The sequence below is a fragment of the Helianthus annuus genome, chromosome 12 (assembly GCF_002127325.2).
Source record: "Helianthus annuus cultivar XRQ/B chromosome 12, HanXRQr2.0-SUNRISE, whole genome shotgun sequence".
NCBI classification, from domain to species: Eukaryota; Viridiplantae; Streptophyta; class Magnoliopsida; order Asterales; family Asteraceae; genus Helianthus; species Helianthus annuus.
The window spans coordinates 151,046,180-151,118,268 of record NC_035444.2 but is presented as its reverse complement, the minus strand read 5'-3'; the positions used below and the strand labels follow the sequence as shown (position 1 = coordinate 151,118,268).

The 72,089-nt window shown below is 36.2% G+C and overlaps 4 protein-coding genes and 1 long non-coding RNA gene across 11 annotated transcripts; 3 read left to right on the top strand and 2 right to left on the bottom strand.

Annotated features, from left to right (window-relative positions):
• Positions 1 to 1,989: 1,989 nt before the first annotated feature.
• Positions 1,990 to 3,244, top strand: LOC110893239. Its single transcript, XM_022140355.1, has 2 exons — positions 1,990 to 2,791; positions 2,871 to 3,244. The coding sequence occupies exons 1-2, from the start codon at positions 1,990 to 1,992 to the stop codon at positions 3,242 to 3,244; spliced, it is 1,176 nt and encodes a 391-aa protein (XP_021996047.1).
• A 23,482-nt stretch (positions 3,245 to 26,726) lies between these two features.
• Positions 26,727 to 28,417, bottom strand: LOC110895520. Of its 7 annotated transcripts, XR_004873777.1 has the most exons (4): positions 28,158 to 28,417; positions 27,364 to 27,480; positions 27,103 to 27,270; positions 26,727 to 26,921 (listed from the first exon to the last, which is right to left on the bottom strand). It is a non-coding gene; the product is annotated as an uncharacterized LOC110895520 (long non-coding RNA). The 7 variants fall into 7 exon arrangements; XR_004873775.1 differs by having other exon boundaries at positions 27,103 to 27,480; XR_002567213.2 differs by lacking the exon at positions 27,364 to 27,480 and having other exon boundaries at positions 27,103 to 27,304.
• Positions 28,418 to 36,668: 8,251 nt separating this feature from the next.
• LOC110895521 (secoisolariciresinol dehydrogenase) lies at positions 36,669 to 39,430 on the top strand. Its single transcript, XM_022142845.2, has 2 exons — positions 36,669 to 36,819; positions 38,500 to 39,430. Exons 1-2 carry the CDS (start codon positions 36,794 to 36,796, stop codon positions 39,272 to 39,274), a joined length of 801 nt encoding a protein of 266 aa, XP_021998537.1. The 5' UTR covers positions 36,669 to 36,793; the 3' UTR covers positions 39,275 to 39,430.
• A 4,570-nt stretch (positions 39,431 to 44,000) lies between these two features.
• LOC110896946 lies at positions 44,001 to 44,844 on the bottom strand. Its single transcript, XM_022143949.2, has 2 exons — positions 44,354 to 44,844; positions 44,001 to 44,248 (listed from the first exon to the last, which is right to left on the bottom strand). Exons 1-2 carry the CDS (start codon positions 44,727 to 44,729, stop codon positions 44,232 to 44,234), a joined length of 393 nt encoding a protein of 130 aa, XP_021999641.1. The 5' UTR covers positions 44,730 to 44,844; the 3' UTR covers positions 44,001 to 44,231.
• Positions 44,845 to 57,008: 12,164 nt separating this feature from the next.
• On the top strand, positions 57,009 to 58,931 carry LOC118484656 (glycosyltransferase BC10-like). Its single transcript, XM_035980429.1, has 5 exons — positions 57,009 to 57,823; positions 58,004 to 58,042; positions 58,208 to 58,273; positions 58,381 to 58,558; positions 58,698 to 58,931. The coding sequence occupies exons 1-4, from the start codon at positions 57,737 to 57,739 to the stop codon at positions 58,480 to 58,482; spliced, it is 294 nt and encodes a 97-aa protein (XP_035836322.1). The 5' UTR covers positions 57,009 to 57,736; the 3' UTR covers positions 58,483 to 58,558; positions 58,698 to 58,931.
• Positions 58,932 to 72,089: the final 13,158 nt, after the last annotated feature.

Below are 72,089 nucleotides of genomic sequence, written 5' to 3'. Positions count from 1 at the left end.
GATGCAGAATTAATTCCGGCTAGTGTGCGGGGATCGTCCGAACTGATCGTTGGATCGTTCTTGAGCCTTAAGTTCATCCTAACTGGGTTTCTTCTCATCCATTCGCTCCATTCTTCTGTCTTAGATCGCGTCTTTCCTCAATGGACGTGGGGGATGACGGGGGGAGTTGGAACGACGTGATATCCAAGAAGAAGAACAAGGGTAACGGTGGACTTGACGGGAACAGGAGTATCTTTAGGAACATTTACAAGTTCTACGTTACTAACCTCCCTTTGGGATGTAACACTTGGGACGTTGCTTAGTTCGTGAAGGTTTTCGGAGAGGTCTCGGGGGTATACATTGCAAGGAAGAAAGACAAAGAGGGAAGGCGTTTTGGTTTTATCAGTTTTAAAAATGTAAGAGATGTAAAGGAGTTGGAACGGGCCCTTAACGGTACTAAAATGGGAGGTTATAAGCTTATTGCCAACTTGGCTAGATTCGCTAAGGAGAATGTTGGTTTAGAAGGAACGAAGAGTCTGGGTAAAGACAAGGAGCAGGTCTGTCATGAGCAGAATTGTGCAGTTAATAACAATGCTGCGTTTATCAAGGGGAAAGGCAAACTGTTCAGTGAACTTTTCTCCAATGAAAACCCGTCGACGGAGAAGAATATCAAACAGGCGACGACCCAAGATGTATGCATTGAGATTGCTGATGAAACATCTGCCTTCAAGGAGCTAATTGGTATCGCGTTGGTCGGTAGGTGTAAAGACCTCAAGATATTGAGATTCCTCAATACTTTTTTAGCAGAATCGAGAGTCAGGGGGTATCGTTAAGTTATTTGGGTGGCCTATCCATGATTTTAAGGTTTGACGACGAAGAATTATGCTCGAATTTTCTGCTTGATCATCACACGTGGAAGGATTGGTTTTCAACTCTGGATCCGTGGGTTTGTCAATCGCTTCCGTGCGAGAGATTGGTGTGGGTTAGGATCCTTGGTGTTCCTATACACTTAGCGGATAATGATGTCCTCAATAACATAGCCGAACACTACGGTAGAATTGTTCATGGGTCGTAGTTCAACGCTGAAGATGGAAATTTATCGTTAGGGTGGATCGGTCTACTGGTGGGGGAAGGAGATAGGATCCATGATCAAGCTACCTTAAAGTGGAGGGACAAACAATTTCGCGTTTGGATTGAAGAAGAGCTATGTGATTGGGCTCCTGATTCAATTGGAAGAGTGTTCATAAAGGAAGATAATGATAAACCTTCGGAAGAGTTCGGTTCTGATGATGATTCTCTAGACGACGGTGACACAGTTAAAAGTTAGGAATTCCGGCCGGTGACGGAAGAGAATGAAAGGTCCAAAACAATTAATGCAGATGGTATTGTGGAAGGTGGTAATGAAAATTTTTCTGGGAATAGTGGTAACGGTTCATATTCCGAGAATTTGGGGGAACAATCTTCTCTAGATGGTGGGGCCCGAGGTGCAAATGACGGCTGTAAGTCAGCTGGTAAAGAAGGTAATAAATTATTCTTTTTTAAATCGGCAGACCAAGTCAGGAGGCCCAAAAAAAGGATTGGTTTGTTGAGGCCCAGAAGTAAGTCCCAAAGTCAACAAGGAGTGTCAAGCCCAAATTCGTGTGAGAGGCCTAAAAAACGGGCAAGGGATAACGGTGAATTCAATTTGGACCTTAATTTGGATCCTTTCTCGTTTTCACAAGGAGAAAGACTTTCAGATAAGGTTCAGCAGGGAACGTCAGAAGAGTGTAGGTTACCTCCACAGCCAAGAGAAGTTTTATTCTCAGAAGCCAAGGATCGAAACCAATCAGATGGAGACAAGGAGTCGAAGGAAGTAGAGAATGAAGTGGTCGCTGATTCTTTTGCTTCCATGGCAACAGATGAGTTAGAAGCAACTATTAAAATCGGTAAATTGGTGGGAGTAGAGCTTGGAAATCACAGTAACCTTATCAAGGAGTCAATCAGAATCGAAGGTATGTACGCGGTGAACCCATGAATTTTTCATCCCTTAGTATTAGAGGTATTCTTGGGGGTGGAAAGTCTATGTGGGTTAAAGAGCTGAGGTTAAATAACAATATTGGGGAGATAGCGCTTCAAGAATCCAAATTAGAGAGTGTTTCCAGAGCTAATTTGGTTGGGTTTTGGGGTAATAATAGTTTCGAGTTTTGTTATACTGGTTCGGTTGGTCTTTCTGGCGGTTTAATCTGGATGTGGGATCCGGACTCGATTAATATTGAGGTCTTTGTGCAGAACAGATGCTTCCTGATTATCAGGGGCACGTTGTCCGGTAATGGGCCTGTTATTAATATGGTCAATGTATACGCGCCTCAAAATACAGAAGCTAAATGTCAGTTATGGAATGAATTATCAATTTTGATCCGTTCATACGAAGGAAAGTGGATTCTAACAGGCGATTTCAATGCTGTACGTTTCATTGAAGAAAGGAAAAATTCTTACTTTAAAGCGGTTTATGCCGAAAACTTTGACAAGTTTATTTTTGACAATGGGTTGCAAGAATACCCTCTTCAGGGATGTCAATTCACATGCATCAGGGATAATGGTAGAAAATTAAGTAAGTTGGACCGTTTTTTGGTGTGTTCGGAATTTTTTAATGCTTGGCCTTTGGCATGTGCTAGAGTTCTTCCTGGGAGACACTCTGACCACTGCCCTATTATATTGGAGGTTATCGATCATAACTTTGGCCCTAGACCGTTCAGGATTTTCAGTTCTTGGATTAGTCAACCAGGATTCGAGGAAGCGGTGACCGAGGCAAATGACAGTTTTGTTTCGGATGGTTCCCGGAAAAATTTTCTCACTTCCAAGGTTTGCCCACATTAGAGCAAGGCTAAAGTCATGGAGGGATGAATTTTTAGCTAAAGAAAAAGAAAATGTGAACGTGGCTTTATCCGAATTGGAGACGCTTGAGATGGAAATGGAGAATAGGGATCTCGCCGAGGAAGAAGAATGGATTATGGCTGAGAATAAGAAAGTTATTAAAGAAGTAGATTTGAGGAAGAATGCCGATCTTAGACAAAGATCGCGTCTGAAGTGGGCTTTAGATGGGGATGAAAATTCCAAACTTTTTCATGCTATGGTGAATAATAGAAAAGCCGTTAACTCGATTCGCGGTCTTACCATTAATGATGAATGGTGTACCAAACCTAAGTTAATAAAGAAAGAAGTTCTCACGTTCTTCATAGACAAGTTTAAAGAGAGTGTTCCGAATAGACCGAAGTTGGTGTGTTAGAATATCAAAAGGATTTCTGAGACAAACAAGAACTTTGATGCGTGTCAGTGTATATATAATTTAGAAGTATATTTAAGCCCCTTTTTACACTTTTAGCCAAGTTTTAAATTTATAAAACACGATATTTACTAACACTAAACACACATATGGGCAAGTGCACCCATCGTGGACGTAGTATAGTGTTGGTAAGATACCGAGGTCGTCCAAGGACACAAGAGCTTTTAATACCGGTTTATCCTCAACGTCTAATCAAATCAAAAAGTGAGAAAAATGTTTTAAACTAAGAAAAATAAAAACTAACTAAATGCTGAAAAATAAAATAAAATAAAAACAGATAGACAAGATGAATCACTTGGATCCGACACGTGTGTTAGTATAACCTTTGATTATTTTCGCACTTTTGCACTTGTTTAAGAGATTATCTTAGTTATTGTAGTAGGCCCCTCTTTTGAAGGCGACGTTACCCTCAACCCAGTAGTTTGAGTCAGCAAGGATACTCCTAAAGGGTCGGATTATTGAAAGATAATGAATTAAGTTATTAATGCAAATTGTGGTAGGCCCCGCTTTCGGCGGTGACGTTACCCTCGGCTAAGTAGTCTGAGTCAGCAGGGATACAGTCCTAAATAGCCGGGTTATAGTATTAATAGTAGTTAACTTATGAGGGGGTCAAAGAGTTTGGATCCCCGCCATCCAATACCTATGGGCATTGAAGGAGATCCTACTAAATTTGACCCAGGTCCCAAGCAGGACCTCTAAAAGCTGAACAAGGGCAAGACCCTTACCAAACCGTTCCCTTAACCCCCGACCAGGTAGCCAACATACCTCCATATAGACCGTGGAGATATGAATGGTGAAAATCTTTTATTTTATATAGACAGTAAAATAACGCCAAGACACCACGGACAAACGATAAGGAAAGATCACCTTCAACATAAGTAACTAGTTATTAAAGTCATTAATACAAAACCAAATAAAAAGTGCAAAAGATTAAAAATAAAAAGTATTATACTAAACACTTGTCTTCACCAAGTGATGTAAGAGACTTAGGCAAACATGGCCTTGATTGTCAAGAACTCTTACGATCAATCTTGGATCCCGAGACGACTCACACACTCTACGATGGACAATGGATGATGGTGGTGGATGATGGTGTTATGGTGGTGGTGGGTGGTGGATGAAGTGTGAGAGAGGTGGTGTGCCAAGGGATGAGATGGAATGAAACCAAGCACCCCTATTTATAGGCTGAACAGAAGGCTGGGCACGGCCCCGTGTCCGCTGGACACGCCCCCGTGCCCGTCTGACACTCTCTCTCTTCATTAATTGTAATTCGCAATTACAATTAATGCGCCTGCTGTACTTTCACCACGCCCCCGTGCCCGCTGGACACGGCCCCGTGGTGGGCAATGGAAGCTTCTACTGGTTTGTCTTTTCTGCTGCTTCTTGGGCACGGCCCCGTGTTCGCTGGACACGGGGCGTGTTCAGTCTTCTGTTTTGAAAATGAAAGTACTGTAAAACTCCATTGTGCATTGATGCACCGACCGAAGCCGGGTGTTCAATGCAACTGCCAGTGGACCTCTCACGATGTTGTTGAATCGGTCAAGTTGATTCACCATGGTTAACAAGTCGGTACATGCCCGCCTAGGGTACTCCTCCGGTCTTGTTTGTAGTATCTCATACCGTGCCCTAGCGTCAAGTTCGCTTGCGTTAAACCTCCTGAATTTTGACATCTGAAAGAATACATCAAAAGTTAGTAAGAAACAAGGATAATTGTAGTGAAACTGCAAACAGTGGGCTGGACACGGCCCCGTGTTCAGCGGACACGGCCCCGTGTCCAGGTGTCTGTAACCCAAAAAGATTCATTTTTCGTCCCGGTTTCGAAAACCTGAAAATTTTTAGCCCAATAGTAGCGGTTTCCCCCGAAAATGAAACCCTAATAGTCGTTTTTCCCAAAACAAATCGTTTACCCTTTCAATTTCGTGTTTTTCGGTTCAGGAACAAGGGTTTGGGGTTTTAGTTGGAAATCGAACGAATCTATCAACAATACATGTTTATTTACTTCCTACTATACTAATCTAAACTACTACTAACAGATTTCATCAAAAATTTTGAGTTCGATCCGGATGAACATGAAGAACCCTAGATTTTTCCCCAATTTTTGATGTTTTAACTACATGCAAGTAACTAATCTAACTACTAATGATGATAGAATCATACCTTGATGTTGTTAAACTCGGTAGTGACGTCGGAAAACTGCGGAAAATCGCCGGGAACCAGAGCGTTTTCGGCTATACGGGGCGTGTGGAATGATGTAACTGATAGGAAAAAGGGTTTTATCCCGACAGTTGCCTCGACACGGCCCCGTGTCCAGCGGACACGGCCCCGTGCCGAGCAAAGTTTTTGAAAGATGTGCTCGTATGCATGCCCCTTATTTCCAAAAATGGCTAGAAGATTTACCGGTTTTTAAACGTACACTTACCTGTAACATGTCGGGTATGAGTTTATTCGTTAACCGTTTGAAGTGAGATCTCCTCTTCCTCATCCTCAATGGATCCTCGGTAGAGTTTTAGCCGTTGGCCATTGACTTTAAATGGTATCCCATTTCGAGTTTTAGTTTCTACTGCATCGTGTGGAAAAACATGGGTGACGGAAAAAGGTCCTGACCACCTAGATTTTAGCTTACCAGGAAATAATCGAAGTCGTGAATTAAGCAATAGAACTTGATCTCCTACCCGAAATTCATTAGATGTAATATATTTATCATGTAGATTTTTCATTCTTTCTTTATAAATTTCGGAGTTAGAATATGCATAATTCCTTAGCTCGTCTAATTCATTTATTTGACAAAATCGATTTTTACCGGCATTTTCTAAATCTAAGTTCACGTTTTTTATTGTCCAGTAGGCTTTGTGAGCTATTTCTACTGGCAAGTGACAACTTTTCAATAGACAAGTTTATATGGGGTTGTGCCTATAGCAGTTCGAAAAGCCCATAAAGCGTCGTCTAATTTGTCGGCCCATTCTTTTTTATTTATTCCTACGGTTTTTTCAAGTATTCGTTTTAAACCTCGATTAGTCACTTCGGCTTGCCCATTTGTTTGAGGGTGATATGCTGTTGAGACCCGGTGATAGACCCCATACCTTGTTAATATTTTTTCGAGTTGATGATTGCAAAAATGGGTACCTCTATCACTTATTAAAGCCTTTGGTGTCCCAAAGCGAGAAAACAGTTTTTTCAAAAATTTTACCACTACTCTTCCATCATTTGTTGGAAGAGCCTCGGCCTCTGCCCATTTAGACAAGTAATCGACTGCCACAAGTATATATTTGTTTCCCTTTGAAGGTGGGAAAGGTCCCATGAAATCGAGTCCCCACACGTCAAAGATTTCACAGACGAGAATGCCATTTTGAGGCATTTCGTTTTTGGAAGAAATATTACCTGATCTCTGGCAGGCGTCACACGTCTTTACAAGGTTTTGTGCATCCTTGTAAATGGTTGGCCAGTAAAATCCTGAATCAAATACCTTTCGTGCGGTACTTGCGGCACCATGATGTCCTCCGTATGGACCTACATGACAATGACGGAGAATTCTTCGTGCTTCATTACCATGGACACACCTTCGGATGAGCTGGTCGGCACACATTTTGAAAAGATAGGGGTCTTCCCAAAATTAATGCTTTACATCAGCAAAGAATTTCTTTCTTTGATGATGTGGCCATCCTTTGGTGACTATACCGCTAGCTAGGAAATTAGCATAGTCGGCATACCATGGCTCTTGTCTACTCTCCATCATTTCCAAGGATTCCGTGGGAAATTTCTCGTTGATTTGCTCGTCTCTGGTTGTCTCCAAAGCTGGGTCTTCTAAGCGTGAGAGATGATCTGCAGCAGTGTTTTCTGCTCCTCTTTTGTCCTTGATTTCGATGTCGAATTCTTGGAGGAGTAGAATCCATCTGATCAAACGGGGTTTTGCGTCTTGTTTCTTGAAGAGGTGCCTGATGGCTGCATGGTCTGTATAGACTACTGTTTTAGAAAGAACAAGATAAGAACGAAATTTATCAAAAGCAAATACCACTGCTAGTAATTCTTTTTCTGTAGTTGTATAATTTTCTTGTGCATCATTAAGAGTTTTACTAGCATAATAAATTGGGTGGAAATGCTTTTCTTTTCTTTGTCCCAAGACTGCTCCAACAGCAAAGTCACTTGCATCACACATGATTTCGAAAGGAAATTTCCAATCTGGCGCTATCATGATAGGTGCATTGACTAGCATTTCCTTGAGGGTTAGAAATGCTTGATTGCATTCCTTGTCAAAGATGAAGGGTGCATCTTTTTCAAGTAATTTTGTTAGAGGCCTTGAAATTTTTGAAAAGTCCTTGATAAACCTTCTATAAAATCCGGCATGTCCTAGGAAACTTCTGATCGCTCGTACGGAGGATGGAGGAGGTAATCGAGAAATAGTTTCTATTGCTCGATCAACTTCCATTCCTTCGCTTGAGATTTTGTGACCGAGTACTATTCCCTCTGTTACCATGAAATGGCATTTTTCCCAGTTAAGGGCGAGGTTAGTTTCCTCACATCGGGATAGCATTCGTTCAAGATTACCGAGGCATTAGTCATATGAGTCTCCAAAGATGGAAAAGTCGTCCATGAAGACTTCCATTGTCTTTTCTATCATATCATGGAAAATGGCCACCATACAACGTTGGAATGTTGCAGGCGCATTATATAGACCGAATGGCATGCGTCGATATGCGAAGGTTCCGTAGGGACATGTGAAAGTTGTTTTCTCTTGGTCTTCTGGTGCTATCGGTATTTGAAAGTAACCTGAAAAACCATCTAAGAAACAATAAAATTTATGACCGGATAATCTTTCTAACATTTGATCAATGAAGGGTAAAGGAAAGTGGTCTTTCCTTGTTGCTTCATTTAATCGCCTATAATCTATACAAACTCTCCATCCTGTGACGGTTCTTGTTGGTATTAATTCATTTTTCTCATTAGTTATTACCGTCATACCTCCTTTCTTTGGGACTACTTGAACGGGACTTACCCACGGGCTATCGGAGATAGGGTAGATTAGTCCGGCGTCAAGTAGTTTGATGACTTCATTCTTAACCACTTCTTGAACATTGGGGTTCACTCTTCGTTGTGGTTGAATTACCGTTTTGTAGTCATCATTCATTAAAATTTTGTGCGTGCACATGGAAGGGCTTATTCCTTTAATATCTACAAGCTTCCAAGCGATCGCGTTTTTGTGTTTTTTAAGTAAGCTAATTAATTTCTCTTTTTCTACGTTACTTAATTTAGATGAAATAATTACAGGTAAACTACCATCTTTGCCTAGAAAAGCATATTCCAAACCTTCAGGAAGTTCTTTGAGCTCAATGGGTGGGTCTTTAGAAGACACCTTATTTTGTGGCTCATCTAGATTAAGAACCTTAAAGGTTTGTTCTATGGCTATCTCTTCTTCGACAAAGTGGTCTTCTTCGTTAGTTGTATCGGGTAGTTCAGCTTCATCTTCAATTAGGGGGTCATTATTGCCAAAAGGATATTCCATTGAACGCTCAAGGTCTATGCTCCTTTTGAATGCCCCTAACTGAAGAGGTAGATTGTTGAATTTCCGGTTTTTCAAAGCTTTATGAGTTTGTACAAAAGGTTTTCCCAAGACTAGTGGGGCGTCATCGAGGATGACAAAGTCGGTTGGGATTATCAATTGATTTGTTTGAACCAAAACATCTTCAACTACACCGATTGATTTTATCACTTTTCGATCGGATAGAAAAATGGGAATTTGAAGTGGAGTAAAATCACTAATACTTAATTTTTCAAAAATGTAGTTAGGCATCATGTTAACACAAAGATCTTTATCAATGGTGATATTGCTAATAAATGAATTTTGAAAAAAACATGGAACCGGTGTAATGTTAATTTCAAAAGGGTCTTCTTTTATTAGCGAGGTTTGATCATTAGTTAACTTAACACTTACTAATTCTTTGATTTTAGCACTAGTGTTTAACTCTTTTAAAAACTTGGCATGAGGGGTTACTAAACAATGATTTTCGAAAGTAGGTGACAAGAGAATAATTTCTTCAAAATTAGACTCTTCATGAATTTTAACATTATCGGACTCACCTTTTTCATTGTTTAACTCATGTGTCAGTTTTTCACTTTCTTGTTCTTCCATTTTTACATTTTCAACTACCTCTACGTTATTATTTTTTAATTCTTCTCTTGCGCGGGATTCCTCTTCCCTTGCGCGAGATTCTTTCATGTAACGTTCGATAGTTTTAATGTGTTCTAATATCCTATTGGTCACTTCGGTGAGAGAAAAAGAATTTGGATCCTCAAAGCTTGAATCCGGTTGTTCGATCCTTGGCTCCTCATAGTACTCATATGAAGTAGATGGTTCACACCATTGTTCTTCATTGTAAGTATATGATGGATAAGGGTCGAAACTTTGTTCTTCATAGTACTCATATGAGGTGGGTTGTTCATGCCATGGTTCCTCATAATAAGAATATGAAGGTGGTGGCTCATATCTTGAGTCTTCAAAGTTTGAGTATGAAGGCTCATACCTTGGTTCATCAAAATATGAGTATGAGGGAGGAGGTTCATACCTTTGGTCTTCATAGGATGTGTATGAAGTTGATGGCTCGTACCTGGGCTCCTCATAGTAGTTGTATGAATTGGATGGTTGATATGAGTTATTATATTGAACCGAGCGTGCATTACGACAATTAGTGCAATAATTACCCCTGTAATCATCCTCATCATAGGTGTAGTTGTAGCCTCTTGAGTATTGATCCATAAGAATCACTCAACAGACCACAACTGAGTCTCGGGACCAGAAAACAAAAATAAAGACGGAAACAGAAGCTGGACACGGCCCCGTGTTGGGTGAACACGGCCCCGTGTTCAGGGTCTGTATCTGGGCGTTTTAATTAAAGTTACTGGTCACGTTGAGCACGGGGGCGTGTTGAGTGAGCACGGCCCCGTGTTCAGACTCTGTATCTGGGTATCTACTCTAAAAATATGCAGCACGGGGGCGTGTTCAGCGAGCACGGCCCCGTGTTCAGGCTACTGTAAATGCAAACTAAACTAAAATGCAGAAAAATTTGTGCGCGTTTTGAAAAGGTTTTGAAAAACTGATTAGGCCGTCGATTTTAAGCTTTCTTAAAATCCTTGTGTCCCCGGCAACGGCGCCAAAAACTTGATGCGTGTCAGTGTATATATAATTTAGAAGTATATTTAAGCCCCTTTTTACACTTTTAGCCAAGTTTTAAATTTATAAAACACGATATTTACTAACACTAAACACACATATGGGCAAGTGCACCCATCGTGGACGTAGTATAGTGTTGGTAAGATACCGAGGTCGTCCAAGGACACAAGAGCTTTTAATACCGGTTTATCCTCAACGTCTAATCAAATCAAAAAGTGAGAAAAATGTTTTAAACTAAGAAAAATAAAAACTAACTAAATGCTGAAAAATAAAATAAAATAAAAACAGATAGACAAGATGAATCACTTGGATCCGACACGTGTGTTAGTATAACCTTTGATTATTTTCGCACTTTTGCACTTGTTTAAGAGATTATCTTAGTTATTGTAGTAGGCCCCTCTTTTGAAGGCGACGTTACCCTCAACCCAGTAGTTTGAGTCAGCAAGGATACTCCTAAAGGGTCGGATTATTGAAAGATAATGAATTAAGTTATTAATGCAAATTGTGGTAGGCCCCGCTTTCGGCGGTGACGTTACCCTCGGCTAAGTAGTCTGAGTCAGCAGGGATACAGTCCTAAATAGCCGGGTTATAGTATTAATAGTAGTTAACTTATGAGGGGGTCAAAGAGTTTGGATCCCCGCCATCCAACACCTATGGGCATTGAAGGAGATCCTACTAAATTTGACCCAGGTCCCAAGCAGGACCTCTAAAAGCTGAACAAGGGCAAGACCCTTACCAAACCGTTCCCTTAACCCCCGACCAGGTAGCCAACATACCTCCATATAGACCGTGGAGATATGAATGGTGAAAATCTTTTATTTTATATAGACAGTAAAATAACGCCAAGACACCACGGACAAACGATAAGGAAAGATCACCTTCAACATAAGTAACTAGTTATTAAAGTCATTAATACAAAACCAAATAAAAAGTGCAAAAGATTAAAAATAAAAAGTATTATACTAAACACTTGTCTTCACCAAGTGATGTAAGAGACTTAGGCAAACATGGCCTTGATTGTCAAGAACTCTTACGATCAATCTTGGATCCCGAGACGACTCACACACTCTACGATGGACAATGGATGATGGTGGTGGATGATGGTGTTATGGTGGTGGTGGGTGGTGGATGAAGTGTGAGAGAGGTGGTATGCCAAGGGATGAGATGGAATGAAACCAAGCACCCCTATTTATAGGCTGAACAGAAGGCTGGGCACGGCCCCGTGTCCGCTGGACACGCCCCCGTGCCCGTCTGACACTCTCTCTCTTCATTAATTGTAATTCGCAATTACAATTAATGCGCCTGCTGTACTTTCACCACGCCCCCGTGCCCGCTGGACACGGCCCCGTGGTGGGCAATGGAAGCTTCTACTGGTTTGTCTTTTCTGCTACTTCTTCGGCACGGCCCCGTGTTCGCTGGACACGGGGCGTGTTCAGTCTTCTGTTTTCTCTTCTTTGCCTTGGGGGTTGCCGTTGAGGGTCCGGGCAGTCTACTTTTATTCCTTTTCTTGTATTTATGCTAGAATTAGTTGTCTTTTTGCTTCTTTTGTGATTTTGAGCTCATTTCATCCTGAAAATACAAAAGAAAGACAAAAACACTCTTTTTCCAACATTAGTACTTAAAAAGGGTTAGTTTTATGCCTTAATTAGGGGTGAGCAAGTTTAGGTCCGGACCGAAAATAACCGAGAACCGAACCGAAAATATACCTAACCCGACCCGAACCCAAGTACCTAGGTATTTAGATCGGTTCCAATTTTTCATATAAAATAGGGTCGGGTCGGGTCGGTTCTCGGTTCTTTTCATGGTGAGACCCGACTTGGACCTGTGGACCGGAACCGACCCTATATTTAGGGTAGTGAATCGGTTCTGTATTTTATGTTTGATCGGTTCTCGGGTCGGGTCGGGTAATAGTCGGGTCGGGTCGGGTTTTACCTTTCGCTCACCCCTAGCCTTAATTGATGTGATTTATATGTTGCATTTTACACACATCAAATACCCCCATACTTGAACTTTTGCTTGTCCTCAAGCAAAACTCTTTAAATGTGGCTTACACTCCCAAATGGAGTAGGTAGAAGAGAAAGTTTTTAGCTTGTCCTAGAGTGTCAGGAATCCAAGGTCTTTGTAAGTTTTATTTTTATTTATTTACAATCCTATTCGTTATGATTTATTATGAACGTTTCATAAGATAAATTACTTATTCGGGCATAGCATGCCTTATTAAAATTCCATTTATATACAAGTTCACATACCTCGCGGGGAATCACTCAACACTCGGCCGAAGGTGTAGAATTTTTTAGTGAATCACTCGAGAGCGGCATGGAACTTACGCCTTCCATAGGCTTGTCAAGCAATCAATCCTCCTCCTTTTTAACTTTTTACCTTTGTAAATATCAAGAGGACTTTTTGGGTGAAGGGTTAGGCTTGGGTTAAAGGTGGGTGGTTTGGGTTAGTGGTTAGTAAAAGGGCGAAAATCGTAAAAAGCGTCGGTTTTCGTGACATACCTTGTTTTTAGTGACTTTTTATTTTTGAAGTATTTCTCCAAACAAGCTTTTATATAGCTTTTGTTTGTTTTTGACTTCATCATCATTTTTTTTTGTCACATAAAAAGGGCGAGTTTACGAAAAACCGAGCTTGTTACTAAAATAAAGGGTGAAAAATAAAAAAGGTTTTTTTTTTTGTGGGTAAAAAGGGTTTTGGGGTAATGAAATGAAAGGTTTAGGCTCAAAGGGGCTATCTAGGGGGATTTTGGGTAGGTGGTAAAAAAAAATGAAAAATAATGGTTTAGAAAGAAAAATATGGTTAGTCCTAATGCCTCCATCACTTACTTACTTGGGTTTAAGTTGGTAAGGACCGGGAATGTATCGTCGTGGCAAGTTCTAGAGTTGTAAGAACCAAGCGGCTATTCACACAAGAAACGAAAAATGAGCATTTAGTCTAAATATGTATATTTTTATGCTCAATAAAGGCTCAAAACTCACTTTTGTGGGAATGGGTTTTTAATGTGATCAAGTATATATAATCGAATTTTTAACTAGACTTGTTATGCCGTTTCGTAATTTTCTTATGTTGGTTCTTTGTTATCACGACGCTATCGGTTGTAAATTTTTAAAAATATAACCTTTTTAGAACTTGTTATTCCCAACTTAGACTAAGACAAGTAAATGATAAAAAAATGAAAAAGTTTTTGAAAAAAATTTGGGGTGTTTAGCGGTTACAATAGAGTTTTGTGTAAGGCTTGTATTTAGGATTTGCAAAATTCAAGGTTTTAGCATCCCCCCCCCCCACACACTTAAATTACACATTGTCCTCAATGTGTCCAAAAATAAGGTTTTTGGTTGATTAGAATGTGTAAAAGTAGGTTAAAAAGCAAAGATTTATGTTACTGGCATTCTGGACACGGCCCCGTGTCCATTGGACACGGCCCCGTGGCGAACTGCCAGTAATGAAAACTTACAGAAGATGAACACGGGGGCGTGTTGGGTGGACACGGCCTCGTGTCTGGCAAATAATTACAGGTCAGTAACCAAACAGCAGGTCTGGGAGATGAACACGGGGGCGTGTCGGCTGGACACGTCCCCGTGTGGACAGTCTGTGAGCCTGAAAAACAGGTTTTATCTCCCGGTTTCTCCATTTTGGGGCTGCAAGTGCTAATGTTTAGCACTCTAACCCTTGCATTGCACCTGTTTAATCACTCAATACCAAACCAAACAAACATAAACCATCCTAAATTACCAACGTTAATTGTCTCCAAGCATAAAGTGAAAATAAAACGAAAATAAAAAACAGTTAAAGAAAGTAAATTGTTCAACAAGCGGCACGCAGGCCGTAAATTGTTCGATAGAGAAGGGTACTTAAACCTGTGGGCTTATCACCAACCTGCCCCTTGTTCCTTCAAGCCTCCGACTCCATGTCTTCATCGCTACCATTACCTCCACCCCCTTGCCTCGCCATGTACTTCCGGATGCTACCGATATCATCTTGTATATCGTTAATGTTGCGCTCGATAGCTCCAACCCGGTGGTATGTGTTGTTGGCGAGATTGTAGGTGTTCCTGGTGCACATGAGGTTTTCCTGCAAAAGATCATGTAAACTTTGAAAGTTAGGAAAACCGCCTCCTTGAGAGGAGGATTGACCCGGATCGCCCTGGGGTTGGTACTGATAATGGGGAGGTGGTGCATGAAGAACTAGAGCCTCCTGCGGGTTCCATGCATAGCCTTGTGTCCTTTGAAAGCTCACTGTCCCGTCTTCCGCCTCATAAAGTAAGTTCATGGCTCGGCAAATGTGGTAGTCAACTCGTCCCGACCATGGACTCCTTTCAAAGGACCTTGGGATATTCGTGAAATGCTTGAAAAGACGGTACACCCATCCCCCGAAGAAGATAGGTGTAGGGGCGTGAGCAAGGCGATTTAGGTGCATGTTTCGTAACAAGAGATATGGAACATCGAGAGGCTTCTGGTTGTGGATGCAGTGAAGGACAACCAAATCTTTCAACCCTACAACGCCACTACTGTCGTGACGCTGGTTCAGCGAGTAGGTGAGGAGCCTGTGAATGTAGCGGTAAAGCGGGTCCCTCAGTTTGGTACTCTTGGTGCTGCTAGGGTTGTAGATTCCTTCACCGATCTGAGCCCATGCGGCTTGACGTTCAGTTGCATCCAAGTCTCGTAACCCCCCAGTATTCTCTTCATTCCCCGATTCCTCTTCACTATATAGCCCTATGATAGATCCAAACTGTGCCATGGAGGTTGAGAACACAGTCCCTCCACATCGGAATTGGACCGCCTCATGGTCAAACGGTCACACCTTGAGTTGAAAATGAAAGTACTGTAAAACTCCATTGTGCATTGATGCACCGACCGAAGCCGGGTGTTCAATGCAACTGCCAGTGGACCTCTCACGATGTTGTTGAATCGGTCAAGTTGATTCACCATGGTTACAATTAATGCGCCTGCTGTACTTTCACCACGCCCCCGTGCCCGCTGGACACGGCCCCGTGGTGGGCAATGGAAGCTTCTACTGGTTTGTCTTTTCTGCTGCTTCTTGGGCACGGCCTCGTGTTCGCTGGACACGGGGCGTGTTCAGTCTTCTGTTTTCTCTTCTTTGCCTTGGGGGTTGCCGTTGAGGGTCCGGGCAGTCTACTTTTATTCCTTTTCTTGTATTTATGCTAGAATTAGTTGTCTTTTTGCTTCTTTTGTGATTTTGAGCTCATTTCATCCTGAAAATACAAAAGAAAGACAAAAACACTCTTTTTCCAACATTAGTACTTAAAAAGGGTTAGTTTTATGCCTTAATTGATGTGATTTATATGTTGCATTTTACACACATCAAACTTCCTGATCGAGCCGTTTAGCGAACGAGAAATTAAAGAGGCTGTTTTTGAATGTGGGGACGATAAGGCCCCGGGGCCTGACGGGATGAATTTCCGATTCATTAAACACTTTTGGAACATTTTTAAGGAGGATTTTATGAAGATTTTTGACATGTTTTATAACTCAGGCGGTATTAACTTAGGAAGTGGGGCCTCTTTTATCGCCTTAATCCCTAAAGTCAATGATCCGGTTTCCCTAAACAATTTCAGGCCAATAAATTTAGTGGGAGCGATCAGTAAGGTGATTTCGAAGGTCTTAGCTAATCGTTTGAGGTTGGTTCTTGATGAAGTTATTTCCGACACCCAGTCGGCTTTTCTCAAAGGAAGATACATTTTGGATGGTCCGCTGATTATTATTGAATTAATCTCCTGGACCAAATAGAAGAAATCTAAGGCTTTTTTCTTAAAAATCGACTTCGAGAAAGCGTATGACAATGTAAGTTGGGAGTTTGTTGTGAGTATTCTCCAACAAATGGGTTTTCATAATAAATGGTGTTCTTGGATTATGGGGGTTCTCAAATCGGCAAATTCTTCGGTCTTGGTTAACGGTTCGCCTATTTTCACATTTAGATGTGAGAAGGGTATGAGACAAGGCGATCCTTTATCGCCGTTTTTATTCTTGGTTGTCATGGAGGCTTTGTCAAGTATGATTTGCACCGCTAAAGAAGCCGAAGTTATAAAAGGGATTCCCACCCCTAATAATGGGCCAGTTTTGACTCACCTTCTTTATGCGGATGACGCTATTGTGATGGGAGAATGGTCTAGAGATGAATTATCTAACATTGTGAGAATTTTGCGTGTTTTCCATCTCTGCTCAGGTCTTAAAATTAATCTTGATAAGTCAAGTATATATGGTACTGGAGTTGGATTGGAAGAAACTGGGGATATGGCTAATGTGATTGGATGTAAGCCAGATAGTTTGCCTTTCAAATATCTTGGTCTTAAAGTCGGAGCTAATATGAATCGGATTTTGAATTGGCAACCGGTGTTAGAGATCTTCCGGGCGCGGTTGTCTAAATGGAAGTCGCATCTTCTCTCTATTGGGGGAAGGGTGGTCCTAATTAAGTCCGTATTGTAGAGCCTTCCCACGTATTACTTTTCTCTATATAAAGCTCCTAAGAAGATTATCTCAGATTTGGAATCGATGATAAAAAGATTTTTGTGGGGAGGGTCGTTGGAAGAAAAAAAGATGCATTGGGTCGCTTGGGATACGGTAACTCGTCATATAATAGATGGTGGTTTGGGTTTAAATAAGCTTGAATTGGTGAATACGGCTCTTTTAACTAAATGGGGATGGAGATTCAAATCGGAAGGCATTAACATTTGGAAAAAAGTCGTAGGAGCGATTCACTTTAATAGGAAGGGATGGGAATGCATACCTTTTAAAAAATCTCTATCCGGAGTTTGGAATAACAAAGCAAAGAATTTTATCAACACCAAGGTGGCTGCTCAGCCTATTAGAAATTATTTGAAAGGAAACGTTGGTAATGGTGAAGACACAGCCTTCTGGCTCGACTGCTGGTTGATGAACGAACCACTTAAAACTGTGTTTCCGGATCTCTTTAGATTTGAATCTGATAAGAGATGTTATGTTGCTGACAGAATCAAAGTGTTTCAGGGCGAAATCTCGTTTAATTGGAGCTGGAATTCGGATCTTTCAGTGGAAGGCCTGGACAACAGTTTTAATTTGCTATTAGGAGCAATCTCAGGTATTCAGATCACAGCTGGTAAGGATGTTTGGAAGTGGACTGCTGAAATGGATGGATGTTTTTCGGTGAAAAGCGTTAAAAGGCTGCTGAAGATGGATATCGCTGCGAATAGTAGGCATGTAGTGAAATGGAGTAAATGGCTTCCTTCCAAAGTTAATATCCATGTTTGGAGGATGGAATTGAATAAGATTCCTACAGCTGAGGCACTGATGTTCCGCAATATTGCTGTAAATGATCTGTTATGTCCGCTATGCAGTTCTGAAGCAAAGTCCGCGGACCACTTGTTCATCGCTTGTTATATTGCGTCTACGGTTTGGAATGGAGTCAGTTTGTGGTGTAAGATTCCACAAATTTTCGCGTTTTCTCTCCAAGATCTGCTCAATATTTATTCCGGTTTGGATGTGTCGGAGAAAAAGAAGGAGGCGGTTCAAGGTATTATTATGGTTTCATGTTGGAGTCTGTGGCGTTTCAGGAATAAGCTCAAGTTTTCGAATGTCCCGGTCAAGATAGAAGCTATTTTAAGTGAAATAAAGGCTTTAAGTTTCTTATGGTTTTCTAAAAGATCGAAATATAAAGGGATAGTCTGGAAGGACTGGTACTCTTTTGTAAATATGTAACTTGTTTGTAGTTTGTTTGTTTCGTCGGCCCGGCTTGGGTCGTCGTTGTTGTGAATGAAATATTACCTTTCAAAAAAAATGATTTTATGATAAAGCCTCTTTAATTCATTATTCAATTAAACCCATGCTCCATTTCTGATTGTAAGTAAATTAATGATGGCTCATATATGTGAATTTATTCACCAATGTTTCAACAGCTCTCGATCCTTTCTACTAAACAAAGAAACAAAAGAATGAATTAACTCTTTTATCATGGCAATAATAAGTTGAGTCATAAACGTTTAATGAATGTACTTGTTTTCTTGAGTGTTGATGTCATTTACTAATTAAATTTAAGAGTAAATTACAAGTTTTGTCATTTATGTTTGTCCCAAATTTCAGGCGTTGTTCTTTACCTTTAAAATTGATGAGTTTTGTCCTTAATGTTTCAAAATCCTGCATGTTATGTCCTTTAGGACAAACCCTGTTAGAATTTTCTGTTAAAGTTGGTCATGTGCCTTGTACATGAGGTTATTTTTGTCATTTTACTTACCCAAGGACTATTGAGTAAATCACTTAATATAAAGGACTAATGTGCAAAAACCATTTATATAAAAAACCTATGGAGACCAAATATTCAGAAACAAAGGGACTACAATATGATGGAGACCAAATCTTCACTTGCCACCACCATGTGCCGCCACCACCATCATATGCTGCCGCCACCACCACCGCCTTCATGTACACCACCATATTCTGCCACCACCGCCATCTTCACCATCGCCTTCATGTACACCGCGTCTTCACCACCGCCCTCATGTACACCGCCGTCTTCACCACCGCCTTCGTGACGGGGATTCGAAAGTGAGGAGGAGGTACAGGTCTAGGGTTTTGAGATTGGGGGATTTGGTAGATGATGAGGATGATGAGGAGTTGTTAGGGTTTGGATTGAGGCATTTGGCTTGGAGGCATAGGTTGGGGTTTCCGATGAGGCATCCTGATTGTATAATTTTCCGATGAGGCATCCTGATTGAACAATCCACCACCCAGGTTTTCTTAGAGATAGAAATTTTTAGAGATAGAAATTTGTTGAGATTTGGGGATTTTTTTAGTTTAGTTTTACTGTAGTTTGAGATTTGGGGATTTTTTGTGGGTGGTCGGCGGTTGGGAGAAACAGAGGGGATATAGAGACAGGTTGTTGATGCTGATGTTGGAGACGGTGGAGTGGTGATGATGGGTCAGGCGATGGTGGAGATAGTGGGTGGTCGGCGGCAGGTGAGGGTGGGAGGTGGTGGCGGCAGGTGATGGCAAGTGGGTCTGCAACTTATGAAGATGGTGAGGTATTTATTTTAAGTTAATTACATGAATTTCCCTAAAAAATGAAATTACAAAAATGCCTTCGGCACATGATCAGTTTTAACATAAAAAATTAACCGGGTTTGCCCAAAAGGACATAACGTGCAGGATTTTGAAACATTAAGTACAAAACTTATCAATTTTAAAGGTAAACTACAGCGCGTGAAATTTGGGACAAACATAAAGGACAAAACTTGTAATTTACTCTAAATTTAATCAACAATTATTGTTAACTTGATTTTGCAAATTGTAATATTTTCACATTTATATTTTTTTCCTTTATAGATAAATTAATCGTTATTTGTTTCGTTTTCATTTAAAACCATCAACCTTTAGCTATAAACCAGAAACGAGTAGATTTTAATGAAAACAATCCTAAACTGATTCAAAAGTGTAGGAATATTTATATAAAAATATGTATATTTTAGAGCATATCAAAAGCCCAAAGTGAAGAAAGTATTTATGGTCCATTTGTTTTTAAACCTTTGGATCGTGGGATGACATCTGATCCAGACAATGGCTACGACCCAATTAAAATATGGCCGTTGGACATGAATAACAAAGATTTGAATTAATACTTTGGGTCATGGGTTCATTAAAAGGCATGGTTAATAATTCGGATCCATTAAAACACTTAAATATTAATACGGGTCTATCAAAAGGAATGAATAATAATTCGGTTGTGAATTATGTTTCATTTATCACTGAATCATTTTCTGTTCAGATGATGAATTTGCATGGTGGTAGACTTGGGAGCTACGGTACATGTATGCAAAGATCTAAGGTTGTTCGAGGAATGAAAACCAATAATGATGGATCTGAATTAAGAATGGAAAACGTAGCAACCGAGCCTATCAAAGGTGCCAGGAAAGTCAAGCTTGCTAGCTTCGATAACGGGGCGAACAATATGTGAAAATCTCTGGATGTAACACTTGATTCTTCATCCCTCAACGTTGACTAGGCGAGAGACCAATCTAGTCACCTGCTTAAACTTCCTTGTATACTAGCAACGTTTCAAAATGCCCATCTTGAACTTTGAGGGTATCTGAGTCCACGTGGTCAACCTTAGTCAGCATACACAACTTGTCTACTACGAGTTATTAGATCATCGTACTTCCTCTTAAAACCGATTTTGCTTTCTTGACTATCTCCTACTAATAAAATTATTACCAAATATAGGTACGGAACACACTTTACAGATTGGTCCTCACGACACCTACTGCTTCCATCAGGGGGGATGATGATGGAGAGGGTGAAACCCAAGCGTTAATGTGTTTATATTGTGTGGTTTTATTGCGTTTTAAGCGATTATTTGTTTTGAATGCGATAACTACGAGAAATTGTGGTATTGCAGGTTAATCGCTTAAATAAGTGAAGTTAGAGTGCTCGGAGATGAAGCGGAACACTCGAAGAGGATAAGAATAGCAAAAGGTATTATTCGGGAGTCGTTTCGGGTCGGAAGATAGTTTAGAGGAAAGAGAAACACGGAAGAACAAAGTTCAAGGGCCTCATAGATATTATGTGAAAGTTGTAGTTGTGAAGAAAATATGATGGATGATGGTCGACGTAAGCTACGGTTCATGTAGCGTAGCTTTCGGTTCATTATGCTAGTCAAAGAGATATCAGAACTTGGACATCGTAGCCTACGGTTAATATAGCGTAGCTTATGGTCTGAAATTTTATCGAAGGAATAACCAGAAGCCGAGTCCCGTAACCTACGGCCTGTTTACCGTAGGTTACGACAGGAGTATGCATTGATTTGTGAGTTGACTTTATGGGACATATAAGAGGGTTTTCAAAACCCTAAACATAATTATCTAACGATTGGCCGAATTTGGGGATCAAAGAACACATCCTTGGGCATTCTTTCGCCTCTCAACATCATAATTTTCACTAAATCAATTGAAATGAAGATGAATCAATTACCCAGATGAGCGACTAATCCTTTAGTGGTTTCCTCCGGATGGAGGATTCTTGTAAGGAGACAAGTTTATGTGTTTTGATTGTATTTGAACTTGGTAATCTAAGCATCCGATGCTTTGTACCATTTTATTCGATTGATTGGATTGTAACGATTCGTTTTACTTTAAATTTTAATTCTAATTCATTCAATTCCCGAGAATTCTAGCAATTGGGATATATTTGATAGGGGTTAGGGTTGGTAATTTCAATTGATTATTTGTATGATAACCTTCTATTGTTTTGCAATCGAAGTACGTAGTCTTTGGATAATCACAATCGGTTAATTGAACTATGTAATCATGTTTATGTGACTATAGCAATCAAACACATAATTGAAGTCTATTTTGAATCTAAAATCCGGAGGAACCATTGTTTTCTTCAATTGTTTACAACTCGTAGTTAATTTAGCTTTCAAACGAACTTCCAAACACTCGATTTTACATTTTGGCAAGTAGTTTCTTAATACTTAATCCATAACATTTTCCACCATACTCCCCTGGATTCGATACCTGACTTACCCTAGCTATTTAGGTTATTTCAGTTTTTGCATGACACTCACGACAATCATCAGTGGAGTTAGTTTTTGTAAGGGAATAAAATGTAACTACTAACTAATTATCTATAATTTTGTCAAAGATGAGGGATTAAAGTGTAATCTAGATGAGCGGATTAAATTGATGGTATTTAATCACTTGATATTCTCTAGTTATTAAAAATTATGAGATAATGAGTAAGTACGTTGGGCTTTAATCACTTGTACACTAAGGCATCATCTACTTGTACCTTTTAATCAACACGTTAATACTGACCAAGACAATTATCGAAACATCGACAAAAATCAGTAGGTCGTCACAATACTTTTGGATTTTTTTAAAAGTTTATAAGATATGGCAAGAATACGTAAAAGAATTATACGTTTGTTGTGAAGGGGGGAAAATGTAACTAATTACCCATAATTATGTTAAAACTCAGGGGTTTGAGTGTAATAAGATGAGAGGCTAAAATATAATTATTATTTTAAAGACCAATTTACCCTCATTTTAAGGGTGCATTAATAAATTAAGAGGGAAAAATTTCTTTTTTTTAGATATCTTAAAATGTCGATGCATCATGCATTATAATATAGTATAGATAAGTCCCAAAGCACATCATAAACCTTCTATTTTGGGCCTAATCAATTCTATAAACTAAAACCCACTTAATTAGACATTCTTTATTCTTAAATTCTATAAATTATAAAACAAGCTTTTTGGGATATTACATGACACTAATGTACCATGAAAATCTAAATACCATGTTAGTTGAAGTACTAAACTTTTTTTCATTCTAGAAAAGACATATTTTAGGATTTTCAATGGACTATTCACACCGTTATTATTTAGTGTATAGTATATGTTTAATTATTTGTTCTGGATAGGTATAAATAATTGACCGTTACTATTTAGTGTATAGTATATGTTCAATTATTTGTGCTGGATAGGTACAAATAATTGTGAATTGAGATGAGTGGCATACATGATACGTGGCTTAATTAAGTAGGTTATTTTGATGACAAATGTTACTCTGATTATATTGCTATTCTACACTAACATATTCCTAACTTCATCTTATGCTAATTCATGAAAATCCAAATATCATGTTAGTTAGTTGAAACAATAAACTTTTTTTCTTAAAAAAAATATATAAGGATTTTCAAAGGATTATATATCTATTGCTATCTAAGGCAGTTAAATTTGCATTAGTTTAGAGAAAGTACAAATAGTTGTGGATAACTACAAATAATTGTGGATTGAGATGGGTGGCGCACGTACCGCGTAGCTTACGTAGGTATTTTTAACTACGGATGTTACATTACTTTTCTTCCTAAATCTTGTTGTGCTCTACAAACAAACAATTTTTATTTTACAACCCATGTAATACACGACACTATAACGTAATTAATATTAATATTTTCTATGCCTTCAACGGGTCTTATATGGGTTTCCAAAAATCAGGTCATAAATGATCCAATGTCACCCTGAACACGAGATCATGAAAGATTTTGTATTCTGTAACACCCAGATGCGCTCCTGAAAAACCGGCTTGATCTCAACCGGAATATATAAGTTGTAAGAGCATTCACATTGACTTCATTATGCTCATTCTTGTAATTACACTAAAAATCATTACTTTTTCTATTTTCTTTTTAATTAGATAATGTTTTTTATACATTATATTTTATCTCCTCAACTCACAACCTCTTTAAACAAATATTAAAAAAATTAATAGAGGTGAACAATGTTTCTGTATATTTACAGATTAACAATAATAATTTCTCTCTCTTTCATTCACAATCATACTTAATAATATAAGTAACATATACACAAATATACAGAAAAACCATTATGAAAGCTCTAATATACATCTTCACTTTGAATTTTTCAACGTTAGATCATTCCCATGGTCAAACTGAAAAACATGTGAAAAACATAATGCTTATATCCCGTCAAAGTGAAAAACAAAACATGTGGTTACAGTATATTACAGAAGTCCGTATAATAATTGTGACCAGAACATCGTTTTTCATGCATGGGTAATAATAATATGGGACCTCTATGAAATTCAACCATAAGAATTCGAGGTAGAAGACAAGAAGTAGCAGATTTTTAAATCCTTTATTTTCAAAGAATAAATTCTATTTGAAATGTATGAATTTTTTTTAAACAAAAAGTACATTTAGAACCGGGTCGAGTGATTAAAAATAACACTTTCTATTGGAAATGTATGAAACTAGTAAATTTCCCCACGTGTTGTGACGGGTTCGAAATTTAAAGTAACTCGAATTTGTACCATCTAATGAAAACATATTATATTTGACCCGAGTTGTTTCTGAACAAAACACGGCAAAACGCAGACAAACTAAAAACCTTCATAAAAATAAGTATCAAAACATACTATATTTAATCCGACTTATTTACAAAAGAAATTTACGTTGAAACATTAACCAATTTGAACTTATACCGACCCGTACATAAAAACAAAGTACGTAAGAAAATTAAGTTTTTTAAGTTAAAGAACCGCACGCCGCGTTACGACAACAATGAAACGTAAAGTAACTTTAATTTTTACCATATAATGAAAACGTATTATAGATGACCCGACTAGTTTTAATACAAAACTATTTGCCCATTTTCAAAAAAAAAAATTGAAACGTAAATCAACATGAATTATACTAATACATACATAAAATAAGCAAGGGTGCACGGGGCACTATGCGGAGAGGCAAGCGGTGACCCAAGTCACCGAGCGGGAACACCGCCACCATCCCCGCGGTGAGGCAAATCGGGGACCAAGATCGGTGTATGTTCACCGCACAAGAAATTGCACAAGGATCGAGATTTTAACGTTGGGCAACAGTCAAATGTTTAAAAAAAAATCAATTTTAACCAATATAAATAACCAACTTCAATCTAATTTTTTACCACACCCATTCTCAAACTTATACTCTAAAAATCTATCAAATACAACCCAAAGCCAAACCGAGCAATGGAGAACCAACCCCGCGAAGCCAAGAAAAAATCTAAGGGACGCGACTCGCAACCGTCTCGTGGTGGTTCAAGCGGTGCAAGTGCACAACCACAACCCCCCTTTCGGATATACTTCACAACCCCCGATTTTTTACCAACAACCTTCACACCCCTCCTTTTACAACACCCAACCACAACCCACTTTCGGCTATTTTCAAAATTTGTTATCAATGGATCCTCAAACCCCCGCCTTCGACCCGTATGGTTTTCGTTCCCCACAAGTTCCATCTCCACGAGAAAATGTTGAACGTCCTCTACCTATTCACGAGGACGAGGACGAGGAAGTAGTGCCCGAAACTCAAAATTTGGGCGACTATGAAGATGACACCGGCGATGATGAATATAATTTGGATGAAGACGCCGACAACGAAAAAGATGACGCTCGGGATAAAAAGGGAAAAATGGAGCGCCAAAATTGGACAAAAGTCCAAGAAGAGGCGTTGGCGAAGGCGTGGGTACATTGCTCTACCAACAAAAAGAAGGGCAATCAACAAACACGCGATGGTTTTTGGCGTAGGATTTTAGATCATTATAACGCCACCGTTGGTGGAAGTAACCGGACCGTGCATCAAGTACGGTCTAAATGGGGCCTGATGATGACGAAAATAAACTTTTTCAACGGCCTATACCAACAAGCGGTAAAAATTATGTTTTATAACGTTGTATATTTTTTAATTTTGTTTACTAAGTTCATATTTTTTAACACTTGTTATTTTATAATATGTAGGATCGCACACGAGGAAGTGGGTGTAGCGATCTCAACGTGATGAAAGTCGCTTTAAAGGAATTTAAAGATAAATATCCGAGCGGTTTTCAACATGTCGAGGCATGGGAGGTCGTTCGAAAACACGACAAATGGGCCCAAGTCCCATTGTTGGGTGAGGAAGGGGAAGGTTCGGCACAAAAAAGAAAGCCCGTTGACGTGGACCCTTCCATACCCGATATGAACGAAGACCCCTCGCCACAAAGAACACAACAGCGAGACAAGCGTCAAGCGACATCGTCCGAGGGCTCGGCCGAGTTGGCGGCACAATTCAAAGAGTACACCGCCATGAAAGAAGCGAAGCACGCGATGGAATTGGAGGCGATTGAATTGAGGAAGAAAAGAGAGTCGGAGGCTCGCGAGCTCATAACGGAACAACGCGAGACGATGAGAAACTACGCGTACGATCGAGATATGAAAACATTCCTCAAGCCGCACGACGATACTCCGCCGGAAATGTTGTCGCTCATCCTCGCCCGAAAGCGCGACATCGCTAACAAGTACGGGTGGCCGTGCAATTTCTAAAATTTTTATTTTCTAGTTTGAGTGTAATTTTTATTTTCTAGTTTGAATGTAATTTTTATATTCTAGTTTGAATGTAATTTTTATTTTTAATTTAATGAAATGTCTTTTATTAAATTTTTATTAATATTTGTTTAATTTATATACATCCATAATTACAATAAATAAAAAAAAAATAAAAAAGCAAGTCCCCTAAGAGAGGAGTGCCGCCATCAAATTGAGGGTTTGAGGAGAGTTAAGAGGAGAGTTGACATGACGCGTGCTGATTGGGTGTGTGTAAGAGAGGGGACTCCCCTAAGACTAAAGGGTATGGAGAGCCTCATCCCCAAGGGGATGGGCCGCCACGTCGGCGCCACGTAGGAGTGGTTTGGAGGGGATGAACCTAGGGAGGTGGGGGATGAACCCCTTTATGCTGTGGCGGAACTAGCTCAAAAAGTCAGGGGTATCCTATTTTTTTAGAATCAGGGTTATCATTTATATAACAGAAACAGAGTTGGGTTCACATGACCCCATGATATGTTAGCACCAACCGAAACTGCAACAAATAGTGCAAAAGCATGTGCTATTGATGCTGAAATAAGTCCCGCCGGGGTCGCTGCTCGACCATCAGTCATCTTGGCTGCAAAAAAAACACAAACTAAACTTTAGTTTGACCCATTTACCTTTTTCCTTTTTTGTTAAAATCTTTAACCCCAACTCATTCTGCCTATTAGAGAACAAACATGACGATGAAATTGTGTACAATTGAGTAAAAAATGACATCTGTAATGTAAAACAAAAATGTAGTGTAGTCAACTAACCTGAGGAACCCAGGCTCTAAGCGTCTTGTCCCACTTGTACACAGTCCCATCATCATCAATGAACTCCTCCTCACCATCTGGCGGAGATGAAGGTCTCCCGTCATCGGCAGCAACCTCGTTGTTTATAACCTCCGCCTCTGCGCTTTTCACCCCGGTTTGGCCAAAAAACTGCAGTTTTTCAGCAAAAAACGCAGGTTTTTTTCTATGAAAAACGTCAAAAAAAGATTGAGAGATGAACGAGAACGAAAGAAACCAATTGACCAATTCAAAAGCCAGTTCATGGGTCACATGCAAACAGTAGCCGCACCCATATCAGTATCACCTTCATAGTGACATTTAAAATGTAGTAATTGAAATTCAAAAATGTCATTACAGAATCTGGTGAATGCAAATGAAAAATTGAATGTCAGTGGAAGTTTGCATATGAAAGGCTTAATACACTACAAAGAAATGTAAAATTTGAGATTATATCAAATATACTTTTGGATTTCACATATTTGATTTAGTTAACTGCAAGGAAATGAATGAATTTGACATAACAACAGAAATGCATTCATTGATAATATCCTAAATAGAGCTACACTAATCCACCTAATCTAGCTAGAAATTCAACCAAGGTAGAAATTCAGTTGATGATATCTCAACCAGAGAAACACTAAATCGATAAGTGATTTAACTAACACACATATATAAAACTTAACAACAGACTTAACAATTTGCAACTTAATTCAAAAGGAGCTTAATAATTCAGGTGAGTTCCATTTCAAAGTTTTGATGTAATAAACTGCAAGCAAATGACTAATCACAAACAGTTATATTTAACCTAACTATAAATTCAAGCGATAATATCCTAAATAGAGCTATACTTAATCTAGCTAGAATTCAACCTGATTATAAATTCAGTTGATAATATCTCTCTCAAACTGAGAAACACTAAATCAACAAGAGATGGACCAAATCGTTATGAGCTAAACTGGTTTCAACCCATCCCAAACCACTTCATGAATAAAGACTCAAAACTTAAAATCCAAAAAAATTGAACAAAAAAAGCTTACATATACCAGAGGGATGGAGATGTGAAGGATGAATCGGTTGATACTTGCTGATAGCAAAATCCTTTTCAAATCGGAACCCTAGTTTCCAATAGAAGCCTATGTTTACAAATCGGAACCCTCAACGTTTACAAATCCAAACCTGTGAAGTGGGAATTCGTTAATTTTGTTGCTGGTAGTTGATGTGTGGAAGGAGAGGGGCGGGAGAAGATAGGAAGAGGTGGTGGTTGGAAATGAAGAGTGTACAGTAGTTTTTTATGTATAAAAAGTTACTGTAGCCTTTTTTTAATATTTAAGGTTAGAGTATAGATATAGTGGATAGGTTGGAGTAGGTTTTTAGAAGGTTTTTTTATATTTTAAAAATAGAGGTTAATTTGATGGAGTGGATGGGAATGCTCTTACACCCTAAAATTGACTACTAAATCTTTAAAGTTGTAGGATGGACCAGCGAATACTAATAAGTGTGAGAAGAAAAAAAAAAACAAAAAGCCACTAAGAGACAAAAAAATAAATAAATAAATAAATAAAAGAAATCAAGGTCCCAAAAGAAAAAAAAAAAAAAAAAAAAGAAAGGGATCCACGTGAATTCACTGTGCATCTAACTTCTTGTAACTTTATATAACTATTTTATGTCTTGCCAGTGTTATGGAGTAAGCGGAATATTTTTTAATTTGATAACATGTATGTCTGTATTTCAGTTATTTATACATACTACTCATAACACGATCTCAATAAAAATTACATTGAGAGATAGATAGAAATACGTTCATCAAAGAATTTTTTTTAATAAAATTTATTAATTATTAATTATAGAGTAACTTTCTTAACGTCTAGGAGTAATAACGGTTGTCCATCAATAGAAAACGATCACTAGTTCCCCGAGTTGATTTCTCACGATAGCATGGGGAAAAAACTAAACAATAAAATACTAAAAGGAAAAAAAGTAGAGAGACTAAACATGTACACCACTAGTTAACATAAAAAACAAAGTTTTTTTTTTTTAAACAAAGGGGCTAAACATGTATATCAATGAAGTTGAAGGTTTAAAAGTAAAATACAAAAAGTCATGATCAATTACTAAAAGGAATAAAAGTATAGAGACTAAACATGTACACTACCAAAGTTAAAGCAGAGAAACTAAACATAGTGGTGCTAAACGGGTCATGTTCGGGGGTTGGCAGATTCAACCCGACCCGAACCCGAAAATTTAGACGAACCTAAACCCGACCCGAACCTGAAAATCGTGTCATACATATCAACCCGAACCCGACCCGAATATTCGAAGGCCGACCTGAACCCAACCCGAAAATTTAAATTTTTAATTTTTTTAGCAAATTAATATATTAAAATTAACATCTACTAAAAAACACAAATTTATATAAGAAAATAACATTAAATCATAAAATCTTATGTCAATTTTCCTTGTTAAGTTATAACTAGTTGATGCCCCGTCCGCGTTGTGGGACGATGGCCGAATAATTCTCAACCAATTAGAAAAACAGTCATATAGTTTTGATAGGGAAAAAAACTAAAACGATGAGAAGACCGTTGTTTGAGCACAAGATAAAACAGTAATTTGTCAGGACTAATGAGCGAGCGTTAGACAGTTCCTTGACACAGAAAACAATTAAATCGAGTCAACCGATTAAAACAAAAGAACTTTTATAGTTATGCTAAAAAACCAAAACAATGGCAATACTGTAAATTTTAACTAAGGGCAATGTTGTATTTTTTTTACTGTGGTAAAATCTTAATTTTCCAAAAGCTAAAGTGATGGCAAGAGTGTAAATTTGTAGCAAGGGCAAATTTGTAAATTTGCGTCGGGCCAAATTTGTAATTTTTAACTTGGGGTAAAATCGTTGTATGATTTTGAACGAAGGGCACAATCGTACTTTTTGGTTAGAAGAAATACATAATTTTATTTTGAACTAAGGGCAAAACTGTAATTTTGAGTTGGGGGAAAAAACATAAATGTATTTTGAACTAGGAGTAACATGATGATTTTTAATGAAAGCAAATTTTTATTTTGAACTCGGGGGCAGAAACGTAATTTTGAGCTGCGGGCGAAATCGTAATTTTGAATCGAGAGCAAAATGGTAATTTTTAGCTGATAGCAAAAGCATAATTTTATTTTGATTTGGGGGCGAAAACGTAATTTTAAACTGGTTGCAAAAACGTAATTTTAAAGCGAGTATAAAATAATTAACTTGTTAGTCCAATGGGGAAGTGCCAGGAAGCTGCATGACACTATTCCCCAATTGGAAACTAATGACAAAACTGTAATTTTAAACGAGGCAAAAACTTAATTTTGAACCAAGGGCAAAATTGAAAATTTTAGCTGGGAGCAGAAAGGTCATTTTATTTTTAACTGGGGGCAAATACGTAATTTTGAACTAATGGCAAAATCGTAATTTTAAAGCGGGGATAAAATCATAAATTAATTGAGCCAATAGGGAAGTGCTAGGCAGGTGCCTGTCACTATTTCCCTTGCCGCCCCTTTCCTCCGATCAATGGGAAACACTATTACCCCCGACACTTGCTTTTGTCGTATTTAGGAAATTATAACATAAAATACATACTCAAATTAATTTATTACATAAAACGTATTCTAAAAAAATATAATATAATAAAAATGGGTTAAACGGGTCAACCCGCCAACCCGAACGGGTTGACCTGAACCTGGCCCGTTTAGCTAAATGGGTTCACGGGTTCAACCTGAACCTAACTCGAACTCGTTTAGACTAAACTCAAACCCGCAAATTTTGTGGTACATTCGTGTCGTGTCAAAAATTCACACCTCTAACCAAAGATGCATATAAATAAAGTTAACCGATAAAAAGACATCTTTTTTTTTTTCAAAACAGAGGGTCTAAACACGTACATTAGCGAAGTTAAAGGTTTTAAGATTAAATAAAAAGGCCACAACCAATAAGAAGATATCAGAAAATGGCTGACACTCCTTCATGGTCTTTGTAGCTTTTCTGAACTGAGTGTTTTTATTGCATTTTCAACTGGATTTTCATGGTGTTTTTCTAAACTGATTGTTTTATGGCGTTTTTAACTGAATATTTTTATGAAGTTTTTTCTTAACTATGTGTTCTTATGGCGTTTTTATTTGGACAAACGGTTCATGTCATTTTTTTATTTCAAAAGTATAACAATAGTATACTCGTTGGAAAGATGATAAAACACTCGATTTTATGGTGTAATTTTTTTAAATAATCACGTATAAAAAAGTTACGGGAGTTTAAAAATATAGTGAAAAATGCATGTGACTTGCATGTGCATGGTCTTTGGCATGTGAGTGATATGTGCATGGACTTTTTGACATTATTACCTTTAGTGTAAGTTAGCATTAACCCCTCATGTCAACACCAAAATTGTTCTCACCGATTTTCACACTTTTAGGTGTTTTCTCCAAATCCTGCCTCTCTCTCTCTCTCTCTATATATATATATATATATATATATATATATATATATATATATATATATATATATATATATATATATATATATATATATATATATATATATATATATATATATATATATATATATATATATATATATATATATATATATATATATATATATATATATATATAGGGCAAGGATAAATTGAAAACCCACTTGAGTTGAATAAACCCTGAAAACCCAATAATAACCATTGATTAGAGTGGATGAATGGCTAGGATGATTGTTTGCATATTTGATTATTTTTATCTCTTTCTCTCATTATTAAAATATATAATGTGTACCTAAAGGGTAAAACGGGAAGAATTTTACACTTATTTGACACAAACAAACAAAAACTCTGTATGTGTCAGATTTTGTTTCTTTTTTATGTAATTCTCTTTTTTTTCATTTTTTATATACATCAGATCCATCTGTTATTTCTTTTTTATATATATTTGTATTTGTATTGCATAAAATGTAACATACATTTTTTAATTGTCAATTTATGCCACATTTGTAATAACACGCTTTATTTCTGTAACATAAAAATATTACATAGAAACGTAACATATAATTTTTACATGATCAAATGTTACATAGAAAGGTAACATAATTTTTACATGATCAATTTTACGTCGCATACGTAACACTTTTTTTTGTAACACAAAAAAATGTAACATTCTGTTTCTGTAATAGATACTTTATTTTTTACAATAATCAGGAAAAAAAATTGACAGCACACTTTATTTTTTACAAATAATCTAGAAAAGTGTAACAATGCACTTTATTTTCTGTAACGTACATTATTTCTGTAACACAAAAAAATGTAACAAACATTTTTGCTTTGACTGATTGTTGCATTTCTAACACAAAAAAATGTAACAACACACTTTGTTTCTGTAACAATCACTTTATTTTTACAATAATCTGGAAAAAATGTAACAACACACTTTGTTTTTACAACAATCTAAAAAAGTGAAACAATGCACTTTATCTCATCTGAACAAAAAAATAAAAAAAAGTGAAACAATGCACTTCAATCATAAAATCATAAAATCAGTAATAACATTCATCTCATCTAAACAAAAAAATAAAAAAAAAAAGATGTAGATCTACGAAACACAAAAAAATGAAGATCTACAAAACACAAAGAATTGCAAATCTGAAAAGTGCAAATATGGAGGACCTTTTAGATCTGGAACATAAAAAATTACAAAAAAATGTTGGAGATCTACAAAACACAAAAAAAAATAAAGATCTACAAAAACACAAACATACTTATGGATCTGGATGATCTTTTAGATTCTGAACCTCATGTTCAACATCAAACATCTTTTGGATCATCTTCAACATCTGAAACAACATCTTCAACATCGGATTTGTTGACCACCGCCGGATCTGTGAACCGGGATCATCATTGAGGTTCGGTAACTCCGTACCGCCGGCAACATTTCGATGTTGTTGGCTGTTAGAATCAGCCATGTTAAATGCAAAATCTCTTCAATGGTGAGTAAGGATTCTCTCTTTAACACATTCTCTAAGATGTGTGAATAAATGAATGAAAAAGCTTCTGAAATCGAAGGTTGTGATAGTAAATGAATGAAAAAGCTGATGAAATGGAAGGTTGTGATAGTGAGAAGTGAGAGATGAAGAAAGTCTACAAAAGAAAGTACTATATGCATTAATGAAAAAGCATGACAAAGAAATGAAGCTTTGAAACTAGGAAAAAGAAGTCTGCGTGTGCAGACATCACCAAAGCCATCAACACATGTCAACAATTAAACATGTAAAATTACTATCCTGTCCTTGGTTCTTTCAAATAAAAGATTAAACGTGGATCAATCCTAGCCACATATTAGAGTTTTCAGGGTTTAGTCAACTGGATTGAGTTTTCTCATTATAATTAGCCTATATATATATATATATATATGTATATATATATATATATATATATATATATATATATATATATATATATATATATATAGTGGAGGGTTCAAATGAGAAGAATTTTTTTGTAAGAAGAAAAAAGAAGAAGTTTCAACCAATAAGAATGTTTTATTTTACTTCATTTAATATTTGCATCTAATTTTAATATAAGGGTATGTTGGTAAACTTACATAAATCATTAATTTGTATTCTTCCCCATTTAATAACTAACTAAATTAAATTTGTAACTCCTTTTCAAAATATATACTTTTTCCAAATTAAAAAAACAACTTAATTTAAAGTGTAGAATAAATTACTAGTTGTGTAGGATAAATTATAAGTTGTGTAGGATATATTTCAAAGTGTGTAGGATAAATTTCGACTGTGTAGGGTAAAATTCTATTATGTGTAGGGTATATGTAGGAAAATTTTGATATGTGTAGGTTTTGTAGATTATATGTAGGATAATTAATTTTTAGTTGACTAATTAATTAAAGAGAGAAAAATTAATGATATAAGTTATAAATGAAATAGTATTTTACTAATATGCCATTTCTTCTTTTTCTTCTCACATTAAATTTCTTCTCAAATGAACCTTCCCCTATATATATATATATATATATATATATATTTATATATATAAGGTTAACGTACATTACGGCTTAACGTACATCACGTACGACAGGTAATTACGCACATTCATTTTAAAATCACGCACGTTATAACTCAAAAATCCAAAATCACGTATGTTGAAACACAATAATCACACATATTGAAAATATTAATCATGCATGTTATAGAACAAATCACGCACGTTGTTGTACGTGAAGTACGTTAAGCCGTAATGTACGATATACTTTATATATATATATATATATACATATATATATATATATATATAGTGGATAGATCATGGCTCATCTTAATGAGAAAACTAAAAAACTCTATCAAAACCACTAAAAAGCAGGGGAAGGAGACTTTAATGAAGGAGGGGTAAAATTGGAAATATATATATATATTTTAAAAATTTCTAATTTGTCCATACGTTATCATTTTTTTAAAATAGCACCACAAGATTACAATTTTTTTTATATTTCATTCGAGTATATTCGAACATCTTTTTATGACATAAAAAACGATTTAAGGTGTCGTAATTTTTTCACTACTAGTACTTATTACTACACATGTGCAACATTACGAAAAACCAAACCCACACCCCCCAAAAACAAAAACCACCCACACCCAAAAACCTAACCCCCACACCCCGCCCCAGAAAACCTAAACCCTCCAACTCCCACCCCTGCACCACACATTTTTCTAAGTTTTTCGTAATATACACATAGTATAGTTTAAAATTGACTACATGGGTGGGAGTTGGCTACAAAGTCCATTTTTCCTACAAAGTATAAAAAGTGTTAAAACACCACAATTCCAACCATAAAACACACTCAAAATGCACAAATAACAAAGTGAAGATTACTAAAATGCGATATTTGTGGGTCTGTGTTGTGTTTTGGATGATAAGGCTTTGATTATTAAATGACTAACATTAGTGTGTTTTATGTTGATTATCATGTTGTGTTTTATATTCATGGTTCTACGATAGCGTGTTTGTAGTTTTTATGGACTGTTAGAGTTTGAATATTGTGTTTTAGTGATCTTCACTCAGTTATTTGTGGGTTTCGAATGTGTTTTATGGCTGAAATTGTGGTGTTTTATGACTTTGTACACTTTTTAGGAAAAATTGACTTTGTAGCCGAACCACACCCTTGACTACATATATGTATATTTTCAAATCTTGAATTATACACATATGTATATAGTCGGTTTTAAACTATACATATGTGTGTATTACGAAAAGTTTAGAGAAAATGTGTGTTCAGAATACTTCTCAAATTTCTCAATTAGTTTAGTGTTTCTCACATGATCCTAACCCTATATATATCTATACTATATAATAAAAGAAACCAATAACAGGACACATGTCATTCATTGGAGCCATCTATTTTTTAGTTTTTTTCCTCTCTATCCTACTTAATTATAGATAATTAATATTAATCAAACGATAATTATAAAATTAAATTCAATATAAATTTAAACAATTCGCATAGGAGATAATATAATATTTTGAAATATTTATTGATTTCAAAATTATTTATCCTGAAATTAACAAAAGACGTACATTAAACATAAATTAATATAATGTATATGATTTATTTATTTTATTAAACTAAATTAGTTAAGGATAGAACATATTTCAAAAATGTTTATAAGGGGTAAACAAAAACATTAATCAATGTTTTTTGGTTTTATACTTTTATTTTCGTGTTCAACTCTCAACTCAAATACGGTATTCACTATGTTTATGTGACATTTATAACCGTTACCGCAATCACCCCGTCCATCATATATCGAGTATATCCGTTAGTTTTTTTTTAAAGATATAATTTTTGTTAGATTTATTCAAGCCGTGTAATAAACGAGGTTTTTTAAAGATTATAATATTTTTATTATTTACTGTACAAAATTGCATTTATGCAACTCGTGTAACACACCGGGTTTTTAAAAATATAACCTTTTTATTATGTGGTATAGAAAATTAGATTTATTCGATCCGTATAATACAAAGGGTTTATAAAGATATAACAAGATATAACTTTTTATTGATTGTTATATAAAATTACATGTGCTCAACCCATACAATACATGATGTTCTTAAAAATGTTACTTTTTTTTTCATTATTTAATATATAAAATTAAATTTACTCAACCCGTACAATACACACACGGGGTTCTTATGGATATAACTTTTTTATTATTTAATATATAAAATTATATTTATTTAACCCATGTAATAAACGAGATTTTTAAAGATATATTGTTTTATTATTTGGTATATAAAATTACATTTATTCAACCCGTGTAATAAACGAGGTTTTTAAAGAGATATTTTTTTGTTATTTTGTATATAAAATTAAATTTATTCAACCCGTGTATTACACGGGGTTCTAACCTAGTTTATTTATAAATAAGAGTGTTTTTGAAGATCGAGAAAATATGAGTAAACATATGATATGACGCTTTTGGGTGTATCTGAAAGTTAAATGACGTCGTGTGAAAATTCTTTCATTAAATTAAAAAAAAAAATTGGCTTTAAAGACGGAGCTTGACCCTCCCTATATACGAAGTGCAAACTCAAGCATCCAACCATCCGAAATTGGGCCAACAGATAAGAAGCTAGTGGCAGCACTAATGGCCTCTACGAATCCTATAGCAAGGTATGCTTTGTTATTTCATAAAAAACATATAAAGAACACGTACATAGTCAACATAAGGGACACGAGTGGTTGAAATCCACAAATAATGTTCTAAAGTTATATGGTTTGGGGATGAGATAAATAATATAAGCTTTATATGTTGGTATGCTTCTAGTACCGTACATGCTATGTTTATCAGGACAATATAATGAATTAAAATAACACATTTTAAACTTCTGCTTTTTTTTATATACATTGCTATAAGCCTTTAAAGCCCAAAAAGTGTGATAAACGTTGTGAATCATTGATCAGTAGGTTGAAAGGGTTGTCATGTAGACTTCAAATGGATTTATGACAATGAGAGCAAAATGTTAATAGAGCAAATTGTTGACTTTTTTTTTTTTTTATTGTTCCATCTATTCTACAATTAAATGTCTTTTTATGTAATTTTTTAAAACCATACAATAAAATCCAACGTTCTCTTTAAGTTGACTATAGTAAGTATACTTAGCAAACCCACTCTTGTATGTGTGTTTGTGTGTGTGCACTTGTGGAATTTTGACCAAAATGAATCAATAACAAGACAATGCGTCCATGCGTAGTGGAAGACACCTCATTCTTGGGCGTTTTACGCCATGTGGCAGTCCAGTCAGCAATGGGACATTATGAGGCGTTTTTATAAAATAAGTGTAGTGAGGATGTGGGCATTATGTTAAAAGGGGTGTAACAGAATTTAAATAAAAAAAAAACCTTCGAAAATTGTTATTGGCCAACCAAAAAGAGATGCACGGTGATTGGCCAAAGAATTGGAACTTCGGCATGGAAAAAAGGACGCCTCTTGCAATTTTTGGTGAAAGACGCCCAAGGGGTGGTTGAAGAGGCGTTTGGGAGCGTTGTTGGGGAAAAAAACGCCCAAATTCTTGTCCATCATGGGTGGGTGGTCTAAATATGATTGAGTTGCCACGTGTACGTGAAGAAGAGTTATTATGGCTGGCAGAGGCAAAATGGAAAACCAATACTTTTATTCTTATATAATTTTATCAATTTTTAAAACATACATAGATTTTATATACCTTATCCCTCTATTAAAAAACTATACCATAAAAGTGAACATTCTCCCCTTTTAATTCGAAGATAATATTTGCTATATTAAAACAAAACTTTTTTTAAACTTTTTGAGAATACGTACAACAATACCTCATATAACGATAACTTCTTTGCTTAATTTGTACATTTTCATTTGACACATTTATCTCTCAGCTATTGGTATATACGTGACACCTTTTGGTGCCTTCTCACGCTTCATAGTTCATATGATTTTGATTTCTTTATTTTTTTAGTGGGGGGGGGGGGTCGTGTGTGGACAAATTTTCACACCTTATAATTTTTATAGATTTTTTTTTAATTTGTTTTCTTTTTTTTTGCAATTCATATACTTTTGACAAACACGTTGTAGTGTAAAACTTAGGTTCGTAACAACTTTTTTTCAAAGTTTAACACATTTATAAACATTATTCGTCAAGCAATAGATTAGAAACTAACATTTGGGTATATATTGTTTACAAGCATTTTAGATACTTAAGAATATATAGAAGCAAAAAATATTAAACTGCCAATGATTTATTGTTTTACAAATTTATTTATTATGTTTACATAATTGATACATTATGGTTGCTTGATACATTGAAAAATTCATGTTAGACTGGCAAATAAAGTAGCAATTGTCACCGGTGGAGCTCGTGGCATTGGAGAGTGTATTGTGAGGTCGTTTGTGGAGCATGGAGCAAAAGTAGTTATTGCTGATATTAGAGATGACTTAGGAAAATCGGTATGTGAAGACATAGGTGTTGGGCAAGTTTGTTTCATTCATTGTGATGTAGCCGTCGAATCAGATATCGAGCATGTTGTCAACGCCACTATCGCTAAATACGGGAAACTAGACATCATGGTTAACAATGCAGGGATAATCGATGAGCCCAAACTTAGTATTCTAGACAATGACAAGTCAGATTTTGAGCGTGTTATTGGCGTCAACTTAACTGGAGTTTTCTTGGGAACTAAACATGCGGCACGGGTGATGATCCCAAATTGCAATGGAAGCATCATTACGATTGCAAGTGTAGCTTCTATAACAGGTGGGTGTGCGAGTCATGCTTACACGAGCTCAAAACATGGTGTGGTGGGACTGACGAAGAATGCTGCTGCAGAGCTTGGGAAGTATCAAATTCGTGTCAACTGCATATCTCCCTGTGTTATACCAACTGTTATCGCGTGTCAATTTTTTAATATTGATGATACCTCAAGTGTTTACTCTAACCTTAAGGGCAAGACACTTGAAGCAAAAGACGTCGCAAATGCAACTCTCTTTTTAGCAAGTGATGAGTCTGGCTACATAAGTGGACATAACATGGTGGTAGATGGTGGTTATAGTGTTTTGAATCCTACATTTGGCTTGTTTTCATGGCCACCAAAGTAGAATCTTATATATGGACTTTGAATTTATGTTGTGTGTTTGTTCTTCTTTGTGCAAGTATTGATGTAATAATGTTGTAGGATGTAACTACAACTATAAGTGCTCGGATTTGCTACCAATATTGAATTGTTGGTGACAAAATCTTTATCTTTATTTTTATATTTAATAAATAAGTAATTGTGGTGTCACGTGACACAATTCTAGAACTGTAACATTGTTTAATCCTATTTTTTTATTAACGTTCTTTCATAATTTCACTCTACAATTAAAATATCGTTGCTTTATTTTCCTCTACAATCACAATATCGTTTCTTTATTTTCCTAGACATTAAAAATTTCCTTTTTATTATAATAGCTATATCGAACTCTTGACAAACATCAAGATAAAAATACATATATCTAACTCTTGCCAAATATCAAAAATAAAATAAAACCTCATTGTACATGTTTTTTTTATGTCTAAATATTTGTTTATTGCATAGAAAGGAAAGATTTCCTGAAATTCAAATATGAACACTTAAATATTTATATTTAATTAATAAGTAACTAGTCGAGCAACACGTTACAGTTCAATAAGCCAAAAATTATTCCTCATGTTTTTTTTTTTTTTATTTCACTCATTTGTTTTCTATTTCAAAATATTGTTTTATAACTCATAAATCTTAGTTATTAACTATCTAATATTTTTTATTTAACTTGTGTACTACACAAATATATCTAACCTAGTATTGTAGTATATATTTTTACTTTTACCACTAATAATCTATTATTACGTTCTTCTTGTTAATAATAAACATTTTAGTTTTATGTATTCTTTTTACATTTTTTTTCTTAATAAACATTAACCCAAAAACTGTAAAAAGTAAACTGTCATAATGGCCCCTGAGGTTTGGTCACTTTAGTTCAAAACTAAAACCTTTTGAATCTGGGTCCTTGTGGTTTCAATTTTGTTGTTATTTTTATCCAAAATCAAAATCTGGTCAGATTTTTCAGTTAACATCCAGTTTTTTGGCTTTTTCCTCCCTTTTAATGAAGGAAAAAATGTCAGATTTTTTTAATTTATTATAATAAAACGTTAAAAGACCATTTTGTTAAAATATTGAACATTTGGTGTCTTTGTGATCATTGACTAATGCAATAATAAGAAAGCCAAGCTACAAAATTGCTAATTTTATTCGCTAAGTGTTCCATATCGATATTCTCAGAAGATTATACTTTTTAATCTAATCTGGTGAGATATTATCTCTATTATTATAACATGTACAATCTTCATCTTACAATCTTTGCATTTATTATTTATTTTCGGGTAGAGGTGGCATAATGGGCAAGGTCAGGGGATTTTCTTATGAGTCAAATGGCTGGGTTGACCAAAAAAGTTGTCAAAATTTTCAACTTTTTAATAAACGTTAGCTACATTAAATATGATTATGTTAGTTATATTAACTCAGTGATGATCTACTTTCAACCTATTTGATAGTTAATATAGAACCATCATCAATCAGTTAGTTGTTGTGAATTGCTCATACATTGTTTGCATGTTTTTAGTTGTTATGATCCACAAGATTAATGTTGGTCTGAAAAAGGGTGTTGAAGAGAGTACTAGCTAGGAGATTTAATACATACTAGAAATACAGAAACATCAGTTAATCTGTTCTATACAAGTCTACATGTCAGATATATTTTAGTACAATGGCTTCTGCCTTTGAAGCAATGGACATGTATCTATCTTCCTTTACAGGTTATATTAATTATTTATGGGATCATGCACACTCTCTACTCGTAGTTATAAACCGATTTTCTTTTTGTTCTTCGCTGCTCGATCGAGTCTATTGAAGTTAGCCGGAAATTGCTCCTAAGTAAGTCACCGCGTAATGCAGTGGTTGCTATTATCATGGCTTTAGGTGGGTCCACCAATGCTTTATTTATTACACTTGATCGCGCCATAGCCAGGCCCAGGTAATTAAGGAGCAATTGGTTTTAGGTTTTTTTCGTTATGTGATCTTAAAAATGTTTCTGGTGTGGTTTGAATAGGGAAAATGTTAAGACAGAAATTCTTTTTAACAGACCCCAGCTTCATATTCGCATGATTATTAAGTCCCTAATCTTATAATAACTTAAGAGAAGTTTTGTCCTTTATCTTTAGGCCACTTTGCAAGTTTTGTCCTTTATGTTTAAATTTGACGAGTTTTGTCCTTTATGTTTAAAAATCAAGCACGTTTTACCCTTTATGTTTAAAAATCAAACACGTTTTGTCCTTTATGTTTAAAAAATCAAGCACGTTTTGTCCTTAAAAATCAAGCATAAAGGACAAAACGTGCTTGATTTTTAAACATAAAGGACAAAACTCGTCAAATTTAAACATAAAGGACAAAACTTGCAAAGTGGCCTAAAGATAAAAGACAAAACTTGAAATTCACTCATAACTTAGGGGCTGTTTGTTTACCTCTTAATGACGCTCTTAATGGTTTAGACCTCTTACTGGTTCAACACTTAGGGGCTGTTTGGTAGCCTCTTAATGACCATTCAGATGGTACCTCTTAATGGTTTAAAACCTCTGAATGAATAAGAGGTAACCTCAAGTCTGAATGGTTAAGAGGTAACCTCTGAATGGTAAATCATCACATGTCACATTCTTCTACATTCTCATTGGTAAAATTCTTAATGGTTCCATTAAGAGGTAGCCTCTTAATGACCATTCAGAGGCTACCAAACAGCCCCTTAATGGTTCAGAATGTTTGTTTCACGAGCAGATGTCTGAATGGTTCAGACATTTGCCTCTGAATGGTTAAGCATTATACTAAGTCTGAATGGTTAAGACCTCTAATCTGAATTGGTCAGACATTTGCCTCTAAACGGCTAAGCATTATACTGGCTCTTAATGGTTCAGACCTTTTACTGATTCAGCACTTAATGGTTCAGACCTTTTACTGATTCAGCACTTAATGGTTCAGACCTCTTATTGGTTCAGCACTTAACCATTCAGAAGTTGCCAAATAGCCCCTTAATGTATAAGACCTTCCTTTTAGTATGGACTAAACAATTTTGGATCTCTTTGTGCAATAGTAAATGTTAAAATGTACAACTAACAATTAGTTTGCTAAAAAAGGTCAACTGTGTTGGTTCAAAAAGACTGTCTTTATTCTAAATATGTGTATCTATTGTGTAAAAGTATTTGACAAATTCTCAAATCATTGTTGGAGTTCAAAAGCTGAATATACCCATTAGTTTTTACAGTCAGTTATTAGTGTTGGCTGGAATTACAACTATTTGTTTTGCTTATTGATCTATATAATATCCATTGAAGTTTTGCAATAGTTGTTTTTGAATTATTCCTATCTTCTAGTTTTTGTTAATACATCGATTTCTTAAATCTAGTCTGGAGTTTGATTTATATCTATCACAATTTGTTGCCTTGACTACTTATGTGAATATGTGATTTAGTGGGGAAGAAATATCAGTTTAAAAAAAAAAAAAATCCAAATCACGCCTTCTGGACGGCAATTTAATCACCATGTTTGTTTAGGAGAAATTCAAATGGACATAATGCATGTGTTAAATAATAGAGGGACATGAAGTGTAACTGGAGAGTAGATTTATACCCGTGTCGCGCATTGTAGCGGCAACGTCACGTCTGTGACTTGGTTACACACGTTACGATGATGACATTAATGTGTCTGTGACTTGGTTACACGCAATTACGATGATGACATTAATGTGTAGTGCTCACGCGTGACGTGATGCGTTTTTGACTTTGTTACACATGTTACGGAAGTGACATTAACGTGGTTAGACATAGATAAAAAAGTATAATGTCTCCACGTTGCAGGGTAAAGTCGTAAAAGTAATTTAAACACAATATTGAAGTGTTGGAGAAGATGAGGCATTGAGGCGTGAAGTTATGAAGTAGAAATAAATGAGTAGGGGTCAAAGTTGTTAAATACTAAAAGCTAAGGGTCAACGTGTCATTTACCATATTGGGTTTGAATGTGTAAAGTCTATAAACTTGAGGGTAAAAAAAAAACTCAAAACCATGGTTTTTAAAGTTATATATAATATAATGTAAAAGATTGATATTTTGTGGCTCAGACCTATAGTAAACTTCCTGAACTCTTAGATCATCCGTAACGGGGCGTGATCTTTCAAAAATTCTAGAAAAAAACGCCGCATAACGCCGACACCGCCATTACATCCGGCGTGTTCGGGCGTTTTTTTTTTGGCAAAATTCGATTTAGTGTTTTTTAATTAACGCTTCAAGGGTGTTTGACTGGCCAATCAAATGAGGCCATGTGGGTTTAGAGAGAGAGATGGAATGTGGGGTTTGATTTGGCCGGATTCTTGGCCGGAATTTCAAGGGGGTTTGTAGGTCACAGGCACGAAGAAGAAGGGCCTTTGTTTTAAAACTTTGATATTGACACATTAGGCCCCTATAGTTTTGAACTTTAATATTTTCTGTTTTGACACATTAGGCCCAAAAGTAATTTTTTAGTATTATATTTTTTTAATTTAATGAATTATTTTAAGTTTTTTTTTTTTTGGTTTTTTTTATTTTCTGTTTTTTTTTTTAATTTCAAGTAGTGTAATTTTTATTTTAAATTAATGAAGATTGCATGGGCGTTATTGGAATAATGCCTCACTACGCCACTTTTGCAATAATGCCTCATACTGACTGGACTGCCACGTGTCGAATAATGCCCTATAGTGGGGGCATTATTTTATTTAACCACTACACATGGTCTTAGGATGATTTAACTCTTTGATGTTTTTATTTCATTTAATGTTTTGTAACAGGTCAACTTTCTTTGCAAAGATGACAAAGCCAGTTTTATTCAAGGATATGATTACATACGCAAGGTTATTCAAGATAACATAGACAGAAACAAATATATATATCATGCTAGCCTGCTATAACTGTGAAACGAGTAGCTAGCTAGTCATGTCCCATAATATTCTTTACCTTCCTTCATGGGAGAGTGTATGCTGCCAAAAAAAAAAAAAAAAAAAAAAAAAAACAGAAAGTTTCTCAACAAAAGGTTAGAAATGCACAAATATACTAACAGGATAAGAATCACTGCATAAACTTACGTCCACATTTGTAGCCAATGGGTCGATGAGCAAAGTTGCAGCGCTTCGGAATGGTCAATGCAATTTTCGGGTCATAACCAGAGTTCTTGGCGGTATCAGAGAGAAAAACCGCACAAAGGCAACTTGGGTTGTGCCCAATTACTTTGACCTGGTAGCAGCAACTCTCTGGGACGGCTGCATTCTCATCTTTAGCAGCGGAAGCACACGGTGCTAGCTTCATTGCTTCGTTATCAGGTGTAGATTTCCAACAGGGTCCTCCGGTTCCTTCGACGGTTATAAATGCAACTCCTATAATTGCAACCAAACACAGAACGCAGTTCATTTTCATTGAAGCCTTCATCGTTGTCGTCTTCGAATGAATTTGAGTTGAGTTCATGGGTAGAAATCCCAAAGAGTTATATAGGGGGGAAAGTGAAAGTGCTCTATATTGCAAACATTAGTTGTCTTATCATATTTTCAAATGGTGAAAGCACTAAAACTTGAAAGACACATAGGGTGGTTGGTGAGTGATGTGTGTATATTTATCATTAGCCATTCTCTTGAGGTTTTACACATGTAACTCTTTTAACAAAATAAAAATACTTTTATTATCAAAAGTTCAAAACCTCATTAGATAATGGATCCACTCAAATTTTGAAACCACCTGTGCTCTCAAGGTGAGTGATTGTTACCAAACCTTATTGCTTTTATCTCCCATTTTGACTTTTGTAAGATTAATGTTGGTCTGAAAAAGGGTGTTGTTGCATTGAGAAAATCTGTGGCAAAGGGTTCACATGTTAACTTGTATAAACAATAACATATAAAACAGTAAAACATTATACTAGTTGAGATGTAAACAATCAAGTATATTAAAAGTTCATGAGTATTTGAAACCACAGTATTATAATTATAAATTTAGTATTTAAAATAAAAATTATTGGACATTTGAACTATGAGGGAAAAGGAAACAGAAAATAATAATACTTAGTTTTAGTGACTTTACAAGATTTAAATTCTCTTGTTCATCTTCGAGGACCACAAGATGTTCGATCTGGATCATTAACAAAATTTGGAAAGGATTGAAGCCATTCATAAATGTTCCTTTTTTTATTTTTAAGGCCTTTGGGTATACTTTAACATATCTTAACTCCATCTAACTGCCACATCAACCATTTTTTCCCCATTTTACTTTGTCTCACTCTAAGGAAATGGTTTAATCCCATTAACTTCATTTAACCATATATGTTAGTGGTTTTTTTGTCTAAAAAAGAAAAGAAATAATTAATTTAATCTCTTAACATTGGGTTATCATGTTAACACATAACGCATGTAATGCTCTTTAACACAAGGAGGAAGTGGTTTGCAATATGAGTTAACATGTCATTTCACTGTTAACACTCTAAATGTTAGAATACACCCCATGACCTAAAGACACAACAATGTTGACAACAAATGTTAACAAAATTTGAAATGGATTCAAATATCAGATTTATTATATACCATATATTTTAAATAATATATAGTTGAAAACGGTTAAGAAAAGTTAGGAAAACAAATATTTTTATGCTAGAATTATTTACCATATACTTTAAATAATATATATTTGGGTGCGGATAGAATTGTTTAGCATTAGTTTGGGTAATTAAGATGTGCTTCATTCAATAACATCGTAGATCCAAGACAATGAAAGATTTTAGATGTAATTTAATTTCATACACACCTCGTCGCTAAAAAGCCAGCTTGATCCCCGACCCATGGGGTTGTACATGAGAATGGATGTGAACACAAACAGAACTTCTTCATGTTTGTATTTATGCATCAAGGAGGATATGTTTGTTTGTGTTAGCATTTTTTTTTTATGTGTGTTAGTTTAACAAGTAAAAGCACCTAACATGTGGATGAGATATGCAAATAGTACATATTTGATCATTGTGAGAGGAGAACAACGCTTTACTAGTGAAAGTTGATACTATGGCCATACGGGACCGGCGCTATTCTCAAGTTCTATGTACAAGAATACAGGAATAAAGCTCAACATCTCCAAGGATACGACAACGACGATGAATAGAGGGATAATTCTTATTTGTTGTATTTGACCCAAAATGCAGTTTATGTTTAGAAATTGATGACATTGTATTTTTTTTTTCTTTTTTCTAGTTTAGTTATATATGATTTTACATTTACGTACACCTATTAACCAACATTGACACTTCTTTTGATGATGATGATGCGTTCGAACTTCGCTTCCAAGGGGTTAAAAGGAACAAGAAATTGTTGGTGAAGATTAAATCATTGCAATATTTATTTTATTTTATTTTATTTTTGGTTAACTTTCAAGAAACAACAAACTCATTGTACGGTATTCAGTACACACTTTTCCTAGAAAAACGTTTGTTTTATGGTCATATGCGTGAGAATATCCCGAATTATAGTTTTAAGATTCCGCCAAGAGTAAACTGCCATTTTGGTCCTTGTGGTTTGGCCAGTTTTGCCATTTTAGTCCAAATCTCAAACTTTTTACATCTGGGTCCCTGTGGTTTGCATTTTGTTGCCATTTTGGTCCAAAAGTGATATTTGACCAGAATCCTCAAATTAAAACCTCCTATTTTGTCCTTACCCTCAGGGGTATTTTGGTCATTTTGGAATAATTATAACTCAATTATCTGTATATAATACTCTTAAAACAATTAATATATAAATATATATATACAGACATACAGACTAGACTGCTATCTCTCTCTCTCTCTCTGAACTACCACCACACCACCACCACCACCCCTACCACCGCATCATCCCCACCACCCCTACCACCGCATCATCCCCACCACCACCATCCCACTGGTGCTGGTGTGACGGTGCCGGAGACGCCGGTAAAACACCACAACCACCATCAGCGCCGGTAACCCCCTTTCTCTCTCTACTCTCTCTCCCCTTCTCACCACCGCCATCTCCTCCCCCCTCCATTAACACCACCACAGCACCACCACCAGTGCAGTTTGTGCACCACCACCAAATGAAGAAGATGATGAGGATCCACTGCCTCTCTGAACAAACACACGAGTCATGATTTCCCAAATTGAAACCCTAAAAACAAAAGAAGATGGAAACTTTTTTCCTTTTTTCTCAACAATTACTGTTATAGAACCCTAGATTTAGATTTATCACGAGTTCTAGCCTTGGGAGACGTGACTCCAATGCCGAAAGTGAAGGATTTCCAACCGATTTCTTCTTCGTCTCCCAGCTGAAATGATCTGTGCATTCCCCTAACAATTCTCATGAGATTGAAGACGAATTAAAGACCAACTGAAGAGCGATGAATCCCTAACCCTAGCCTTAGAGAACATGCAATCGGAAAGATAATAAGGCACGAAAAGAATCTGTGATGTGAAGAGTGTCGATTGAGAACGGAGATCGAAGAAACCATAGAGGAATTTTGGAATTTGTGATGTGAAGAGTGTCGATTTGAAGGGGAAAGTTGGTAGGGTTTTTGTGGAGCACAAATTGATAAGGTGGGATGAAGAGGATGTAATGTATGTCTGTATTGTACTACTGTGTGTATGTATGTATATCAGTGTATGTATATATGGAGATGGAGATGAAATTGGGTATGGTTGAACACGTGGCGGAAGTTTGGGGAGCACGTGAGTGTCAGGTGAGGTGAGAGAGAGTGTGTGTGTAGGAAGAGGGTATAATGACCAAAATGCCCGTGGGAAAAATGACAAAAACCAGGTTTTTTTTAGAAAACTGATCTGATTTGAGATTTGGACCAAAATGGCAACAAAATGCAAACCACAGGGACCCAGATGTAAAAAGTTTGAGATTTGGACTAAAATGGTAAAACTGGCCAAACCACAGGGACCAAAATGACAGTTTACTCTTCCGCCAAATTGCATATGATACTCTTACCCGTGTGATGAGTCATAAAGACAATACTATTTTGGTAGAAAATTTGGTAAGAGCCAATTATGGCATTAGACTTTAAGACTTGATATCTTAATTTATAAACGATGTAAACGAGTGGTATCTTGGTTGAACTAGCATGACTTTTAGTTTGACTAATCTAATCTGAAAGAGCTCGATGTGATTCTTTTGACTCGCGTGTGCCTCTTAGACGCATTCTATTATCGTCCTTTTAACCAACTTGGTAGCAATTCGAAACAAAGAAAACTCTTAAAAAAGTGCTAGGCTGGTGGGTATGGGGTCCGTCCCCATACCCGTCTAGGAACGGCGCCGCCATAACACCATCCCCCCGGTCGTCCCCGTCCCCACCGGGGACCTCTAGACGTTCAAGACGATCCAAATCTGGTGGGCCCCCATTGATTTATGACCGTTAAAAATAAAAAAAAAAATAAATTCTAACTTTAAATTTAAAAACTAACGGCTATATTTAAATTAAATATCAATTTCACTCCCACTTTTATAAATACTCACCTCTTTTACACAATTTTTCACAACTTTTCACCCACTACAATCTCATATCTCTCTCATATTTTATAAACTCTCTTCCCTTTTTATAAAAACTCATCAATTTTTATACCATTTTTTACCCACTACCACCCCATCTCTCTCTCAAAAATTACCATGGCTTCACCTTCTTCCATTTCTTCGTCTTCTTCGTCTACGTGGTATTTATCATCTTCGGAAGAGAATGCATTTATGGAAAACATGATCATGAACGCGGCTCACGTCTTCATGGCGGGTGATGAAGCGTCGTCACAACGGCTAACTAGACGAGCAAAATTAAACCGAGACCAACAAGGTACTTTACTATTTTTTCCATATGTTTTATATAGATTTGAAAATGTATTTCATAATTAATTTCATTTATGTTTCGTTTTAAATATATAGCCGCCCACGATAAACTAGTAGCCAATTATTTTGCCGACGAACCCGTGTACACGGACGAGATTTTTCGACGTCGGTTCCGCATGAGTCGTCAACTTTTTTTACGTTTCGCAGGCGACATGGCCCAGTCTGATCCGTTTTTTACACTGCGATACAACGCTAGGGGGCAAAGGGGTTTCAGTAATTTACAAAAATGTACGTCGGCCATTCGCCAACTGGCATACGGTTACGCACCCGATGCATTAGACGAGTATATAAGGATGTCTGAAAGAACCGCACGTCTATGTTTGCACGAGTTTTGCGAATGGGTTGTCAAATTATATAGCAAGAGATACCTGCGGAGACCGAACGCAAACGACGTTCAAAAATTATATCAAGCACACGAACAAAGACATGGTTTCCCAGGAATGCTCAGGAGCATTGATTGCATGCATTGGCCGTGGCAGAACTGCCTAGTTGCCTGGCAAGGTCAGTATACTAGGGGAGATCATGGACATCCGACTATTATTCTAGAGGCTGTTGCGTCACAGGATCTCTGGATCTGACATGCTTTTTTTGGTCTACCTGGTTCGCTCAATGACCTTAACATCATATACCAGTCACAGATATTTGACGATGTAGTGGCGGGAACAGGTCCAGACACAAGTTTTACGGTTTCGGGGGTGGAATACATACGAGGTTACTACCTAGCCGATGGAATATACCCAACGTACTCGACAATCTTTAAAACTATTCCGCACCCGACAGACGAAAAAGAAAAAAATTTGCGAAGTATCAAGAGGGTGCGAGAAAAGATATTGAACGGGCTTTTGGTGTTCTACAAAAAAAATGGCAAATTATTGAACATCCAGCACGTTCGGCTACACCAAAGAGGTTACGACACATTATGTACGTTTGTATCATCCTTCATAACATGGTCACTGAAGACGAAGGTAGAGCGATATGCGAGTACGACGAAAACGCGTCTACCGGAAATTCTGTTCCAGTTAATGGGGAACAACAAGATTTGAACATGTTCGCTATACGTAACGAGTACACACATCATAACCTACAAGCAGACTTGGTGGAGTACATTTAGAACAACGCTCAAAACGAACCAGACAACCACATGGAGGACGAAGACTAGTAGCTTTTTTTAATATATTAGGATTTTTTTTAAGTTTATGTTTTTTTTAGTCTATGTTTTTTTAGTCTATGTTTTTTTTTTTAAGTTTATGTAATGTTTTTTAATATTAATGAAAATATTTTGTTAATTTATTTGTTAAATGTTAAAAAAAGTAGAAGATTAAAAAAATAAAAAACATAAAAGCGGTGGGGTAGGATCATCTAGGACCATCCTCCCATTTCCACTAGTTTTATGGGATGGACCATCATCGGGAGGACTATGATGTGGCGCCTACGTGACGGATCATCCTCCAAGGGAGGATGGGCACCATACTCTCTAGCCTTACAAGAACTTATGAGTATTTGAGAAGGTTGCGTGATTGTTTATACTCGTTGCTAGTATTAAGTACCAACTACTAACTGTACTTGTTACGCGTTGACACAACGTCGAAACATAAAATAACTTAAATTTATATCGTCAAATATTGAATCCGACTCGTTTCGGAATAAAGTTTACGTCCAACACATAGACCAACTGAAAATATACATAAGAATAAGCACGTAAGAATACGTAGTATATTTGATCCGACTCGTTACAAAACAAAATTTACTTTAAAATGTAAACAAATTGGAAATGCATATAAAAATAAGCACGTAAACGTATTATATTTGACTTGACTCATTTCCAAAAAAAAAAAAAAAAAAACGAAGAAAATAGTATTTTTTATGATAAAAAGAAAAGTAAACTTGAAACTTTAAAAACTTGAGGTGGTTATAATGACATTTTACAAAGTTTATAAAAAACCGAAGGAATATATGTGTAAACGTTGAAAGTTTAGGGAATTAGATGGCAAATAAAAAAATAGAAGTATTTTAGGGTGCTTAACACCGTAGCCAAGCACCCTTAAATATTATATTAATAAGGGTAAATTACACTTTTCATCTTTTATGTTTGTACCGGATTGCAACAGGTAGTCTTTAATTTCAATTATTACAGTCGCAATCATTTATTTGCAAAACTCATTACAAAATACGTCCTTTAGCATTAACTAGGTTAAAATTTTGTTATGTTTAGATAATATATTACATTGTTAAAGAGTATCTTGACTTATTATTTTCTATAATGATGTTTTACATCTTGATCTATATTTAATGAGTTAACACTCCGTAAAATATGTGCTTCAGTATTTATACATCTGTTTTTTGTTCGATTTAACAGTCCCGTCACAACGCGCGTGTCCTAATTATTATTATATTATATTATACTATATTGTATTATATTATATATTAAAACAGATCATCATCAAACTTTTTATATTTGTTTTTAGCCACACTTTTTTGTACCTTTTTTTTTGTTTTACCACTAAATTAAAATGTTTGCTTTGTTCTTAATTTTGCTTTTAATTATAATAATGTCATATACGCTCCTATATTTAACTTTTCTTTTATATGACATTTATGTAATTTACTTATTTTTTTTGTGTCATTTGTAATCATCCTACAAGACACTTCAATTTTTTATGTTTTGACCATAAAGGTTTTGCTTCTTACACTTTGATCCCTTCAAATTTTGTTAAGTTTTTTAAACCAATTTACATTCTTACCCCCTGAGTTTTAATAAATTTATCACATGCCCATGAACATTAATAAAGTTATTTTTACTCTTTTAAACCCGCATTACACTACAACTCTCGAATTTTAAAAAAAAGTTACCGGTTTAAATTTTAAACTAATTTTCGTTGTGACGTCATGATTTTTTTACATGTTTTATCTTTTTATATATAGTTTCAAATAATATTAATTTATGTTATTGTACTGGAAATTTGTAGCCAAATCATAAATCGTTATCAATAACTAGACTTTTAATTACTAGGATTATTTTTGCTTTTCAAAAAAGGTTGGTTTCCCACCGCAACGCGCGGGTAAAAACAACCTAGTTTAGAATAATCTATACATAGTCTTCGATGGTTCTAGCATTTTGTATGCTACTCCGCTACCATTCCAAGATGTCTCAACACCATTTCTTGGACCAGTTATATGTGTAGTATTCTAAAACCTTATGTTCAACTTTATTCTTTTGGACGCGCTCATAACATCCTAGATTCCAAAGGCTGCTATTTAAATTTAGGCAGGTCTTGCCATCAAACTATCCTCATTTAAAATTCTATGTATAAGCTCGAGTTGGCCTAATTAATATTTTTTTTAAGATCGAGCTCAAAAGTTGAGTTGTGCTTGTTTATTGTTTATTAAATACTTAATTATTATTTTATTATACATATAAAGCTTTTTTTTCGTATTAATTTATTGGGATAATTGCATATTTCCCCTTAAAAACCATCTTATTATACATATTTTATTATACTTATATTAATTTATAAGTATCAACTTTATATATAACAAAGTACATATTATTAGTTTTTTTTTTTTCATAATTTTATACGCAGTAAATTAATTATTGTGTAATTATATATCTAGTATATAAAACAATAAAAGTAATATCAATTAACAAGCTCATTTAGGCTCACGACTCACGAGTCTAGTCAAGCTCGATATGTGAAGCTCGGTATCACACTCGTTTATTACATAAGTTTCTCTTCCGGTTCAGTTTGGTTCATGAATGATTGAATCATGATCATTAAAATGCATCAATTAGCTTTAAAGAGTCAATCTCAAATAATTCACGAGTAGCTTGATTCATTCACCATTAAATTTTGAATGACAAAACCGAATAGTTGTAATTGTAATAAGCTAAGCTAGATCAAATCTTAAGCTTTTTAATCGTAAAAAATACAAAATATAAAATCTAACCATAATATTCTATATTCTATATCATTAAACCTTGAATAGTGTATGTACATACGCATACCAAAATCCCCTAAAAGCACATGATGAACACAAAAACATAAATTCACCTTCTTCACAACAATGAATCATGATGAAATGATATAATCTTATATTGTCTTTTAAGGTCTGCCAACCGAGATGAGCCGGTCAGTAATCCCTAGTGGCGAGCGACAACGCTTCTGCGACTTTGAGAACTCGTGCAACACGGATTTGATCTCCGACTGCTCGATGCTAGCCGGATGTTTCGTCTTCTCAAGCTCTTGTTTTATCTTCTTTACTTGATTATGAATTGCAACGAAACTCGACTCGCCGTTGTTTGCGGTAGCATCCATTTTCCTTTTGTCTTTCTTAATATCCTTTAGCTCTCTTCTTTGTTGGATGTTATGGTTGCATATAGAATTGAGGGTATTTATACATGAGAAAATCGAGCATGATTTAATTGATTGGAAATTTATGAATTTTTTATTAGACTTTTATTAGTTTTTTAAAAAAATTTGAAGGATAAGAATTAGTGGGACCGTTTTGAATCGTCTAAGGCAAGAAATGGAGACTTATTTCATATTTGTCCAGCCTTATAAAGAATATAATTGCCTTTTGTGTATGCATGTATGTGTGAATGGTGAACCGAACTTTAAGTTTTCTTTTTCTTTTTGGATTTTTTCAAATATTACTTGCTTGTGGGTTGGTTTAGTGATCGTGGTTTATAACTAATAGTAACATGCCACCTGTTCCAATCAAATTACTTTTGTTTGTGTTATATTCCATTCAAGGATATTAAACTATAAATAACTAGTTGATTTTTCGCCGCACGTTGCGGCGGGGATCTAATGTCTGCAAAACGCGTGTCGAAAACGGCAAGCAGATACCGAATATCAAAACATAAATAAAAATGTCGTGGTAATGATAGTCACTTCGTCCTAAAAAACGATTTTAAATAATCTAATATATAATAATAAGACCCACACGTCCTACACGTTGGAAATTCGGTTGTTTTCAGTTTAGTTATTACGGTGCTAACACATTAAAATATGGATGAGCTCGGTACCGGTAACGGCACCGAAAGTACCGATCTGGAAAATCATCGAAATTAGGTATCGGCACCGAAAATGCTCGGTACCATACGGTATGTATTTGAAGGTAAAAATCAGTAAATACAGGTATGGTACTAGACCGGTGTCGAACCAAAAGTAACGATTCTGAAAAAGCTAAAAGGTGGGTACCAAATTGATACTGAAAATGATTGGTGTAGTTAATTTGGTACCGATACGATACCGGTTTGATTATAGGATTTGATATGATTTGCTCATCAATTATCTAAATATCCAAGTTAATTTTACATGCTACAATTCATTCATTATAGAAAAAGAAAAAAAAAACAAAATAAGTTGTTGTATATATAAAACCTCATTCAAACGAAATACAGTTACTTACAGTGTGTATGAAAAGTAATCAAAACGGTGCAATTACTTGGGTTGCTACGTTGCTACAAGATTTGATGAACTCGGTACCAACCGGTACCGAAAATACTCTTACGAAAATACAGTTACCAAAAATACCGTTACCGGAAATCCCCAAAAGTGGGTACCGGTACCGAATACAACTGGTACGGTTCGGTACCAGTCGGTACTGGTACGGTACCGGTATTTGTGGGTAAAGACCGATGCATACCGGTCCCGAGCCGATACCGAAAATGTCAAAAGTGGGTACCGATTTGGTACCGAAAATACACCCAGTTTGGTAAATTTTATACCAATACCGGTACCCGATACCATTTACTCATCCCCTTATGATGTTATCCCCTTATGAGGTTACTGTTCATTCTGTTCAAATTTTAATATATAGGTAAAGGTAATTTAATATATAGGTAATAGGTAAATTTCTTATACACGTTTTAAAAACTTTAATATTATCATATTTGTCCAATAAGAAATTAGGATATTAAACATATCAGATTTAAAGTTTATGACATTAGTACTATGTATTGTTTAGTTAGTCTCCAAATAAATAGTCTGTTATTGGATCTTTGCCTTCAAGGGTTAAGATTTATGAGTTTTCGGTTTAGGTCATATAAGGTTAATTAAAGCGTTTTATTTTTATTAAGAACTAGTATTGAGCCCCCTCTCCTGGGAGTGTAAAAACGTGCCACGTAGCATCAATGACATATCACTGTCAAACGAAAAGCAGACGTAAAATTGTTGACCACGCACGCCCATTGCGTCGTTTTAATGCACAGAAATTAGAAAGAAACGTAAAACACATAAAAAGATAACTAAGTCGATCTAGAACCCGTGCGTTGCGATGGACCTGTCAAACGGGGAAAATAGACGCGTTGTGACCGGCTTGTCAAATGGGAAAAATAAACGGAAAACGTTGAACCCCACACGCATGTTGCGACGTGTTAACTCGCAAAATTTAGAACGAAACTTAAAACGAAAAACTTGCAAAAGATGAAAAATATGGGGTACCAAATTTGAAAATAAAAAAGTGTTGGGGTTAGATTGTAAAGATGAAAAGCTTTGGGTTCAAAGTAAAAAAATCAAAGGGGTTAAATTGGAAAAGATAAAAAAAAGCTTTGGGTTAAAAGTGAAAAATCTGTTTTTTTGAGAACCCCCCTATGCATAAGGTACAACACCATGAAGCACAAAAACGTTGCTAATTAATGGTATGAAATTAAGTCACTATATGCCAATGTGGGGCTAACCCATTTGATAGAGTCACATCCCTCTTAGAGAAGAGGTTATAGGTTCAGATCTATGCAAGGAAGTATTTTGTAATATTTGTTGTAACGTAGAGTAACATTTGTTATCAAAAAAGGAAATAAACAAATAATTAAAATAAGTCATAATGTAATCTATATATATTCTAAAGTTTAGTTATATGTACTATTTTAAAACCAAAATTTATGGTTGTTTTAAATGAGGTCATTTACATATATCCCCCTCCTAAGATTATTTATTACATATATACTCAACCCATAAAATCAATTACATATTTTCCCCTTTTAAACCATACATGTTACATATTTACCCATTTTATTAAAATTACTCCTATTGAATTACTATTTTACCTTTAATGAACTTATTAAATGATTATTACATTTTTCCCCTTTCTAATACCATTATTTACATATTTTATGATTTAATGTGTAATATAATTGTTTACAAATAAGATATTAACCTAATGATATGAATTCATTTTTTTTATAAGCCCTGCCTATTTTTTTATAAGCTTCTGCCTCTGTTATGTGAAAATTGAAAGTTTTGCTTATATATAATACGTCATAGCTCTTAAGCATTATTTTTTTTAAAGAGAATAGTCATGCAACCATGGTTTAAAAATTTACTTTTGCTGTAAAACAGTTTTTTCAATATTATTTTGAATGTTTTTAAAGTCAAAATTTATGATGTTATAAATTCAACACTTAAAACAATATTGATTAAAAAATATATTCCAAAATCATAATCTAAAAGTTTACAAATAATGAAATAGAGGTAAATTAGAAGTCTTTAAGTTAAAAAATATTAAATGGAATTCAAAGAGAAGTAATTTACCTATTTAACTTTAACATTAATCCCTGTTTACCCTTTTTTCTCAATAACTCCTTGGAAACTAAAGAGTTTCCTACAACTTGCAATTGCAATTGAATCGTTTACTTTTAATTAAAATTTATTTATTTATCAATTTATCGACTATTATTTACTTCCTTTTCACATTCGCATTCACATAACATTACGTCTACAAAGTTAGATACATCCAGGGTTAAAGAAAGAGAGAGAGAGAGGGGCCTGGAGAGAGAGTGGACGGTCGCCGGCTACATTACCCGGTGATCATCTGTTACTCAGGAGATGACGACGAGGGTGATGGGGGTAACATCACAGCTCAAGGGTGACATATAGTGACGATGGTGACGGTAGTTCGCCGGTGGTCAGCAGCCACATCTTTGAGTGACGACTAGGGTTCCGAAGAACGAACCGGGTGATGTGATGGGGTAACGACTTCAGTCAAGGTAAGGTAACGGAGGATCGAAGGTGGTATACGAAGTGTCATCCGCATTTTCTGCCTGCTCTTCTCCTCTACTCCTCCGGCAAGGGACTCCTTATCACTTTTCGAGGTGCGGTTGCTCTATTCCCTGCTATTTCTCTCAACTGGTATGTTTTTTTTCTTTTGTCTTTATCTGATTTAGAGCTTCATACGTCTTTAATAATTGGATGGTTATAAAAAAGTTTCATGCAAATATATGTATTGAATATGGTTATATGCAATTCCTTTAACTGTTTTATGTATTTTGGAATGTTACTTTGATGAGCAATTACGGACCATCTGAAAGATAAAGAAAGGGTTCCGGCCACGATTCTGACCGGATGTCGCTTATATGGAGATAGTCGTGCACGATTAGTTGGTTTGTTTATTTAAATACTCATATACATCTCGCCTCTGATTGGGTTCAGATCTTTTTTATTCGTGTCATAGGTCTGATTGCAAGGGTTTTTTCTTTTCGCATTCTGATTTGGTTCAGGTACGTTTTTATTTCCAGTTTGTTTAGTCGCATTATTTTGAGTTTTGATATAGAAAGAGTTCGTGGAAATAATAACATATTCGGTGGTGTTACAAATGGATATTTTGCTTTCACTAAGGAACACCAGTAACCGTGTGGATACAGGTGCATTGCCTCCATTTCAGTTCAGCTATTTGAGAAATGTGAGTTTCATACTTTCATTGGTTTTCATTTTATTTGATGTATATGAATAAGAATGCATAATCATAATGTTTTAGTTACTAAATTTGTGGTCTCTTTGTTCTAATTGTGGAAGAATTGTTGTGCTCTGCTATTTCTGGTCTAATTTCTTCTTAATTAGTTGTCTTTTTCCTTGCCTGCAGAGGAAATCATTATCTGAGTTTTGGCGGGATTGTCCTATTGTGAGTATATATTTTAGCTTATTTAATGATTTGTTTATTTTGTGTTGATTTATTTCATGATTTCATCCTGTTTGTGGCCTTTTAATGAATGAGAGCTTTTTTGTTGAATATGTTAATGAATGACAAAGAAGATTGTTACTAACAGATCTTTTCATTTTTTTGAAGCTGGCTGATAATTCAAAGGAGCATAATTGCATGCCTTATGAACATTATACCGCAACATTACTTGCAGTATGTTCATATTATCAGTATATTTGTATTCTATCTTCAAGAAATACAAGCAACTAACTTCGCTTACCATTATGTTCATCATTTGTAAACTGGCTTAAAATAATCAGCAAAAAGGCCTTGAAGGAGAACCCACAAATAGGAGTTTAACTCACACTTCATGGGTATCTCATCAAGCAAAGGTCGTGAAAGGCAAGGATGGCATCCTATGACGGCCAAATCTACAAATTTGTTGTTGCTACTCCCATTATTCATTCAATGGTCTCATTCACACTTGATCACAATAAGGTTACAAATCATACTGCTATAGTGCTATACTATGCCAACTCTACAATATAAATTTTTTAAGCAAATAAGATGAATAGCTTTTGGTATGTACACTTTGACACCATATATCTTTCACTCATTGTTGCATTCTAAATCCTAGGTGGTTCATGACGAGTGCCCACCTACCGAATAAAAGAAGCAAGTTAGTACACAGAGTCTTCCCTCGCCCAATTAACCTGCTTTGCTTCGCTCGCTTCCATTTTGTTTCTATACTTTATTGGTCTTATAATACCTTTTGTTTATATTCATGGTAGTTGTTGATATTTTTACTTAGCGTTAAAGTTTATGTATAAGAAATCTATGATGTTAATAATGGCAGACTGGTTGTAATCTATTTTGTTACTGTTTCATGTTTCTTTACGTGCATACTGCAGTCGCTACACTCATAAGTTAGTTCACTTAAAAATTTGTTTATGTGTGTTCATTTACCTTCATTTATCTATGTTTAAGTTCGTTTAATAGTCATTTCAAGTTTTTAGGCAGTTACAATTTAGTCTGGTTTTATTTAATTTATTGTAGCATATTGTAATATGATTTAAGGTTTTCATATGGTAGTGAGTTCTCTCAATGATTTTTATGGGTTAGTCATGTATGGAGAGTCATGCGTGCACATATGTTAAGATATTTGATTTGACTAACTCATAGTCGTTGCTTATGTTTACTTGCTTAAACCTATTGTAGGCAAGAAACTACTAAGGGGAAGGGCGACTACATGGGCATGTATTAGCGGCAGAAGATTTCGTGAATTATTGAATAAACCGGAAGCTTTATGAACTCCTTTAAGTTTTTTTCCTGTAATGTATGTTTTTAGACTTGGCATACAAGTTTGTTCTTAAACACATTCCGCAAACAAAGTTTCCTGTGCTATGCACGCCTTAAATTTTGTGTGGCTGGCTTATGGTACAAGCTCTTATGACGTTTTGTATGGCTTCTCTTACATTGTCTTTTGGCTATTCACCTTTTATCCATGCATAAACATTTTTCCCGAACGCACCACAAAATAAAGGACACTAACTGTTGGTCATGCCGTGCATCGCACGGGCCTACCCTCTAGTAAAAGAGAACAATATAAATATGTATATAGATTTAGATGAGGTCATCATATTAATATCATAATGTTTGAGAGAGCGGCTGTATATATGTGATGCAAATAAAAAGCGATGAGTAGTTGGATATTTGAAATGGTACTTACGAGATAAGTTGTTGATGGCCTCGTGGCATCATGTGTTTAACCCTTTTTAAATGGTTTAGATTCAAGTTTCACGAAGTAAACAATAGATGAATTTTAAAGTAGATTGTAGATAGATGTGTATGTATGTTCGCCTATTAAAAAACTTGGGAAAATAAGTATGAGTGCATTGCCACATATGTATATGCTACGCAAGGCGTATTTAAGATGACATGGGAAGATAAAGGAAAATGGGTTGGCGAATGCATTTGGCTAGTCAACTCCGAATCATTGTTTCAAAGTCTCAGCATGACTACCATAATTAAGTTATGTTCGTGTATCTTGGTTTCAACTTTGTAATAGTGAACTCGAAATCTTGCGTATCGAATAATACCTCATTGTCAAATTGAAGTTTAAATGTTTCAATCTTTCACAAGGCATATTAAACCAAGAATGTAATAATAGGACTGAACAAAGTTTAAATGCTCATCTATTATGGTTTTCTATTTAGATAGCATTGCAATTTAAGAAACCATAATAACAAAACTAAACAAAAGGTTTGATATGAGTATTTTTACTTTATTGATAAGACCATCAGTAATGGACATTATAGGGGTATGAAGTGGTGTGATAATGCCTCTAACAGCACCCCCATAGGCTTTATCGGGACAATGCTCAATGAGGAAAACAAAATTGGAAAGTAATGATGTAATTAGGGGCATTAAGGGGCGTTAATCACTACATAACTTTTTAAGGGACATTATAATCTTGATGTGTCAGAAAATGCTTATTGGAGCCTAAGACTGGAAGGTATGGAGGAGGCAAGTCCTCCAAGGATGGGCCGCCACGTAAGCGGGTGTGAGGATGGGCATAAAGGGGATGGACCTAGGGGTGGGGGATGAACCTCTTTATATGTATGTATGTATGTATGTATGTATGCATGTATGTATGTATTTATGTATGTATGTATGTATGTATGTATGTATGTATGTATGTATGTATGTATGTATGTATAGGTGTGTGTGAGGGGGTGATGCACTGATGCCCGGCTTGGGCGGCTCTGGGCGGACGAAGAGGACGGGCGACGGAGCAAGGAGGTGGCGGCAAGGGGGCGACGGCAAGAGGACGGACCTGAGGACGAGCCCATACCGTCTGGTATAAGAGTTTTTTTACTTTCTAAATTAAAGTGACTTTTAAAGAAATTTGGAATTATTTAATTTAAAGGGTTGACCACTTGATTTGTGCGAAAGAAAGAAGGTTGACCGGTTGAAAATGGTTTTGTTGAATGGGAGAGCACGACCACAAGATTTGGCCGTCAATATCAAATAATAAATTAATTCAAGGCCGCCTTTAGTTCATGACTAGGTATACCATTATAATATTATTATCAAATTAAATTTAATGTGATGTTTAAAGACTTTTCTTTTCTAATTGGACCAGTACTGTTTAATAGTGCAATGTTCAAAAAAGGCCATGATTAACTATTTGTTATGCACATTCGTGAAGGGTGTAGTCCTCAGGGGCGGACTTATGTATAAAGTACGGGTTCTCGGAAACCCAGTCTTTTTTTAATTTTTAGTGTAAATATATATAAGAAGCTGAAGAGGAACCCATAAGTATATTATAAAAGGAACCCATAAATATAAAAGGCCTTGGTTCAACTGGTTATAATCGCGCTTTGCTTCCTAACCCACCCGGGTTCGAATCCCGTCACTGCATATTTTTTGTCCGTTTTTTTTTAATTTCTCTTTTAATTTTTTTTCTTTAAAGTAATAAAACATTAAAACCCATTCAGGGTTACATCAAACATACGCCGCACACAAACACAAAGAAGCAGCGAACAGACACAGAGTTCAAACAACATCAGCAGGCAGCAGCTCCGCCAGTCCGCCTCCGCCCTCCGGCTGCTCCGCCTCCGCGTCCGTGATTACAGTTAGTTTTATGTCTGTTTGTTTTCTACGAATTAATTGATTATCATTCATCATCTCAGTGATAAGTGATTACAGTCTGTTATATTATATACGAATTAATTGATTTGTAAGATTTGTATCGAATTATTGGTCATAAAATGCAAAACTCCAAACTTTTGAACCCTTTTAGTTGGCGTTGCAAACCTGGCAACCATGTATATATATAAATAATATGTGTGTGTATGTATATGTACAAAGGCAAAGTTGCATATGGTGGTTGATTTAAAGTGTGAATAATTTGAAAGAAAAGAGGTCCATGGCTGGTTGGAATCCATTTCTCAAGAATCAATGGCTACCCATTTATCTTTCAAATATATAAAATGAATATTGATTAATGGATCTTTATAGCCTATTGGGTTTGAAATTGGGTTTTTAAGTTAATATTGTTGCCGAAACAGTTCAATTTAGTGGTTTTTAAGTTAATTGTTGCTCATCTGTTTGTTGATGTTTTATTGTTGTCGAAACAGCTTTTGATGTTTTATTGATGTTTTATTGCTGCCGAAACAACTTTTGATGTTTTATTGCAACGTTATCAAAAGATGAAAACTCGTCGTCAACAACTTTAGGTAGTTTTTTTATTTGTAAAGACTATCGTATTTTATATTGTGTTTTTAAATTTCTAATGACGATTTTCTTTTCATCATTGTATCGTACTTTTATTATGTGATGAACCTTACCCGATCCAAACTATCGAACCGACCCGAAATTATTTATGTTCAGTTACATGAAATTGGAGTATCTAAAAAAGTGAACCCAGTGAAAAATATTCATGGATCCGCCACTGGTAGTCCTAGATAGAGGTGTACAAGTCGTTATTTTTAGAAAAACCGGTTTTTATTTTTACAGGTTTTATATATTGGGAATCCGAACTAGTGGTTTGGTTAAAAACCAGTTTGGGCCAAAACAAAAACTGGTTTCGGTTTTTAACCGATTTCAAATATCAAGAGTTCTAACCGGTATATAAACTACCAGTTCAGCTTGTAACACCTTGAAAACGGGTTTGGTAATCAAACCACGTTAATACTAAAAGACGGGTAAAGTATCGTTAGTGGTAAAAGCTAACCTGATGTGTGTAAAATGCAACATATAAAACACATCAATTAAGGCATAAAACTAACCCTTTTTAAGTACTAATGTTGGAAAAAGAGTGTTTTTGTCTTCCTTTTGTATTTTCAGGATGAAATGAGCTCAAAATCACAAAAGAAGCAAAAAGACCACTAATTCTACCATAAATACAAGAAAAGGAACAAAAGTAAACTGCCCGGACCCTCAACGGCACCTCCCAAGACAAAGAGAAGAGAACAGAAGTCTGAACACGCCCCGTGTCCAGTGAACACGGGGGCGTGCCCAGGAAGCAGCAGAAAAGACAAACCAGTAGAAGCTTCCATTGCTCACCACGGGGCCGTGCCCAGCGGACACGGGGGCGTGCTGAAAGTACAGCAGGCGCATTAATTGTAATTCGCAATTACAATTAATGAAGAGAGAGAATGTCAGACGGGCACGGGGCCGTGTCCAGCGGACACGGGGCCGTGTCCAGCGTTCTGTTCAGCCTATAAATAGAGGAGCTTGGTTTCATTCTCTCTCATCCCTTGGCACACCACCTCTCTCACACTTCATCCACCACCCATCATCACCATAACACCATCATCCACCACCATCATCCATTGTCCATCATAGAGTGTGTGAGTCGTCTCGGGATCCAAGATTGATCGTAAGAGTTCTTGACAATCAAGGCCATGTTTGCCTAAGTCTCTTACATCACTTGGTGAAGACAAGTGTTTAGTATAATACTTTTTATTTTTAATCTTTTGCACTTTTTATTTGGTTTTGTATTAATGACTTTAATAACTAGTTACTTATGTTGAAGGTGATCTTTCCTTATCGTTTGTCCGTGGTGTCTTGGCATTATTTTACTGTCTATATAAAATAAAATATTTTCACCATTCATATCTCCACGGTCTATATGGAGGTATGTTGGCTACCTGGTCGGGGGTTAAGGGAACGGTTTGGTAAAGGTCTTGCCCTTGTTCAGCGTTTAGAGGTCCTGCTTGGGACCTGGGTCAAATTTAGTAGGATCTCCTTCAATGCCCATAGGTATTGGATGGCGGGGATCCAAACTCTTTGACCCCCTCATAAGCTAACTACTATTAATACTATAACCCGGCTATTTAGGACTGTATCCCTGCTGACTCAGACTACTTAGCCGAGGGTAACGTCACCGCCAAAAGCGGGGCCTACCATAATTTGCATTAATAACTTAATTCATTATCTTTCAATAATCCGACCCTTTAGGATTGTATCCTTGCTGACTCAAACTACTGGGTTGAGGGTAACGTCGCCTTCAAAAGAGGGGCCTACTACAATAACTAAGATAATCTCTTAAACAAGTGCAAAAGTGCGAAAATAATCAAAGGTTATACTAATACACGTGTCGGATCCAAGTGATTCATCTTGTCTATCTGTTTTTATTTATTTTATTTTTCAGCATTTAGTTAGTTTTTATTTTTCTTAGTTTAAAACATTTTTCTAACTTTTTGATTTGATTAGACGTTGAGGATAAACCGGTATTAAAAGCTCTTGTGTCCTTGGACGACCTCGGTATCTTACCAACACTATACTACGTCCACGATGGGTGCACTTGCCCATATGTGTGCTTAGTGTTAGTAAATATCGTGTTTTATAAATTTAAAACTTGGCTAAAAGTGTAAAAAGGGCTTAAATAAACATCTAAAAACATATATACACTAACACGCATCAAGTTTTTGGCGCCGTTGCCGGGGACACAAGGATTTTAAGAAAGCTTAAAATCGACGGCCTAATCAGTTTTTCAAAACCTTTTCAAAACGCGCGCATTTTTTTTTCTGCATTTTAGTTTAGTTTTGCATTTACAGTAGCTTGAACACGGGGCCGTGCTCGCTGAACACGCCCCCGTGCTGCATATTTTTAGAGTAGATACCCAGATACAGAGTCTGACCACGGGGCCGTGTTCACTCAACACGCCCCCGTGCTCAACGTGACCAGTTAATTTAATTAAAACGCCCAGATACAGTCCCTGAACACGGGGCCGTGTTCACCCAACACGGGGCCGTGTCCAGCTTCTGTTTCCGTCTTATTTTTGTTTTCTGGTCCCGAGACTCAGTTGTAGTCTGTTGAGTGATTCCTATGGATCAATGCTCAAGAGATTACAACTACACCTATGATGAGGATGATTATAGAGGTAATTATTGCACTAATTGTCGTAATGCACGCTCGGTTCAATATAATAACTCATATCAACCATCCAATTCATACAACCATTATGAGGAGCCCAGGTACGAGCCACCAACTTCATACACATCCTATGAAGACCAAAGGTATGAACCTCCTTCCTCATACTCATATTTTGATGAACCAAGGTATGAGCCTTCATACTCATACTTTGAAGATTCAACATATGAGCCACCACCTTCATACACTTATTATGAGGAACCATGGCGTGAACAACCCACCTCATATGAGTACTATGAAGAACAAAGTTTCGACCCTTATCCATCATATACTTATAATGAAGAACAATGGTGTGAACCATCTACTTCATATGAGTACTATGAGGAACCAAGGATCGAACAACCGGATTCAAGCTTAGAGGATCCAAATTCTTTCAATCTCACCGAAGTAACTAATAGGATATTAGAACACATTAAAACTATCGAACGTTGCATGAAAGAATCTCGCGCAAGGGAAGAGGAATCCCGTGCAAGAGAAGGGCTAAAAAATGATAAAAACGTAGAGATAGTTGAAAGTGTGAAAATGGAAGAACAAGAAGGTGAAAAACAGACACATGAGTTAAACAACGAAAATGGTGAGTCCGATAATGTTAAAATTCAAGAAGAGTCTAATTTAGAGGAAATTATTCTCTTGTCACCTACTTTCGAAAACCATTGTTTAATAACCCCTCATGCCAAGTTTTTAAAAGAGTTAAACACTAGTGCTAAAATCAAAGAAATAGTAAGTGTTAAGTTAACTAATGATCAAACCTCGCTAATAAAGGAAGATCCTTTTGAAATTAACATCACACCGGTTCCATGTTTCTTTCAAAATTCGTTTATTAGTAATGTCACTATTGATAAAGATCTTTGTGTTAACATAATGCCCAACTACATTTTTGAAAAGTTAAGTATTAGTGATTTTACTCCACTTCAAATACCCATTTTTCTATCCGACCGAAAAGTAATGAAATCAATCGGTGTAGTCGAAGATATTTTGGTTCAAACAAATCAAATGGTAATCCCAACCGACTTCGTCATCTTAGATGATGCCCCCTAGTCTTGGGAAAACCTTTTGTACAAACTCACAAAGCTTTGAAAAACCGGAAATTCAACAATCTAACTCTTCAATTAGGGGCATTCAAAAGGAGCATAGATCTTGAGCGCTCAATGAAATATCCTTTTGGCAACAATGACCCCCTAATTGAAGATGAAGCTGAACCACCTGATACAAACCACGAGGAAGACCACTTTGTCGACGAAGAGGTAGCCATAGAACAAACTTTTAAAGTTCTTGATCTAGATGAGCCACAAAATAAGGTGTCTCCTAAAGACCCAACCATCGAGCTCAAAGAACTCCCTAAGGGTTTGGAATATGCTTTTCTAGGCAAAGATGGTAGTTTACCTGTAATTATTTCGTCTAAATTAACTAGCATAGAAAAAGAAAAAATTAGTTAACCTACTTAAAAAACACAAAAATGCGATCGCTTGGAAGCTTGTAGATATTAAGGGAATAAGTCCTTCCATGTGCACGCACAAAATTTTAATGAATGATGACTACAAAACGGTGATTCAACCACAACGAAGAGTGAACCCCAATGTTCAAGAAGTGGTTAAAAATGAAGTCATCAAACTACTCGACGCCGGACTAATCTACCCTATCTCCGATAGCCCGTGGGTAAGTCCCGTCCAAGTAGTCCCAAAGAAAGGAGGTATGACGGTAATAACTAACGAGAAAAATGAATTAATACCCACAAGAACCGTCACAGGATGGAGAGTCTGTATAGACTATAGGAGATTAAATGAAGCAACGAGGAAAGACCACTTTCCTTTGCCCTTCATTGATCAAATGTTAGAAAGATTATCCGGTCATAAATTTTATTGTTTCTTAGATGGTTTTTCAGGTTACTTCCAAATACCGATAGCACCAGAAGACCAAGAGAAAACAACTTTCACATGCCCCTACGGAACTTTTGCATATCGACGCATGCCATTCGGTCTATGTAATGCGCCTGCAACATTCCAACGTTGTATGGTCGCCATTTTCCATGATATGATTGAAAAAACCATGGAAGTCTTCATGGCTGACTTTTCCATCTTTGGAGACTCATATGATCAATGCCTCGATAATCTTGAACGAATGCTATCCCGATGTGAGGAAACTAACCTCGCCCTTAACTGGGCCTACTACAATAACTAAGATAATCTCTTAAACAAGTGCAAAAGTGCGAAAATAATCAAAGGTTATACTAATACACGTGTCGGATCCAAGTGATTCATCTTGTCTATCTGTTTTTATTTATTTTATTTTTCAGCATTTAGTTAGTTTTTATTTTTCTTAGTTTAAAACATTTTTCTAACTTTTTGATTTGATTAGACGTTGAGGATAAACCGGTATTAAAAGCTCTTGTGTCCTTGGACGACCTCGGTATCTTACCAACACTATACTACGTCCACGATGGGTGCACTTGCCCATATGTGTGCTTAGTGTTAGTAAATATCGTGTTTTATAAATTTAAAACTTGGCTAAAAGTGTAAAAAGGGCTTAAATAAACATCTAAAAACATATATACACTAACACGCATCAAGTTTTTGGCGCCGTTGCCGGGGACACAAGGATTTTAAGAAAGCTTAAAATCGACGGCCTAATCAGTTTTTCAAAACCTTTTCAAAACGCGCGCATTTTTTTTTCTGCATTTTAGTTTAGTTTTGCATTTACAGTAGCTTGAACACGGGGCCGTGCTCGCTGAACACGCCCCCGTGCTGCATATTTTTAGAGTAGATACCCAGATACAGAGTCTGACCACGGGGCCGTGTTCACTCAACACGCCCCCGTGCTCAACGTGACCAGTTAATTTAATTAAAACGCCCAGATACAGTCCCTGAACACGGGGCCGTGTTCACCCAACACGGGGCCGTGTCCAGCTTCTGTTTCCGTCTTATTTTTGTTTTCTGGTCCCGAGACTCAGTTGTAGTCTGTTGAGTGATTCCTATGGATCAATGCTCAAGAGATTACAACTACACCTATGATGAGGATGATTATAGAGGTAATTATTGCACTAATTGTCGTAATGCACGCTCGGTTCAATATAATAACTCATATCAACCATCCAATTCATACAACCATTATGAGGAGCCCAGGTACGAGCCACCAACTTCATACACATCCTATGAAGACCAAAGGTATGAACCTCCTTCCTCATACTCATATTTTGATGAACCAAGGTATGAGCCTTCATACTCATACTTTGAAGATTCAACATATGAGCCACCACCTTCATACACTTATTATGAGGAACCATGGCGTGAACAACCCACCTCATATGAGTACTATGAAGAACAAAGTTTCGACCCTTATCCATCATATACTTATAATGAAGAACAATGGTGTGAACCATCTACTTCATATGAGTACTATGAGGAACCAAGGATCGAACAACCGGATTCAAGCTTAGAGGATCCAAATTCTTTCAATCTCACCGAAGTAACTAATAGGATATTAGAACACATTAAAACTATCGAACGTTGCATGAAAGAATCTCGCACAAGGGAAGAGGAATCCCGTGCAAGAGAAGGGCTAAAAAATGATAAAAACGTAGAGATAGTTGAAAGTGTGAAAATGGAAGAACAAGAAGGTGAAAAACAGACACATGAGTTAAACAACGAAAATGGTGAGTCCGATAATGTTAAAATTCAAGAAGAGTCTAATTTAGAGGAAATTATTCTCTTGTCACCTACTTTCGAAAACCATTGTTTAATAACCCCTCATGCCAAGTTTTTAAAAGAGTTAAACACTAGTGCTAAAATCAAAGAAATAGTAAGTGTTAAGTTAACTAATGATCAAACCTCGCTAATAAAGGAAGATCCTTTTGAAATTAACATCACACCGGTTCCATGTTTCTTTCAAAATTCGTTTATTAGTAATGTCACTATTGATAAAGATCTTTGTGTTAACATAATGCCCAACTACATTTTTGAAAAGTTAAGTATTAGTGATTTTACTCCACTTCAAATACCCATTTTTCTATCCGACCGAAAAGTAATGAAATCAATCGGTGTAGTCGAAGATATTTTGGTTCAAACAAATCAAATGGTAATCCCAACCGACTTCGTCATCTTAGATGATGCCCCCCTAGTCTTGGGAAAACCTTTTGTACAAACTCACAAAGCTTTGAAAAACCGGAAATTCAACAATCTAACTCTTCAATTAGGGGCATTCAAAAGGAGCATAGATCTTGAGCGCTCAATGAAATATCCTTTTGGCAACAATGACCCCCTAATTGAAGATGAAGCTGAACCACCTGATACAAACCACGAGGAAGACCACTTTGTCGACGAAGAGGTAGCCATAGAACAAACTTTTAAAGTTCTTGATCTAGATGAGCCACAAAATAAGGTGTCTCCTAAAGACCCAACCATCGAGCTCAAAGAACTCCCTAAGGGTTTGGAATATGCTTTTCTAGGCAAAGATGGTAGTTTACCTGTAATTATTTCGTCTAAATTAACTAGCATAGAAAAAGAAAAAATTAGTTAACCTACTTAAAAAACACAAAAATGCGATCGCTTGGAAGCTTGTAGATATTAAGGGAATAAGTCCTTCCATGTGCACGCACAAAATTTTAATGAATGATGACTACAAAACGGTGATTCAACCACAACGAAGAGTGAACCCCAATGTTCAAGAAGTGGTTAAAAATGAAGTCATCAAACTACTCGACGCCGGACTAATCTACCCTATCTCCGATAGCCCGTGGGTAAGTCCCGTCCAAGTAGTCCCAAAGAAAGGAGGTATGACGGTAATAACTAACGAGAAAAATGAATTAATACCCACAAGAACCGTCACAGGATGGAGAGTCTGTATAGACTATAGGAGATTAAATGAAGCAACGAGGAAAGACCACTTTCCTTTGCCCTTCATTGATCAAATGTTAGAAAGATTATCCGGTCATAAATTTTATTTTTTCTTAGATGGTTTTTCAGGTTACTTCCAAATACCGATAGCACCAGAAGACCAAGAGAAAACAACTTTCACATGCCCCTACGGAACTTTTGCATATCGACGCATGCCATTCGGTCTATGTAATGCGCCTGCAACATTCCAACGTTGTATGGTCGCCATTTTCCATGATATGATTGAAAAAACCATGGAAGTCTTCATGGATGACTTTTCCATCTTTGGAGACTCATATGATCAATGCCTCGATAATCTTGAACGAATGCTATCCCGATGTGAGGAAACTAACCTCGCCCTTAACTGGGAAAAATGCCATTTCATGGTAACAGAGGGAATAGTACTCGGACATAAAATCTCAAGCGAAGGAATGGAAGTTGATCGAGCAAAAATTGAGACTATATCTCGATTACCTCCTCCATCCTCCGTGCGAGCAATCAGAAGTTTCCTAGGGCATGCCGGATTCTATAGAAGGTTTATCAAAGACTTTTCGAAAATTTCAAGACCTCTAACAAAATTGCTTGAAAAAGATGCACCCTTCATCTTTGACAAGGAATGCAATCAAGCATTTCTAACCCTCAAGGAAATGCTAGTCAATGCACCTATCATGATAGCACCAGATTGGAAATTTCCTTTCGAAATCATGTGCGATGCAAGCGACTTTGCTGTTGGAGCAGTATTGGTACAAAGAAAAGAAAAACATTTCCACCCAATTTATTATGCTAGTAAAACTCTAAATGATGCACAAGAAAATTATACAACTACAGAAAAAGAGTTACTAGCGGTGGTGTTTGCTTTTGATAAATTTCGTTCTTATCTTGTTCTTTCTAAAACAATAGTTTATACAGACCATGCAGCCATCAGGTACCTCTTCAAGAAGCAAGACGCAAAACCCCGTTTGATAAGGTGGATTCTACTCCTCCAAGAATTCAACATTGAAATCAAGGACAAAAGAGGAGCAGAAAACACTGCTGCAGATCACCTCTCACGCTTAGAAGACCCAGCTTTGGAGACAACCAGGGACGAGCAAATCAACGAAAAATTTCCCACGGAGTCCCTGGAAATGATGGAAAGCAGACAAGAACCATGGTATGCCGACTACGCTAATTTCTTAGCCAGCGGTATAGTCACCAAAGGATGGCCACATCATCAAAGGAAAAAATTCTTTGCTGATGTAAAGCATTACTTTTGGGAAGACCCCTATCTTTTCAAAATGTGTGCCGATCAACTCATCCGAAGGTGTGTCCATGGTAATGAAGCACGAAGAATACTCCGTCATTGTCATGAAAGTCCATACGGAGGACATCATGGTGCCGCAAGTACCGCAAGAAAGGTATTTGATTCGGGATTCTACTGGCCAACCATTTACAAGGATGCACAAAACCTTGTAAAGACATGTGATGCCTGCCAAAGATCAGGTAATATTTCTTCCAAAAACGAAATGCCTCAAAATGGCATACTCGTTTGTGAAATCTTTGATGTGTGGGGACTCGATTTCATGGGACCTTTCCCACCTTCAAAAGGAAACAAATATATACTTGTGGCAGTCGATTACCTGTCTAAATGGGCAGAGGCCGAAGCTCTTCCAACAAATGATGGAAGAGTAGTGGTAAAATTCCTAAAAAAATTATTCTCTCGTTTCGGGACACCAAAAGCATTAATAAGTGATAGAGGTACCCATTTTTGCAATCATCAACTCGAAAAAATATTAACACGGTATGGGGTCTATCACCGGGTCTCAACAGCATATCATCCTCAAACAAATGGGCAAGCCGAAGTGACGAATCGAGGTTTAAAACGAATACTTGAGAAAACCGTAGGGATAAATAAAAAAGAATGGGCTGACAAACTAGACGACGCTTTATGGGCTTTTCGAACCGCTTATAAAACCACTATAGGCACAACCCCATATAAACTAGTCTATGGAAAAAGTTGTCACTTGCCAGTAGAAATCGCTCACAAAGCCTACTGGGCAATAAAAAACGTAAACTTAGACTTAGAAGTTGCCGGTAAGAATTGATTTTGTCAAATAAACGAATTAGAAGAACTTAGGAATTATGCATATTCTAACTCCGAAATTTATAAAGAAAGAATGAAAAATTTGCATGATAAATATATTAAATCTAATGAATTTCGGGTTGGAGACCAAGTCCTATTG

Bases quoted from the DNA above. Each gene is read 5' to 3' on its own strand.
- LOC110893239 (XM_022140355.1), top strand. From the start codon at position 1,990: ATGAATTTTTCATCCCTTAGTATTAGAGGTATTCTTGGGGGTGGAAAG. The intron at 2,792-2,870 runs GTTCCCGGAAAA...ATGAATTTTTAG, and splicing joins TGACAGTTTTGTTTCGGATG to CTAAAGAAAAAGAAAATGTG.
- LOC110895521 (XM_022142845.2), top strand. From the start codon at position 36,794: ATGGCCTCTACGAATCCTATAGCAAG. The intron at 36,820-38,499 runs GTATGCTTTGTT...AATTCATGTTAG, and splicing joins TCTACGAATCCTATAGCAAG to ACTGGCAAATAAAGTAGCAA.
- LOC110896946 (XM_022143949.2), bottom strand. From the start codon at position 44,729: ATGAACTCAACTCAAATTCATTCGAAGACGACAACGATGAAGGCTTCA.
- LOC118484656 (XM_035980429.1), top strand. From the start codon at position 57,737: ATGGATATTTTGCTTTCACTAAGGAACACCAGTAACCGTGTGGATACA. The intron at 57,824-58,003 runs GTGAGTTTCATA...CCTTGCCTGCAG, and splicing joins AGTTCAGCTATTTGAGAAAT to AGGAAATCATTATCTGAGTT. The intron at 58,043-58,207 runs GTGAGTATATAT...ATTTTTTTGAAG, and splicing joins TTTGGCGGGATTGTCCTATT to CTGGCTGATAATTCAAAGGA.